Raw genomic sequence first — 71,565 nt, forward strand, 5'->3', positions numbered from 1 at the left:
TCTTCTGTAACCTACCTTGGTGTCTCTGTGGAACTCGCTGGTTACATTACATTACAACACCAGGACCGACATTTACGGGGAGTCCGGGACACACAGCTTTTCATTCGCTGGTGCCCAGCCTCTGCAGAACACACAGGGACATTACAAGGAGGGCAGATGGACGCTGGGCCAGTCCGATGCCCACTTTCATTACCAATGAAAACCAACAGGCAGGTGCTCGGAAAACCAATACTCAGTTCAGGAGTGGGTACGCTAAAGCCTTTATTAGCCCAGGAGCCGCCAGAGCCCACAGTCCTGTGTCGGCACCGATGCTGCGTCTCTCAGGCGTCACTGATGGACTTCATGGTGGAGCTGAGGATTTCTATCCCGTGAAGCTCTCTCAGCTGAGCAGCAAACCTGTCACAATGAGAGCACAAGCCTCAGGAAATGTCTGTGCAGACCTCAGGCCCACAGCCGTCCCATCAGGTCAGCCTTGCTGGGAAGTAGAAGGGGGCCGTGGCTGTGACCTGGCAGCCCTTGGGGAGGCCACAGAGCACGACACACACTCTTGTTGAGGGTGGCAGGTGTGACAGGCTGACCCAAGGGGACCTTGCTCTTGGGAACTTCCCAGCAGGTGCCACTCCGAGCTCATGTTAGCTGAAGTGCCTTGCTCTCTGTGGAGGAAAGGTTTTGTCCATTTGTTTCATTTGAACAATCAGACAGAACTTGAAGGACTTTGGATGTCATCCAGGCTGACCCTCTCATTCTGCAGAGGAGGAGTCAGGCCGAGGCTGTAGGGAAGGAGCCAGGGAGGCCAGAGACACTCCCTCCAAGGGGCTTTATCAGGCAGCCACAGGTGGCATGTTCCAGGACACCGACGACTAGGAGGTAACGTGCACAGAACAGGACCAGAGCGGAACAGAAGTGTGAGCCAAAAGGAAGTGAAGCTCAGCCACAGCCAAGGTCCCCTGCCCTGGCTTGTCCACGGCTCACTGTCATTCCCTACGGCACCTGGATGGTACCTTCACTGACATTTTCCCCTGTGTTAGGCCCTGGGCAAGACAGAATTGAAGCAGGAGGGCTAACTTGTTCTGGGAAAGTAGAGGAGAGGAAGAGGGAGAGAGGAGAGGGGAGGTGTGGGAGGGAGAGGACGGAGGAGCTGAAAGAGGAGGAGAGATGGACGGAGAATGAGGGAGTGTGATGGGGAGAAGACAGTGGCAGTGAGCCTGGAGAAAAGTCCTCTCTCTCCGGTGGAGCTTGAGCGTGCCCCAGTTCCCTCAGGACAGGCTTCCTCCAGAGGGACAGCTACCAGGCTGGGCCCAGCCCCTGTGGCAGGAAGGCAGCAGGTCTCCACAGGGCTGTGAGGAAGAGGCCCAGCCACAGCATGGTACCCGGCTGGCCCTGTCCTGAGCTGTGACCCCCAAGGGCAGCCTACCTCGGCTCGGCCGTGCACAGCCTCCCCAGGGCGATGCCAGCGTTCAGCTGCACAGCAGTCTTCTGCGCGTCCCCGCCCGCGAGCTTTAACAAGACCTTCACAATGTCCGTGTTCAGCAGGGAGGACGCCACCCGCGGCACCTCCATGCAGTTGCCCAGGCAGAGGGCAGCGTTGCCAGCCACCACCTCATCATCCGAGCTGAGCAGCACTCTGAGAACACTGAACTCTGCAGGGAGGGAGTGGAACACGGGTCGGTCCCTCCAAACCCCAAACGGGAGGCAGGAGGAATAAGGTGTCAGTGGATGCTGAAGAAGGTGTGCAGCCCCTCACTCGGCAGACACATACGGAACACTGCTGGCTTCCTGCTGTGTCTCTGCTGTATCTGGGAGGTCGAGGGCAGCGCCTGTCACAGTGGATGGTGAGTGGGTGAGTGCTGTGTGGGAGACACGTCTGTGTTCCCTGAACCGCTGCTCGTCACCTGACAGCCCCTGAGTGAGAGGCCACAGGCCTGTGCCCTGGACGGCAGGGCCCAGTACAGGATGCAGAGGAAAGGCTCCTGCTTGCAGCAAGGCCCTGCAGAGCCACAGGTGAAGGGACATCTCACTCTGTAAACACTGCCCAAGTCCGGGCGAGGGTGGTGGCACTGCTCCCCTGCAGTTCCCTGTCCAGCTCCCAGGGTGATTTAACTTCTGGGCTCCCCTTATTGAAGCATCACTTGCCCTGGCTGGTTACCTCAGTGGATTAAGAGCATTGTCCGGAAATGACAAGGCTGCAGGTTTGATCTCTGGTTAGGGCACAGACACAGGAAGCAACCAAAGAAGGCACGACCAAGAGGAGCAACAAAGTAATGCTTCCCTTTCTTCCTTCCCCCTTCCTTCTCTGTCCTTTCTTCTCTGTCTCTCTAAAATTCAATAAAAATTAAACCCTGGCAGGATAGCTCAGTTGGTTGGAACATTGTCCTGGAGCACGGAGGTTGCTGGTTCGATTCCCCAGTCAAGGCACACACAGGAGCAGCTTGATGTTCCTGTCTCTCTCCCTCCCTGAGGAAGGAAGTAAAAAAGGGAGGGATGGAAGGAGGGAGGGAGAATAAAGAAAAGAAAGCATGACTTACTTTTATCCAGTCTTATCACCTCCTCTCGTGCTTCGTGACAACTGTTAGTGCAGATGGCTAGTGTCTTTATAGCATAACGTGATGCTGTCTGGCCTCCCATCTAGATATACGAATGAAATTAGAAGAATACAGTCAATCCTATGATTGCTCTTGGCTGCGAACCACCAAGAGCAGCTGTGATTATACTAGTGGTTTCCTGAACTTCTAAAAGAGTCATGCCGAGACAGGTGTGAGCTTCCCGACGAGCAGGCCTGGTCCCTGACAGACGGAGTGTCCCTCACGTCCTCCCTGACACAGCCCAGGCACACCTGAATCAGCACCCATGGAAGGCTTTATGAGTGGCTCAGAAGAGGATGATGCTGTCAACTGACAGACCTAGCGAAAAGGGAGGGCGGGGGGCCTCAGTTGACAGCACCATTTGAGAAGAAGGGCTGACTTGTTAAAGTGGTCAGGGGAACATCACAGACCTAGGTCATTTTAAGGTGACAACTGTCAAATCATAACCCTTCACACCCCCCAATGCCAGGTCTTTAAACTGCATGTGCGCGCAATCGGCAGCCTCTGGCAGGTTTGCAAGAGCGGTGCAGAGCGAGTGTCGGTCATCTCCAAACGGCAGCCAAAACTCAGACTCCCTGTCCTGCCCCCTCAACATTGCCCCCGATCCAGCAGCAGCCCCAAACCCACAAGAGAGCATGCTTCCTGGCCCCACAAAGCCTGGAGTTTTGTAAATAAGTGATCCCTGGAGTCACCATACTAACACAGGTGGGTGAACCTCACTGGACATATATGTCACGGGTGAGGTCCAGAGGTGGCAGCTGAGGAAGTCACCTCACCCTTTCAGGTGAGTCTAGGTAACTGCTGCACCTGCTTGTTTAGACTCCCGGCTCTACAAGGAAAATGTGAACATCCTTTGTCACACGTAACCGCACCCTACATATCTCACAAGTAGAGTTATATCCAACCTTCTCCAGACGACAGGATAAAGCATTGTGAGCACCAGGTACCATGGACAGAGTAAGGGGCCTGAGAAACCTTGTTGGGACTAGGGGCCCCCAAACTTTTTACACAGGGGACCAGTTCACTGTCCCTCAGACCGTTGGAGGGCTGCCACATACAGTGCTCCTCTCACTGACCACCAATGAAAGAGGTGCCCCTTCCGGAAGTGTGGCAGGAGCCGGATAAATGGCCTCAGAGGTCTGCATGTGGCCCGCAGGCTATAGTTTGGGGACGCCTGACTTAGACCATCTTTCTTGAGGATGGAGCCTCACATCTTTAACTTAGGCTTGAATGATAAGCAGTTTTATCAACAGATCTGATGAGTGGTCTGTTTATTTATCCAGTGACCTTCTGTGGATGCTCAGAACACCGGCTGGGCAGACAACAGCAGAGAATCCCCATTCAAGGTTATTAGCACTGAGCAGGGTGAGAAGGCAGCACCTAGTTCTGTTCCCTAGGTAAAGGAAGTCACTCCTGGGAATCCCAGAGGTTGCACCAACGACATCACTTTACCTTCAGGAACTGAATCATCTTCTTTAGCACCCCCGCTCTCAGGACCTCCTGGACGATTTTCGGAGAGGAGGAAATGGTGCGGCTGAGCACACCAGCAGCTCTCTGAGGGAAGCAGAAAGGACAGGGTGGTTAGGGTCTTTGAAGATTCGCTACCTTTAACGATTAACAAGGGTGAGGTAAAAGTCATTAACATTGGAAGCAAAATATGCACATTGTTTTTAAAATATATACAACGACCAGGTAATAGCAAGCAATGTTTTGTTTGTTTATTTAGGTAAGAGGACGGGAGATAGTGAGACAGACTCCCTCATGTGCCCTGATTGGGATCCACCTAGCAACCAGTCTAGGGCCAATGCTCTGCCCATCTGGGGCCATGCTTGCAACTGAGCTATTTTTAGTGCCTGAGGCAGAGGCTCCATGGAGTCATCCTCAGCACCCAGGGCCAATGAGCTTGAACCAATTGAGCCATGGCTGCAAGAGGGGAAGAAAAAGAAAGGGGAATGAGACGGGTGGAGAAGCAGACGGTTGTTTCTCCTGTGTGCCCTGATTAGTAATCAAACCCAGGACATCCACACTACTGAGCCAATTGGCCAGGGCAAGCAATGTTGTTTTTAATGCAGCCACAGGGTAGGTGAATCAAGGGGCTGCAGACATCACCCTTGGCACCCAGAGGCCTGGCCTATTTCAGCATTACATGAGACCAACAAGTTTAGCTCTGGGACAGGAAGCACTGGCCTGGGTGCTCCGTGGTGCTGATGTCAGGGCCCCTATTAGATGATGAACTTCCTGCCTTGGTCCTCTGAGTCTTTTAGCTTCTCCTTTATTTGTTCTGAATCTCTGTCTTTTTGTCCTATTTCCTGGAAGATTTCTGGCGCTAACTTTTTAAAACTAGCAAGCTGTTACTACAGTGTAATAGGGCTTTAAATTTTTCTGAGGATACAAAATAATAGTTAATAATGTTTTCCTATTTCCCTATATCATCTCTGTGTTCTTAGAATCATTTTTTTAAATTTTGGTCTCTTTATGTATGTGTTTGGTTTTCCTGAAATGTCTGGTGTCCCTCAGCTACCCAGGCACATTTATGAAAAAAGTAACACAGATATGTTTTGGCACGCTGATTTACAGGAGTCTGTCACCGAGCAGGTGGGGAGGTGACACTCCCCAATACTAGACAGCAAAAATTTTTCCTCTGGTCTTTCAGTTCCTTTGAAGAAAAAGGTGCTTGGATTTTACGTCCAAGGGACAGATGCTTGGCTGCTGAGCGCAGCCCTCACCTCCGCTGCCCTCCGCTGCCGCTGGCATTGTGAGGCCCACTCTTCTACAGGGCACTACAAGACACATCTGCCCCCTTGCCAGCTGTGTCCCTCCTTCTGTGCTCTGCCGCCCAAATGACCACTCTTGGAGCAATTTTTCATCCTCCAGAAACGGCTGACCCTTCTGTGTCCTCCTGCCTGTCCACTCTGTTTCCTCTGATGCCTTTGTTCTCATTTTAATGAAGTATCCAGATGGAGAAGGCATACAGCTATGCGTTAGCATTTTATCAATCTTGTTTCCCTAATCAGCTCCCCACAGTGTTAGACTGTTGTTACAGCTGACAGGACAGACCTCTTTTGGGGCCTCTTTTCAGGCCCAAGAAAGTGGAGAGAGTGCCCATATGGAAGGACGGGGCTCCCCTACAGAAGCCGCTGCCCTGCTCATCAAGCAGGCCGGCACCCGGCTGCGGCACATGCGGAGTCCTGGGACAGTCCGATCACAGAGTCCGGCAGGGCTAGAAGGAAACTCATGGTGGCCTCACTTTAGGCTTATGCCATCCAGAAAAGGCCCACGTATCTAAGAATTGCCCTCCTGCCTCCATGAAAATGCACATACACTCAGATTTTTCCACATAGTTACAGGGGGCTCCAGGGAACTGAAGACCTTCCACACATTCCTGGAGCCCGGGTTGAAACCCTCAGCCTACAATGTCTGAACTGACTGCAGGGAAGTTATGGACATGCTAGCTCCAAACAGGATATACTGGATCTTCTCCGAACCTTTACTGTAACCCTGGGACTGGTGCCCAGTCTACGATCTTGGAAGGCCTGGTTTCTCACACCTGCCCTGGATATGACCCCAATTGTTTTTCTAGACTTCAGGGCCCTAACCTAACAGGTGGGAAACTTGGGGTGATTCCTAATGTGAGTTTATAACGTATCCTAGGGTGATGACAAGTACTCTTTTGGAGCCATGCCTACCCTCCTCGTGCACAGTGCTAGCCACCGGCTTTCCCGTTCTTCGTACCCACATATCAGAAACACGAGTTTAGGCCCTGGCCGGTTGGCTCAGCGGTAGAGCGTCGGCCTGGCGTGCGGGGGACCCGGGTTCGATTCCCGGCCAGGGCACATAGGAGAAGCGCCCATTTGCTTCTTCACCCCCACCCCCTCCTTCCTCTCTGTCTCTCTCTTCCCCTCCCGCAGCCAAGGCTCTGTTGGAGCAAAGATGGCCCGGGCGCTGGGGATGGCTCCTTGGCCTCTGCCCCAGGCGCTAGAGTGGCTCTGGTCGCGGCAGAGCGACGCCCCCAAGGGGCAGAGCATCGCCCCCTGGTGGGCAGAGCGTCGCCCCTGGTGGGCGTGCCAGGTGGATCCCAGTCGGGCGCATGCGGGAGTCTGTCTGACTGTCTCTCCCCGTTTCCAGCTTCAGAAAAATACAAAAAAAAAAAAAACCCACAAGTTTAAAATCTCATTCTAGTGTATGCTGCCAAGGGGCTACAACCATCCTGTATAAACAGGGTTCCCAGCTAAACATATAGGTTTAGTTTTGTTGATCATGGAAAAAGACTCTACATAAAATCACCTAACCTGTTGTTCCATTTGCACAAGGATATCTTGAAATAGGACAAGTCAGTTACATTGCACAAGCTGTTATGTTCTAAACCTCCTGGACTCTAGGGGCCCCTGGAGATGGGCATTGGGTAGGGGTTACCAAATCCCATGAAACTGTAGGCAAATTTGATGTTTATGTGATTAAATTAAATTACAGGCATCATTCTGTGGAGAATGTCCTCCCTGTACCTCAGAGAGCCAGCAGGATCTCAGTCATGGTGATGTCGAAAGGGTACAATGTGTTAATGTTAAAACAAAATAGAAGGCCTGACCAGGTGGTGGCGCAGTGGATAAAGTATCGGACTGGAATGCGGAAGACCCAGGTTAGAGACCCCGAGGTCACCAGCTTGAGGCCGAGCTCATCTGGTTTGAGCAAAAAAAAAAGCTCATCAGCTTGGACCCAAGGTCGCTGGCTTGAGCAAGGGGTTACTCGGTCTGCTGAAGGCCCGCGGTCAAGGCACATGTGAGAAAGCAGTCAACGAGCAACTAAGGTGTTGCAATGAAAAACTGATTGATGCTTCTCATCTCTCTCCGTTCCTGTCTGTCCCTATCTATCCCTGTCTCTGTAAAACAACAACAACAACAACAAAAACAAAACAGAAGGAGGACAAGAAAGGAATGAGGGTTGCCCTGGGAGAACCTTACCGTCAGGATCCCGCCGTCCCGGCTGTTCAGGAGAGACAGGCACCGCCTGCTCACCTCCATGGCCCACTCCTGCAACAGCGGAATGGGGAGATGGAGATCTGAACATTCTGGTCACCTGACTCCTCTACGGAGCTTCTTCCAAGCACGTGGACAGTGCCGGCTGCTCTCTCCCGTTCCCATCACCACGTTTCCTCAGCAACCCGTCTAGTGCTCGATTTCCTGCCCTGTGTGCCTGCCCTAACTGGAGGACAACACCCTGAGGGCAGAACCACGCTGTACGCGACTGTAAATGCAGGGCCTAGCATCACGCTCAGTACACCCTGCGCACTCTGTCTTCTGAAGGAACACTTGACCGAGCAACACCTCTCCCTCAGTGAAGCAAAGTGACGGAGTGCCCACCCAGCTTCCCCATTCCCACGCTGCAGCTGGAGTTCCTGAGCTTCCGCCTCTTTGAGAAAACAAGAATGGTTCTGTGTAACAATGCATTCAGGTCATCCCAGGGTTCCAGGTAGTGATTACTGTACCTCAGAGACAAATGGGGATTGGAGACACAAGTTCATCATGAGTCCCAGGAGTCTATATATGATGTCTCTGAACAGGTCCACATCCTCCTCACACCTGGCCTTCGAAAACAAAATAAGGTAATCCCTGACCTTTCTGCCTTCCAGCTTTTGAAGTGATCTCTCCCCCCTTGCAATGGTCTCAGCATTACTCAGCCTCCCTAAAGCCTCAACGCCATGAACCTGGGTGGTTTTGGAAGATGGCAGACCAGTCTATGAGTCAGTGTTAGTATCGGAGGCTCACAAGGAGTTCCACCTGCCTCTGCCACGTGACTCTGGCTCAGCCTGGTCCTGTGCTTCAACTGAAGAGTGAGTGTCGCAATGGGTGAGTAAGTCAACTCCAGGGACTTGAGATGTGGAGGAAACTATCCAGGGAGAATGAGATGTGATGTGGAGGACTTGTGAAGGTCAGCAACCCACAGAATCTGTGGTTTCAGAAGGGAGAAGCCACTGGCTTCAGCATCCTCAAACAGAGTTTTTAGAAAAGCTAGATAACTAAGAAGAAGCCAATACCCCAAAGCAGATAAAAGACCAGCTTTAAGTAGAAGAGCTAGAATACCATGAGGCCCAAGCAGGCCTCTCCCAAGTCTTCAGAGGCAGACATCTGTCCCCGGGTGGCGGCCTCTGCGCTGAGGTTCCCCATGACGGCGATGCACTGGCTGAGGGCTGAGCTGTTAGTTACCTGGGGGTCTCTCTTCTAGAAGGGAAGCAAGAGAAAGCAAACGTGCAGTCACTGGGCAAAGGACATGGCATAATCTTGGGGCACACCTCGTCCACCAAAGCACCAGGGAGCCAGAGGGTGCAAGGTCACACTGGGCATCAAGGGGTCATGCTAGCAACAAATGAGGCATGTGCGGTAGACCCCATAGTGCCCTGGCCTGGAATAGAGAGGCCTAGGGCTCAATCCCAGTGACACCACCAACCAGCTTGGAGAACATGGGCGGCCTCATCCATTCTCGCATCCCCCTTTTCCACATCTGAGATGCTGGGCTGGGATACACTGAGGTCCCCCAAAATGTCCACAGCTCACTAGGGACAGGGCTGGTCACAGTATGCTCTCCTAGAAGTCCCTCTCTCCCCAGGTTGTTTCTGCCTCTTCAGATCCAATATCCACATTGGCCCTCCTGACCGGGATGACTTCCGTTCAGGGAACAGGGCTCCAGGTGGTACTTATGATGAGCCTCAGGGTCAGGAGAGGGCGGATGAACACTGACAAACTTTCTGCCATCACCTATGAGGCCGAGTTGCTTCCTGCTTTTTCTTCCCCGAAATAAGCCCTGTCCATGTGCCATCTGCACCTGCCCCAACTATGTTGTTTTAATAACTAAGACTTGTGTAAATTCCAGCTGTGAATAAATGACTAATGAGCCTGAGGGCCAATAGGTGTTCTGGGGTATAGACTCTTTGGACAGCTCTGCTCATGCTCCCAAGCGTGTCTGTCATGGGTGATGAGAACGAGGACTTGCTCACCAGAACGCCCGTGAGCACAGGGAGCACACTTGGGAGGTTGGCCTGGAACCACACTTGGAATCTGTTGAGAAAATATCAGCTGTGATTTATTTCTTCGTTGTACAAACTATAAGATAAATACAGCATCTCAGGTAATGGGATGAACTCTCTCAAACGCTGGGCCCATACCCAGATGATTGATTCTGAAACAAAAGAGAATGTCCCCGGGTATACAATGTGGCTTTAATGTCTCTGTGTATGAAGAATTGTCTTTGAGGTTAAACTACAAGATCTCAGATGGCAGGACTTACGCAGAAGTTGCTGGAATCCCTAGGCTTCTGCCAGACTGCCCCCCCCCCACTACCCCGTCCTGTGTCTGTGTGCACATGGCGCTGGGCAAGCCGCCTGCTTCCTCATCACGGCCACGGGGCAGCAGGCTCAGGCGTCTCTGCACACTAGAGCAGCTGCTCCTATCCCAGCCTGGCCAAGGGCCTGTTGAGGAACACAAGCAGCTCTCTTTCACTGGGATCATTTCTAGGCAAGATATCCTCAAGTTGGGAAATTAAACAAACAAAAAAAAAAACAAAGATGTACTGACAAAATAAAAACACACTCAGAAAAAAAATGAAAACTGTAAGACGGTTACTGTCTTCCCAGTAGCTAAGCAAGAAAAATAAAGGGGGTGGGGTGATTACCCACAATGCCCCTGGAAGCTCCAGGGGAGACTACATTTGTGCACCCTCCCTCTGTCTCTCTCACACTCACTCAGTGCACAGTGCTAGGCAGCTCCCACTAGGTGCTGATTGGGGGAGAAGCTTCTCCAACACACAGTAGACTTGCTTGCTCTGTGAAGTAGGTTACTGCTCCCAACCACAATGAGGACGGGGACCCCTGCCCTCTAGAGGGCTGGAACAGGCGTGGCTGACCACAGCCATGGGAAGGCCTTGGCCCTCTGACATAGCAGGTCTTGTGAGCTCCACTGGCCCAGCCTCCTTGTATGCGGCTCATTTAAAATACGTCAACAAAGACTGAAGAGGAAATGTACATTTCCATAAATAGAAATCACCTTTCTTCTAGAGCCAAGTCTGTGAGCAGTTCCATGGCCGAGTTGGCCTTCTTGTCTGAGAAGTCGAGAAATGACAGCAGGGCTTCCAACAATCTGCAAAAAATCCATAAGAGCCTCAGAGTAGGCTGTCCTCCCACTGACAGCATGTCCGACACGGAGACAGGGCGGGAGGCCCGGCAGGAGCCGGCAGCCAGGTGAAGCTTGCTCAAAGGGCAGCCCTGCCATGCCCCCTTGGGAGGCCCAGCTCCTTGCCCGCTGCAATGAGACAGACATTCTCCTACCACAGTGGCTCTTCCACTTAATGCGCAGTCCCAGGGGTTGAACAGTTTTAACCAAACTTCATTTCTAATCAGATGGCGCTTATGAGGACTCTCTGTTGCCTCTGCCATGTGACTCTGGCTTGGCTAAGTTCAGTCACGTAAGTGACACCTAGGTGGCATCTTTACCAGTCTGCCGATTACTAAAGGAGGAGAGCCTCCTAACGAGGTCGGGTGTGGAATTAAGATTTCACAAGATTTTGACAGGCTGCTGAATATATCAGATGACATTGAATATGGTTAAATTCAAACTCCTCCGCTTAGAGCTGGAAATTCTGTATAAATAACAGACTTGGAAGGCCTGGTTTATAATTGCTTTATATAAAGAAGAGTTAAAGGTTGTTAGGCAATTGCAAGCCCACGATGAGCAAACAGTCTGGTGGAGTTGTCACGAAAACCCAATGCCTAGTTGGGCTGCCCTAACAGACTGCCTGGCATCAGGACGGAGACGGTGTCGTCTGCCCACCCAGCAAACCCACGCTCGGCACCCACCGTGTGTGGAGTGCTGTGCTCAGTAAGGGCATGCATACTAAGTGCTCGTTCTCCTACACTGACACGTGTACCAGGTTATATGTTAGAAGGAGACTAGTATAAAGTGTGCAGTCTACCTGGTGAGAGAGGTGAGGGGATGGAGACAAAGGCTTCAAAGGGCCAGTGACGTTTCAGAGTCACTTGAGAGAGTTGTGCTGGCTCTCTGCCTGTTCCTTCGCTGTGTGCCAGGCAGTGTGGTGGGTTCTGGGGCTCCCAGCTCCAACGGGCTAGCAGGCTAGTGCTGGGCACAGGGGCACAAGAGCAGAGCATTTCAGTTGCAGCACGCACGACGATGAGGCAGGAAACAGCAGGGCGTACTGGAGACTGCTACAGCTCCTCACGGCTGGTGCTTAGGGTGTGAGGAGAGGGTAGCGGGCAGTGAGGCTGGAGAGCTGGACAAAGCCAGCCAGGGCATGGGGGGCCTTCTCTAGCTTGCTGGAAAGTTTGCACTTGACCCTCACGGACTGCATGTTCCGTGTGGCTGGGAGAGGATGCCCTTGATAGTGGTAGAGAAGTGGGGAGAGGAGGCAGATTCCTGAGCCCATCTCAGTCTGAGTGGGAGGAGGCTGCAATTAAACACAGTCCCTGGGTGACTCCTAGACACTGTATTTCTCAGTAGCTGAATGAATCTTACAGGCAGCAGTCATTTTATCATTTTAAGTAGAAAATACCAGGACAGATGTGCATGTCAGGCAAGAACCTTTGGTGAGAGCGGAGGCTGGGGAACAGGTGGTGCAGGAGGCAGGGGTTCCACTAGGGAAAACAGGGATTGTCGAGACTGGAAGTGCAGAGGCAGAGGCAGAGGCAGAGGCAGAGGCAGGGGCAGAGGCAGGGGCAGGGGCAGGGGCAGAGGCAGGGGCAGGGGCAGGGGCAGGGGCAGGGGCAGGGGCAGGGGCAGGGGCAGAGGCAGGGGCAGGGGCAGGGGCAGGGGCAGAGGCAGGGGCAGGGGCAGGGGCAGGGGCAGGGGCAGGGGCAGGGGCAGGGGCAGAGGCAGAGGCAGGGGCAGGGGCAGAGGCAGAGGCAGAGTAGGGTGTGCTGTGAAGAGGTGGTCACAGTGGCTGGGAGAACAGACCGGAGATGCTGGGGAGAGGAGGAGAGAAGGAAGTGAATGCAGGAGATGCTGAGGGGAGGGCTGACAATGGACCAGCATCTCACAGGTGGGGGCCATCCTGGGGCACTGCAGGATTCTGGCTTGGTCAACTAACAGGATGGATGGAAATGTCACCCATGAAGACAGAAAATCCAGGTAGAGGGTCTGGTTTGAAAACCCACTTCTGAATGATTGGGTTTATACTGATGGTGTTGTGATGGAGACAGCCAGTGGCAGACAGGGTGTCCTTCCAGTGCATTTAGGAGAAAGACACTTGTGGGTGATAATTAGGGCCATGGAGGAGAGAAAGGCCAAGAGCGGGACCCCAGGGTCCCTGACTTCGAAAGGTGACAGCATACAGGAGGCTCAGAAAGGAAACCAAGAAGGAAAACCAAGGTGTAAGAAGAGGACCAGGAAGGATGACATCAACAGGACCAAATGCCACTGGCAGTGTCGGGAGAAAAAGGCAGAAAGGAGCCCGTCAGATGGGGTTCTTCCATTTAGGAGACTGGGCTCCGGTCGCCCCCCTCTGCTACTGGAGTCACTTAGCCTGTTCTAGGAGGAGTCTGGGACTCAAATCTCCTGAAGGAAACCAGGGTGCCCAACCTGGAAAAGCCCAGGTTATGTCAGCACTGGAAAGAAGGTGTAGATGCATCCGTAGGCCTGCAGTAGGCGGAACTGAGGCCTCGGTACCGGGAAGCAGAAGTGCCCCCTTGACTGGAATGGGGCAGGCAGTGTGTGCTCAGTGATCATTTTTCATCAACAGAAGTGTCCTTGATGGGAGGAATTTCCCCAGAAGGTGAGAGCCACATCCTGGCATTAGTTGAGGAGACTTAAGTCCATGGGTTGTTAAAGTACCCAGCCCAGTACAACTGAGCAAAACAGAATGAAAATGCTGGAATGGTCCCCGGAGGCTGTCATGCCTTCATGCACACTCTGGGATGCCCTGGAGGAGACAGGGGTGCTGGGTGGGGTGGGGTGGGGCTGATTTCTCATAAGGTCCCAGCTAACGTCAAGCTTCTACAAATCCCCATCCTCCTCGGGAGAGTATTCCAGTGTGCCTGCTGCTATAAATCACTTATTTTACAGTTCGTTCACATTCTTCCCCCACCAGTTTAAATCCATTTCCCTTGTTCTTGAAGATGAATGCTGATGAGCCTGACTAGCATGGAAGAGGAGACCGCAGTCTAACGGCATCTCGGTCTTTGTCCTGGGAAGCAAGCCACTAGGCTTCATCTCCATCTGACAAGATGCATGCCCCAACTGGGCCAGAGAGAACAGTGTCCATTCCGACTCCTCTCATCTCCATTTCTGGTGGCACTTTCTGCTTTGCTGACCAGCAGCTGTCCCTGCAGATGGACCATGCATCGGGAAATGACCTGGTATAACCAACATGTGCACTTTCACATCAGGTTAGGACCCTGAGCTAGACCCTGAAGAGACAAAGGAATATGAAAGTCATTACCGAGCCCGCACCATGTGCTGACACGACACCAGACACTGCCTATCCTGCAAGAGATCTGTCTGCTGGTGAACCCTGCAGAAAGCAATATTGCCTCCATCCTGCCTGGCTCTGCTATGGAAGCCAGAACCATTATCCCAATTGGAAGTGGCATGTGACACAGTTCTGACCAAAGAGAAACAAAAGCAATTGTTTCTCTTTGTAAAAAGGACAGACCTGGCTGGTGCTGACCTACCCTGAGAACAGGCTGCTTGGAACTGCTGCAGCCTGTGTGACCATGAGGGAAGGAAGGGTCAGAGGAGGACAGAGACCTCGACCCTGACATCTGAAGCCACTCAAGCAGCTACTGCCACCTTTAGCCTCTTCTGTTAGGTGAGAAGAACAAGGCCAGCTTCTCTTAGTCAAGTTTCTGTAGAATGTAATGGAAAAATTCTGCCCGGTGTACTGGCATCACCACTGTTAGGCGTCATCATGGGTCTGACACAGAGGAGGCACCAGGCCCATCAGCTAAGGAACTTCCTGGGTCACATACGCAGACAGAGACAAGCAGGGGATTTGGGCTCACGATTGCTTCATCTAAAACACTAGCTCTTTCCACAAAGTGATACTGGCCCTCACCTGGTTCCCGTCAATGCACACTTGTTCTCCACATATCATATAGGAAAAAGCATCTTTTTAATTGAATTTATTGGGGTGACACTGGTTAACATAATTATATAGGTGTCAGGTGCCCAGTTCTTCATCACATCGCTGTACACCACATTGTGAAATCATGCCCAAGTCAAGTCTTTGTCCATCACCATTAATCCCCTCTACGCTCTTTCCCAACCTCTGGCAATCACCACACTGTCATCTGTGTCCGTGAGGGAAAAGCATTTTTGGAGGAATGTGGTAAGTATGCCTCTCTGTGAGGTCATGAGGCTGTGTGCGCCCTCTTCTGCTTAAAACCATCACATTTCATTTCAGAGAACACATTCCATCTCCTTCTAGTTTAATGGGAGATGGACATTAACCAGACTAGCGGTCATTAAGGTAATAAGCTATGGTGTTCTTCGACTGTCTAAAGAGAGTAGGCAAGACTTCACAGGATAATAAATGCTGCTCTCCATGACACTGGAAAAATTCAAATGGAAATTCAAGCAATTCCAAGATAGCTTTGGGGGAAAGCTTATAACTATGGGTACATTTACTCAGGATGACCAAACCAAGTAAAAACATATGATGGAGGAGCTGAGGGAATGACTGCCATTATCTGAAATGTGAAATGTGCTTCTGAGGATTTAACTCTGTGAACGAAGAAGCCATCCACCTGTGTGGGCTGAGCTACAGGGGCCGCTTTGGCCTCCCGGTGAGCCCTCGGGGCTGTGACTGGCCTGAGAGTCTGGGAGAGACACAGCCCAGGCTCAAAAAGCACCCTGTCCTTAGCACACAGTGCACCTCCCCACCTATGAGGGACAGGTGCTGGAGGTCTCCGCCGGGCCAAGTAAAATATTGACAGGGTTTCAGAGTTGGCTGCCTGTCTTACTGGGAACAGGGACAGGGATCTGGGCTTTGGGGCCTGGACCCAGCTGGGTGAGACTCCCCAGGGAAACTGCTGCAGTTACTCTTGCACCTCTGTGACCCAGAGTAGTAACACTTTGCCTGCATCTAAGGCTGAGCAGGGATAAAAGCAAGATAATAATGAAAAGAATTAGGATTAGATTACATACCAAGCATTTATAAAGCGCGATATAATTATTGCTACTGTTTCTATTAGGTTAAATGGACTACAGTACATTGCCAACACCTACCTGTATAAAAAGTGGCAATTTCACATGTTCAAAGTAATTACCTTTAGGATGAAGAGCACTGGGCAGAATTGTTATGGCTCAGTCATGTTTTTAATAAAGTCTACTTAGGGGAGATGGTATAAGCCTTGGGAAAACCTACATGTAACAGTATTTATGATGTGTTTTTTGTTTATCTTCTACTGTGCTCAGAAAGGGTGTAAGGATATTTAAATCAGTAGACCTCAAACAGGAATGAAGGAGAAATGCAAGTACAGGAACAGGGTCAAGCAGGACTGAGGCTACAAGGGCAGAAGCAAATGAGCTTTAGAGGTGGGTCCCCAGCCTGGTTTTGCAAGTGCTGGCATTTGCACAGCCTGCAGTGTCTGGGAGGGGCACAGTATCTGAGATGGACAGGCTCAGGAGAAGTAGAGCTACCCCGTGTAGGTCTGGACTGGAGTCGGCCCTGAGGGTCCTCAGGAGGGAGTGCCCCCCTCGAAGGCCCTTACTGTTCCTGATCCTTCATAAAGTCTGCTGGTGCCTCTCACGTTGGAGATGTGAGAAGGTAGCCAGGCTGGTCTGAGCTTGGTGGGTGGTGCCTGGGATGCGGCAGGGGAGGTCCCGCCAGCAGAGCCTTACCGAGCCAGGTCCAGGTGGCTGATGATGAGGCTCCGGCCGTTCCCTGTCTGGGCGAGCTGCAGCAGCAGGGCCAGGCTCTGCTCCTGGATGGCTGGGACCCGGGAGGCCAGGAGGGAGGGTAGCAGCTGGCCTGTGTCAGGGTGCATCACAAGCAGGTGCTGGTTCTCCTCTGGAACACAGGGTTCATCACCTTGTGCCACCATGACAGCAATTAAACCATTTCTGTCCCCACCATCCCGACGGGAAACCTAACTCTTCTCCACTCGCACGTGAGGTGGGACAGTGAGATCCTAGAGCACAGCCGCGAGAACCAGACTGCTAGGTCTCAATGACCAGTGAGCGGCCCGAGCCGACCTAGTAACTCCTGTGCCGTTGTTTCCTCATCGTGGAGTGAGGAAGGCGACTTGCCTTTTTCATGAGGATTAAATGAGTTACTACATGGTAATGTTTATAGCAGGGACTGACTGGCACAAGTACATTAGCGATTGCTACTCTTGCCAGCCCTTCCCTGGCATGTGTGAAAATGTGAGGAAAGGGAAAGAAATCAGCTGAACTGTGAAGTATCTTTAGACCATCCATTTTCATATGAGTGTCATGAGAGTTCTCCTTGGAGAGCCGGACTGTCACTCGACACATTCATTAAGAAGCCTGTCCCCCTTTCCAGATGTAAGCTATTTCTAGGGTAGCAGCACTGCATTTACCCCCTCACCTGGTTCACCATCTAACCAGGCATGTGAATTTCTTGAGGGCAGGCAGGGGTGCAGCTAGAGTATGCAGCTACGCTACGAAACAGGGTAGAGTTTGTTTAGTTTATGTATTTTTTCTGATACTGAGAAAGAAGCTCATCGTAAACAACTGAAGTAACAGGAGGAGAATAAAGGTGAAAATGAAAGTCCCCTGCTCTTGTACCCCCTCCAGGTGAGCCCATTCCAGAAAGGAGCTACTACTATTCACCCCTGGTACAAATAATGTTAAAAAATGATACATCCTACACCTTACTTGGCTTCTCTCTCCCACTCAATGACATTATTTCCACATCTTTACTCTTATGCAGTCCCTTGTCCTTTTTAAAAGCTGCTTTGTATTTAGTGAGTTGGATATTCCAAGATGTCATCGATCTGAGATAAGAGCATTTACAACACAGGCTGTGTCTGATAATGTATTTTCAGATGTTAGAGGAAAATGTGATGCAAAGGTTCCCAGAAAGCAAAGTGGGTTGTGGCTGAGGAAGTCGCTGCACAGGGGACAGGGTGCCCACTCCAATGCCGCCAGCCCCGCTGTCCCCGCCCCCGTGGGAGGGTTTGCACAGTCACCGCCCTGGGTGGTACAGGATCCTACAGAATAGCAGGCCTCCTTGATAATGATATTCACCTAAGTGTATTTCCCTTCAGGAAAGAGGCCCCAGGTTCTCTAGTTTTCTAGAACTTAACACATTGTTGACCACTCACGAGTTAACTCGTGTTTGCACTTGCATTAGCTATTTCAATTGTTGAAATTCAGGGTAATATAGGATTATTGTATTTGTGACTCTTCACCCTGAGGGTCGAAGTTCGAAAAACAGCAGACCGTTCTATAGTCCCATGCAGACTCCTTTTCTTCCCACTCCTCCAGGCTGAGACCGCAAAATCAAAGCTACGGTAAACAAACAATCACAGTGTCCAGCCGTCTAAGCTTAGACTATCTTCTAACCACTCGCAGTCTGAGCATACACATCAAGGATATTGTAAAATCCTTCTTCATTGTGCTCAATCATGTTCAGTTTATTATAAGTGACTTTACTTGATATTTATGTTTTTATCACAATAGTATTACAAAGTTCCAACCATGACAAATCGTGAAGGTGAAGAACTTTTCAATGAATTATATGCAGACACTTTATCTGATTGTCCAAGTGATTTTGAAATATATTGCGGTGATGCAGAAATTGATAGTTTATCGCAAGACAGTAATGAGTCGGATATTAGACCACCAAAATGACAAAAAGAAATGTACTAAGATCTGATAGTGGAAGTGATTTTCAAGAAGAGTGGACTGAAAATGATATTACAACAACTTTGGAGGATTATTCAAATATTTCGGGTGGAACTGCCAACCTTAGTGATCCACAGAACATCAGGGAAGTGACAAAATTACTTTTTAGGGATGATTTTTTTTGATTTAGTTGTTTCTCAAACCAATATATACCATCACCAAATAGAACAATTTTACAAAAAATCTACTAAAACTATCATGAATGAAATTACTAAAATATATAATATGTATAAATATAATATGTAGTAGATATGTACAAAGTTTCATTTAAATTCATTATGTATAAATAAAGTATACTGAAGTTTATTTAGATTGTTTCACTTGCATACTCAATTATGAAAAAATAGCCGGTGACACGAGAACTTCTGCGTAAAATTGCCAGTCAACAATATGTTAAGCTGTTCCTCCACTCTTATAAATCAAGAGAAAAAATGACATTATCTCATAGTCAGCATTTTCTGGTTTATAAGCTGCACTCACAAGTTCTGCTCCTGGCCCCTCACCGGGCTCTGTGGAAAGGACAAGCTATCATTATTCTCATTTTCAGGGTTTTGTGTCCAAGGTCAGCTCTTTTTTCCTATAAAAGTATAATTTCTTTTTAAAATAAGAGGATGGTTCAATTTATATTGAGGGTCCAAAGTGATCAGATTCTGTAAAAACTTAGTAAGCCCCAGAATATGCTAGCATGTAACAAGCTAAGAGTTAACCAGGGGCCCTGGCCGGTTGGCTCAGCGGTAGAGCGTCGGCCTGGCGTGCGGGGGACCCAGGTTCGATTCCCAGCCAGGGCACATAGGAGAAGCACCCATTTGCTTCTCTACCCCCCTTCCTTCCTCTCTGTCTCTCTCTTCCCCTCCCGCAGCCAAGGCTCCATTGGAGCAAAGATGGCCCGGGCGCTGGGGATGGCTCCTTGGCCTCTGCCCCAGGCGCTAGAGTGGCTCTGGTCGCGGCAGAGCGACACCCCGGAGGGGCAGAGCATCGCCCCCTGGTGGGCAGAGCGTTGCCCCCTGGTGGGCGTGCTGGGTGGATCCCGGTCGGGCGCATGCGGGAGTCTGTCTGACTGTCTCTCCCCGTTTCCAGCTTCAGAAAAATACAAAAAAAAAAAAAAGAGTTAACCAGGTAAATAAAATCCTCATAGCATTTTCCTGTTCTACTATCAAACACAAACCAGGGTCACTGATGCTGCAGAGACAAACTCACAATGCTAAGATAGGCGCCGCCGTCAGAGAAAACAACAACAACATTTTTAAGCAGGCGGGAAAGGAGAAACTCTGCCACCCCACTGGCTACACACGAGCAGAAGTCACATCTGCAGAGAGTAGGGCAAATGCCTAGGTGGTGAGACCACTCACAATGCCGACAGTGACCTTGACCATGGTGAAGGTGGTCTGTCAGGGTGCTGGAGACGTAACTGGAATGCAGGCCTTGTTTCTGGTCCATTTGGTTTTCCTGAGGGGAAGTCTAAACATGGACACTTCGGGGCCTGGCACTTGGGGCACAACACTCATTCTCAGGAAGCTCCCACACTGATGGGCACTGAGGATGATTAACTGTGAAGAGCCAGGCTTACCGTTCCCGCTGCACACAGCTTGCCAGAGCTGGAGGACAGACACACACGTGGTCTCTTCCACAACATCCTTTCCTTCTGCAGAAAAGCACCTACAGGGGACAAAGGAGAACCATACTCAAGACATCAGCCTTGATCTGTTTTCCAGTTGGTTTTATTTCACCAACAGATCCCTGACATGCAGGGTTGAGAAAGCAACTATATCATCCAGGGCTGCAGACCACCAGGACCAAGAGGCTGCTGAGCTCTGAACTAAGAGTCCAGGACAGGGGCGTGGGCTAAGAAGTCCGGGCTGCATCTGGGTTGGGCGGTGAGCCGGTGCTGTGGGCCACGGTCATACCACAACTGATGAGCAGTGGGCCTGCACACTGCCAATGGTGGACAGGCCTTACCACATGTGCAAACGTGGCAGCCAAACCCATAGCAATGTTCTAAGCCTCAGGAATTACACCAGAATAACCGAAATGCAAAATAAAGTTAAAATAAATTTAGCAAACAACCTCCTATCATTCATATGGGCTCTTCTTAAAATGAAATTAGAAATTGGATCATCAAGAACCCAGTGGCTCTCATTCCCTGATATGATCACAACTTCTAAAAGAGGAAGAGAGCAAAGGCCATCTTGCAGCTGGTGGGAAAGCGGCCGGAACGGTCAGCCTTCTGCACTGTTATTCTGGGTTTGGACTTGCTGGAAAGACAACAGTGTTATACAGGAGGCAGTTTAATGAATTGGTAAATACCATATCTACCAAAGGATGTAATGCTGAAAAAATTAAGGTAACACTGGGAAATTCTATGACTTTGAAGTGCTTGGAGAAACCCTAGGAACTTTGCTGACCTTTTCTCTCTACAGCTGTTAACTGTGGCATAATTTACAATACCTAAGGCTCAAAGCTCAAGGGGTGTTCACATGGCATTTCTCCCCATCAGGGGGCCACCAATCCTGATGGAAGGTGATGCCATCCAGTGAATTCTCTGCCTGCCTGATCAGGGTCTGATTTCAGGATAGCTATCTTTCCTCGCTTTAATGTGGCTGTCTTCACAAACATTCCTACCTTCTTATGACCTCATTCCCATTGATGATACTGAATCCATTGTGTGTTCTGAATAAAGTGCATTCTGTATCTGAAACAAATGCAGAGAAAACCGTATCAGACTCCTGAGCTGCTTCGCTGATGTCTAGCTGGAACAGAGAGGAGCCCAATATGAGACGACAAAGTCATCAAGTTCGTTTGGGCAGAAGCAGGTACCTTCACATTCTAAAACCTATAGGTGTCATCGCCACCCAGTGCCCCAGTGAGAGGGACAATCTGTCCAGGGAAGGAGAGCTGGGACTGGTGGCCCATGGGTTACCTGACAACTTATCATTCTGTAATCTTTAGAGCCTTCTGGAGCTACATAACCTCCAGGAAGGAATGACATACCCATCTGTTCTTAGATAATTATTTTGAAGCTGTTTCCAGGCCTCTAGAGAGAAGCCTGCCATTTCTAAGAAACTACTGAAGGGAATATGTGAGCACCCTCTGCTGTATACTGCAGGGATGTCAGAGACTCCCTCTAGCTGTACAAATGGCACCAGGTCAGAGTCACAGACACGGTTTGTGCCCAGTGTCAATGCTCACAGGAACTTAGAGAAGAGAGCAGGAGGGGGCTCATCAGCAGGAAGAGCTGACATCCACTCTGAAATTACTTACACTTCCTAAGTACTATTAAGTGAACTGGGGTAAACCTTCCAGCTCATCCTACAAAACTTCCACCTGCCAGTTCCCTATCCTATGGGTTGGGGGAGATTCATGGGGATAGTGGAGGGTGCTACAGAGGAGAGGACATGCATCAACCATGGTAACTGCTATAGACTCCATGTTTGTGTCCCCTCAGAATTCAGTGAAACCTAACCCCTACAGTGATGCATTAGGAGGTGAGCTCCTAACTAGGTGTACATGGTGTGCGTGTGGGGCACACAAATGGCGTGTGGATTTGTGTGGGATATGTGCAGCAGATGTGAGCGGTGAATGTGTGCAATGTATGTTATGTGATGTAAGTATATAGGGGTCCTCAGGGTACGACACAGTTCCATTCCTCCGACAGTAATGTAAACCTGAATTTTGGTGTAAGTCAAAACATACCCTAGCCTAAGTCACTTACCTGTCCTAATATAGTTGTAAAATCATAGTATAGAACATAACACAACTAAGGCCCAGAATAAGGAAAAGGACATAAATATACTGTACTATACACTGTACTGTGTATTCTCCAGCTGCACACAACCAAACTAGGTCGCCCATGCAGTCTGTAAGTATGACGCTAACAGCATAAGCCCAAACACTCATGTCTCAATTTTTTAAGCTTTATGTAAGTGAGCATCATAAACTCAAAATGTCGTATGTCGAGACTGTTGCAATCCAAGGACCCCCTGTACATGGTGTGATATGTGGGGTGTACATGGTGTGTGTGCTGTATGTGATATAAGGTGAGTGCACCTGCGTGTGTATTCTGCGTTGTGCTGTGCATGTGTTCCTGCATGTGCGTTGAGTGTATGCATGCTCTGAGGAGAGCACGGAGCTGGGCTGGGGTATTTCTTACACACCCCCTTTACCACCTACATTACAGAAGGTCTTCAATCAGTGTTAGTGGAAGTGAGCCCTTGCCATGAGGGCACACCTCTAACTCTGCCCCTTTATAACGACAGTATTCCTGGACCACACAGGTCTCTAGCTTACTGTCCTTCATCATCTCAGTCAGGATTTCGATCCAGCCAGCATAGAACAAGGGGTTCTGATCAGGCTTGGAAAGAGTCTCCAAGAGGTTCTTGGTTGTCACGGCTGTGCTCTTTCCTGAGTCCAGCGATTCTTGGGCTTCCTTCTCCTGAAGGTCTGCTTTCTCCCGAAGATCTACTTCAATCAGGTGACCTAGCAAAACCAGAAGGAAAGCAAAACAAAACCCTGACATCAACACACCATATAGGGAGTAACCTCTTTGAGGATGGCACACTGGGAGGCATAATGCATTAAAATTACTGAAACTCGTCTTCAGCAAGGAAAACTTTAGGAATAGTGTATAGTCTGTACCCACAACTTAAAACATCTTGAAGACACGAGAACAGAAATCTGTCTAGAAGGCTCTGAAGGACGGTGTAGGACGTAGGAAGGCACAAGTGTGAGCTGGAGAACAGAGGAAGGGGGCACAGGGCAGCAGCCGACAGAGGACCTGTCTAGAGGCAAGGGTGTGGCTTTGCCCCCAGTGCAGGGAAGGGCTGGGCCGCAGCCTAAGGCCAGAGCACAGGGGACAGTGGACTTCACGAAGGACACAGCAGGAATGCTCACCTTTCATCTGCGTCTGCAGCTGGGGGTTTATTTCTAAGATCTTCTGAAAACACTCTCTAGACTGGAAAAAAGCACACACACAAAAAAAACCCAAGACTTTGACAAGTAGTTAGAGGGTGAAGGTGATTATAGGAAGACACTAGGTATCACAGGGCTCAGCTTCCTCCTTATCTCCTTCCAGCCTCCTCTGCTCCCAGCACGGGAGGTAGGCTTGGGAATACGGCACCCGTCTGACATTTGTTTAGGCTTCTCTGGTTCTGTGAGGCAACAGGTGTTGATTCAAAACTTATTTTTAAAAATAGTGTCGTCACATAGCCTGTGATGGAAAATACCCAGTCCTAAATCCCTGTGGATCCTGTCTGGCTGGAATAGGAATTTAGATGTGGTATTTGCACTGAGAGAGGACAGGAGGGACCTGTCAGATATGCCTGTGGGGAGTGAGGGAACAAAGCTGAAGACGGTGCTGACAGAGACGTGGGAACAGAACAGGAGAAGGGCCCGCTTCAGGATACGGGGCTGCAGCCAGCCAGCCACCCACAGAGTGAGGGGCTCTCACTCAGAAATGGTCAGACAGAAAGCTTTTGGGGGAAAGATTGCTGTCCCTGGCGAGGACAGTAGGGCAGTACTGTCCTCAGGGATATCAAGACCTGCCCAGAGTGTGAATAAAAAGCTCACGAGAAAAACAAAAACAACTCTGAGCTATCATAAAGGCTGAAGGCTTGTCGAGAAGATTAGGATTAAGAAATAAACTGAAGGACAACATCTCATTAATCAGAGAGAAGTGTCACAGGACATCGGACAGACATCAACAACGGGCACTGTTGTAGACTAAGTGTCTGTGTCCCCTCAGCATTCATATGTTGAAACCTAAACCCCCCAAGGTGAGGTAATAGGAGGTGGGGCCTTCGGGAGGAGATTAGGTCATGAGGATGTGCTCTCCTGAGTAAGTTTAGTGCCCTTTTTAAAGAGATCCCAGAGAGCTCTTTCACTCTCCTGGCTGTCTATGAGCCAGGAATCAGGTCCTCACTAGACACCAAATCTGCAGTGTCTTATTCTTGAACTTCCCTAACTCCAGAACTGTGAGAAATGTGTCTGTGATTTAAGTTACCTGGTCTGTGCTATAGCAAGCCAAAAAGACTAAGACAGTGATCTTGTATCCAACTTCTTTTTAACCCTAGATCTAATCTAGAAACAATTCCTGCTGGCCTCACTGTTGGTGTATATCCATGTCATCTCCTCACTTGGGTAATTTGTTGCAATAGCCCTATAACTGGTTCTCTGCTCTTTTATTACCAAAACACAGTGTGTCCGTAAAGTCATGGTGCACTTTTGACCGGTCACAGGAAAGCAACAAAAGACAATAGAAATGTGAAACCTGCACCAAATAAAAGGAAAACTCTCCCAGTTTTATACCTATTCACTGCAGTTCGATGTGGGCTCACGCACAGATTTTTTAGGGCTCCTTAGGTAGCTATCCCGTATAGCCTCTACAGACAGACTCGTCACTGACTGATGGCCTACCAGAACGGGGTTTCTCCACCAAACTGCCGGTTTCCTTCAACTGCTTATCCCACCAAGTAATGTTATTCCTATGTGGTGGCACTTCGTTATAAACACGTCGATATTCACGTTGCACTTTGGTCATGGCTTTAAATATAGCGAGCCACAGAACACACTGAACTTTCCTCTGTACCGTCCACATCTCGACTGGCATGGCCATGGGCTGCTCCACTGACGTAATACACGGTGTTACGCATGCGCACATGCTGCCACATCATCCTACAGAAACTGGGAGGGTTTTCCTTTTATTTGGTGCAGGTTTCACATTTCTATTGTCTTTTGTTGCTTTCCTGTGACCGGTCAAAAGTGCACCATGACTTTATGGACACACTGTATAATCCTGGTAGAGCAGAGTGAGCCAGTAAAACACAACTCAGATTATTTCACCTCTTTACTCCCTTCCTTCCTTCCTTCCTTCCTTCCTTCCTTCCTTCCTTCCTTCCTTCCTTCCTTCCTTCCTCCCTCCCTCCCTCCCTCCCTCCCTCCCTCCCTCTCTCCTCTCCTCTCCTCTCCTCTCCTCTCCTCTCTCCTTTCCTCTCCTTTCCTTCCTTCCTTCCTCCCTCCCTCCCTCCCTCCCTCCCTCCCTCCCTCCCTCCCTCCCTCCCTCCCTCCCTCCTTTCTTTCTTTCTTTCTTTCTTTCTTTCTTTCTTTCTTTCTTTCTTTCTTTCTTTTTTAAACGAGAGGAGGGGAGATAGAGAGACAGACTCCTGCATGCACCCTGACCAGGATCCACCTGGCAACCCCTGTCTGGGCTGATGCTCAAAATCAACCGAGCTATCCTCAATGCCTAGGACTGATGCTCAGACCAACCAAACTATCTTCAGCACCTAGGGCCCTGCTCAAACCAACAAAGCCACTAGCTGTGGGAGGAGAAGAGGAAGAGAAGGAGGAGAGGGAGAGGAGGAGAAGCAGATGGGCATTTCTTATGTGTGCCCTGACAACGGATCAAACCTGGGATGTCTGCACTGAAGGCCAACGCTCTATCCACTGATCCAACCAGCCAAGGCCTCAAAATCTTTTAATGACTCTCAGCTTATCCAAAGTAAAATCCAAGGTCCACTCAAAGCCTGCAAGGCCCTAGGGGCCCAGTCCCCACACAAGTCACCTGCCTACCTCATCCCTCATCAATCTCCTCCTTGGTTGCTCCCATCCAGCTATCTCCCTACCTGGACCACTCCTGCATTGCATATCCACGTCTTCTCTACTTCACTGCCGTCTCCCTGACCACTCTATACCTTCACTGCTTCCTGACTTATATGCCCCAACAACACTATCACTACCCAATACAGTACACATCTACTCAATTTGGTTTCTGTCTCCTGGCCAACCTTACACCAAGAATATGAGTTCAGCCTGACCAGGGGGTGCCGCAGTGGATAGAGCGTCAGACTGGGATGCAGAGGACCCGGGTTCGAGACCCCGAGGTCGCCAGCTTGAGTGCGGGCTCATCTGGTTTGAGGAAAAGCCCACCAGCTTGAACCCAAGGTTGCTGACTCCAGCAAGGGGTTACTCAGTCTGCTGAAGGCCCATGGTCAAGGTACATATGAGAAAGCAATCAATGAACAACTAAGGGGATGCAACGCACAATGAAAAACTAATGATTGATGCTTCTCATCTCTCTCCGTTACTGTCTGTCTGTCCCTGTCTATCCCTCTCTCTGACTCACTCTCTGTCTCTGTAAAAAATAAATAAATTAAGAAAAAAAGAATATGAGTTCAATTAATTCAAGGATTTTTGTTTCATTCATCACTGTATTCTGTTACCCAGGACAAAGCTGGAATATAGAAAGCATGGAGTACATACTTGCTGAATGAGATAATCAAATGAATAAATGAGTGAACAGAATTTGGTAGAGAGGGGGAAATCAATATATTTTCTTTCTTTTTTTTTTTACTTCTCTGTTATTAACTTTATTATAATAAGACTGTATTACTTTTAGAATTAAAATACAATAAAGAAAATAATTTTTAAATGTGTAATAGGAGGCATTTTCTTTTTAAAAAATCTAATATCTTGTCAATAGAAAGATAGTTCATGTTTATGGACTGAAAGACTTACTATTGTTAAGATGGCAACGTTCCCCAAACTGATCTATGGATTCAATGCAATCTCTATCAAAATTCCATCTGGCTTCTTTGTGGACATTGACAAGCTGATCCTGAAATCTGTGTGGTAATCAAGGGAACCAGAATAGCTAAAACCATCTTCAAAAGGCAGAGAAGCCTGACCAAGTGGTGGTGCACTGGATAGAGCATTGGACTGGGATGCGGAAGATCCAGGTTCGAGACCCCGAGGTCGCCAGCTTGAGTGCGGGCTCATCTGGTTTGAGCAAAAAGCTCACCAGCTTGGACCCAAGGTCGCTGGCTCAAGCAAGGGGTTGCTTGGTCTGCTGAAGGCCCGCGCTCAAAGCACATATGAGAAAGCAATCAATGAACAACTAAGGTGTCACAATGAAAAACTGATGATTGATGCTTCTCATCTCACTCCATTCTTGTCTATCCCTCTCTCTGTCCCTTTAAAAAAATAGAAAAGAAAGAAAAAAGGCCGAGAAAAGTTAGAAGACTGTTTCTCAATTTCAAATTTTACTACAAAGCTATAGGAATCAAGACAGTGTGGTATAGTCATAAGAACAGACGTATAGATCATGCAACAAAATTGAGTCATGAATTGATTTGCAATTGATTTTTGACAAGGGCGCCAAAGTCATTCAGTGGAAGACAGAATCGTTTTTTCAAGAAGTGATGCTGGAATGACTGGACGTAACTTATAAAAGCAAGAAGCTGGGTCCCTTCCTTACACCATACACAAAAATGAACTCAAAGTGATCAGAGATCTAAATTTAAGAGCTAAAGCCATAAGACTTTTAGATAAAAACATTGGAGTAAATCTTAGATGAGGCAATGATGCCAAAAGCATAAGTAACCAAAGCAAAATACAGGTAATGTAGACCTCATCAAAATTAAAAATTCTGTACTACACAGGACACCATCAAGAAAGTGGAAACGCACCTGACCGGGCAGTGGCGCAGTGGATAGAGAGTCGGACTGGGATGCGGAAGACCCAGGTTCGAGACCCCGAGGTCGCCAGCTTGAGTGAGGGCTCATCTGGTTTGAGCAAAGCTCACCAGCTTGGACCCAAGGTCGCTGGCTCAAGCAAGGGGTTACTCGGTCTGCTGAAGGCCCGCGGTCAAGGCACATATGAGAAAGCAATCAATGAACAACTAAAGTGTTGCAATGCGCAATGAAAAACTAATGATTGATGCTTCTCATCTCTCCATTCCTGTCTGTCTGTCCCTGTCTCTCTCTCTCTCTCTCTCTCTAGCTCTGTCTTTGTAAAAAAAAAAAAAATCAAAGGAAGCAGAAACACAACACAAAGAGTGGTAAAAGTATCTGCGAATCATTTCTTTGATAAGGGACTTGTATCCCTAATTCAAACATGACAAAGGATCTGAAGAGACCTTTCTCCAAAGAAGATATGCAAATGTCCTTCAAGTACACTGTAAGATGCTCAACATCATTAGCAGTCAGGGAAATGCAAATCAAGACCACAAAGAGATACCACTTCACACCCACAGGGATGGCTATAATCAGAAAGACAGATGATAACAAGTACTATTATTTCTCCAGGATATGGAGAAACTGGAGCTGCACTCTGCTGGTGGGGATGTGGAACAATGCAGCCACTCTGGTAAAACACTCAGGCAACTCCTCCAAAGGCTAAACAGAGTTATTATATGACACACTGAAGCTCTGCTTCTGGGCACAGTCTGCAAGCAAGAGGACTGTCAACAAGTGTCCACACAAAGATTTGTACATAAATGTTCACTACGCAATGTGGAAGCAACCCCAGTGCTCATTAACCAAAGGATAAATACACTGTGGTTCCTCCAGAGAGTGGAGTATTTTCAGCAAAAAAAAAGGAATGAAGTAGTGATCTCACCACACAGATGAACCTTGCGAATTTTATGCTAAGTGAAAGAGGCCAGTAACAAAAGACCACATTTTGTATAATTCTATTTAGATGAACTGTCCAGAATCGGCCAATGTAGAGCTCGAAGTGGATTAGCAGTCACCTAGGGTTGAGGTGGGTGTGGATGGAAGGGCAGTGACTGTTCATGGGTATAAGGCTTTTGGGGGAAGTGACAGAAATACAGTACTCCAAAATTGATTGTTTCACAACTTCGAATATACTAAAAACCAGTAGAATGTACATTTTCCACAAATTGTTTGGTATGTGAATTACAACTCAATGAAGCTGCTATTTGCAATACACAATGCGTTAGTGTGAACGTGTACCCACATAATGGCTTTTGGGCAGGGAGCTTACAAGTGAATTTTGCTTTGCCTTTTCTATCCAGTGACACTTTTCCTAGGACCAAATGAGCACTGGAAGAAGATACTGCAGAAGCAGTTCCTACCTCAGGGGGCTGTATGGGGTGGCCCTCCACATTCTTCTCAACTCTAAGATGTTAAGAGTTACCCTGAAAAATACTAAACGGTGGATCAGTATCTAATCAACCTTGAGGACCTGGGTTCTCCTCTGAGACAATCAGGAGCATCGCTCTGATCAAACATGCCACCCCATTCCTTCCAGAACTCACCACACTGTAGTTCTTAAGAGCCAGGTATGCCTTCCCCATGTGGAAATACGCCTTCGTGCATTTTTCGTCACACTGCGTAGAAGAGAAAAACTAATCAGACGTGTCAGGAGAGCGGGAGGGGCCAGTACTGCCCTGCCTGCCCCGCTGAGAGAGTTAAGGCCTGGTTCCGCTCTCAGGACAGCTCCCAGAGTCGACAACCAAAACTTCCCAAGCATCTGTGACCACACAGATGCCAGCAAGTAGCCTATGTACACGAGGAAGCTCCCTGTCCAGTTAATTAGTAATATCTGTCAGTTTTCATCTTTATTTAATGACACCAAGTCAGGAAACAAACCAGAAATCCTTGGTTTAGAAGCGTTCTTGACTATGGCGAACACAAGAATTACCTGGGATGCTTATAAAAGTCCTGACAGCCAGGTTGATCCACAGCAATTAAAATGTACTTTGGGGTAGGACCCAGGCATCAGTATAAAAAAATTTTTTTTCAGGGGAGACTTTGAATATAGTCCCCCACTCCCACAAATGGTGCAGTCGAGTTTCCCACATTTGGGGAAATCGCAGGGGTCAGCACACCTGGAATGCAGTGGACAAGCCTCGCCCCAGGGAAAACCACCTTCCCTATTGGGTGTATCCCCTGTCAGGTGTGTATGTGCATCAGTGGTGTTTAAACTCCTCAGGAGATGTAAATATACATCAAGTAAGAGAACCTCTGCTTCATTTGGACAGGACAGTTTATTCTGGGTTAACAGCCGAGCTTACTGTTACATGTCAGCAAGCCTGGGAAGTTCCTAGGGGATAAACCACAGCAGTATACTGGAACTTATACTCTTACCATTTAAGGTCAGGAGGGACGTTCCCTTCAAAAGTTAGAGGATTGGAAGATAAAGCTGAAACTAAATCATGTGCCCAGGGCTCTGAACCCACCTGCTTCTAATTATTGTTAACAGTGACATAAACTATAATTTAAAGCATCTAATTAAGTAACTGAATCTCTTTAATGTGCAAGGCATTATGTCAGGTCAGGTGCTCCTCAGGATTTAGATTTAAAGAGGTTAAGAGTGAAGCTCAGCGCCCTGGCCGGTGGCTCACAGAACAGAGTATCAGCATGGCATATGGGATGTCCTGGGTTCGATCCCCAATCAGGGAACACAGGAGAAGCAACCATTTGCTTCTCCCCCCTCCCTCTCTCCCTTCTTTCTCTCTTTTCCTTCTGTAGCCAATGGCTCAATTGGTCCAAGCATAAGCCCTGGGCACTGAGGATGGCTACATTGGAGTACATCAGCCTCAGTCACTAAAAATAGCTTGGTACTTGAGCATCAGCCCCAGATACGGTTGCTGGTGGATCCTGGTTGGGGCGCATGCAGGAGTCTGCCTCACTATCTCCCTTCCTCTTACCTATAAAAAAGTGAAGTGCAGGAGTCCAAAAAGTACTAGGTGACCCCTGGTGTGGCTCCCCCAGAAGTGAGACTTTGGCCAGGCCATCTGATTTCCCTAATGGTGCTCAGTTTCCTCGTGTGGGAAGTGAACATCATCACAGTGTCTCCCTCCCTCCCTCTCTTTCTCTCTCCCTCTTTCTCTGGGAAATGTTTGTGAAACACTAGTTCAATGCAGGTAGTACAGCATCAGCAGATGTTGCTGCAGTTACAACAGCAATCCATTTCAGGACAGGAGATAAAATGTAGAGAAAAGCTAACTAACTAACAACAAAAGAGGTAAGAGTCATTGTTATTGGAGAGCCCTTTACAGACACAGGAAGTTTCATGAATACCACTTTCTGATTTGTTGCTAAGCAAACGGCAGTAATAACAGTAACAACAGTATGTTAGGGTTCAGTCTGTTCCATATGGTTCACATACATTATTTCATATGAACCTTATAGAAGCTCTACAAAGTAAGTTATCATCCCAATTTACAGGCAAAGAAACTTAAGAATTGGACAGGTTCAAAGTCACATAGATGATAAGTGAAAAGCTGGTATTTAAAATCTAGCCATTTCACTCCAGACCCCAAAGGCTTAAAAATTACACCAAATCTCCTTCAGGAAAGTACGACAGCACCTCAGCAGAAGGAAAGCACTCTGAAGATGTATCGTCTAACAAGGGCATGCAAAGGAGGGGGATCAGAGCTGGAACCTGGGTGACCCGGGGTGGTAAGGAGAGAAGGGTGAAGGGAGAATGGGCTGAGCCAGGCCCAGGTGGAGAGGACGAGGGCTTCAGCGGACAGTCAGTACAAGGAGGTGACAGGCCCTGGGCGGAGAGAAGACCGAGTGGGAAGGGGTGAGCTGGACAGGTCTCCACAGGGCTCGAGGGGGATGAGTGATCAGTGGCTGTGTGCATGGAAGTTGGTCCACAGGCAGCATGCAGAGCTGACTAGAGGAGGGAAAGGCAAGGAGATGAGGGAGGAGACCAAAAAGGCCACTTAGAATGAGAAGCTAATGTCTGACATTCTAGCAACAGGAGGAGTAGAAGGAAAGTGCAGACACCAGAGCCATGTCGGAAAGAGAGAATTAAACAGCATCAACTAACCACACATGACAAGAGGGAAGGAGGATGTCCAAACAAAGTTCTGGGTTCAGATGCCTAGAAGACATCATGTGCCATTAGCAGAAAGAGTTGAGCTAGGGCAGGTTGAATGGGAAGATGAAGAGTTCGTTTGCAGCCTGGCCAGGCAGTGGTGCAGTGGATAGAGCATCAAACTGGGATGCAGAGGACCATGGTTCAAAACCCTGAGGTCACCAGCTTGAGCATGGGCTCATCCAGCTTGAGTGCGGGCTCACTAGCTTGAGTATGGGGTCACTGGCTTGAGAGTGGGATCATAGACATGACCCCATGATCACTGCTTTGAGCACAAAGGTCACTGGCTTGAAGCGAAGGGTGCTGGCTTGAGCAAGGGGTCACTCGCTCTGCTGTAGTCCTTTGGTTAAGGCACATATGAGAAAGCAATCAATGAACAACTAAGATGCCACAACAAAGAATTGATGCCTCTCATCTCTCCATTCCTGTCTTTCTCTATCTGTCCCTCTCTCTGACACTCTCTGTCTCTGTCAAAGAAAAAATTGTTGTTCACAGACACTATGTTTTAGACGATGCCCAGAAACCTTCTGGAGTGAGTGGGAATGAACTCCTGGAGCCAGGGGAGGTGGGCACTGGGAGGCAGGCCCGAGAGCCATTTGCAGAGAGGAGAGGTAACCCCACAAGAGGAAACAGGAGCTCTGGGGGAGACACTGCAGAGAGGAAAGGCAGGGAGCCAAGGACTAGACCCTGGCGAATTCAGAGGTTGGGACTGAGGAATCAGTCTGAGGGAAGGGAGGGACTCAACAGAGGCTCCTAAGAGTCCCCTGTCCACGGAGCCTGTAGGGAAGAGGGTCAGGTTACCGCAAGGAAGCCTGCCTGAGCCCGCAGCCTGGGCCAGCCTACTAGGAGGGGTCCCTGTGAAGAGGTATCATAGTGACCAACTTCCTCAGGCACTGAGGCAAAGGGCTGCTGATGCGTTTTCTCCCTTCTTTTCTTCGATCATGTGTTGGCCCTCACGGGGATTGTCTCAGGTGAACTTCATACAGCCTCAAAAGGAGTCCTGCCTTCTGAGGAAGATGTGTTTTATGTTGTAGGCAGCGTTCTGTCGAGAAAGCAATGATTCTGACCCTAACTGAAACCAGCTTTGCAGTCTTACCTTCCCTGACAAGGGACATCACTCTTACAATGTCACCCCCATGAGCTTGTCTCTGCTAGTTCAGGAGTGACAAAAATATTAAATTGGAGTGAAAGTACTCATACTGTTAGTAATGGATTGCCATGGATATTCACTATCAATATATTACTTTTAAAGAGAGCAAAACTTTGCTTCAGGGCTTTGATATAGAGCCAGACATGGTCAGTTATTAAAACTCCTTGTACATTTTTTTTCTGTCCCTCCAAGTGTTTACCCAAACCTCTCCAGCTGGAGCCTCGCTGGGCCTTTAACAAGACTGGCTGTAGAGCGTCAGTGGTTTTGAATGTCAGCTCTGTGGGGCCAGCTCTGCCCGGGCTTCGCCGTTAATTACACTGTGCTTCCGTTAACATTTGGGAATGAACCGATGCGTTACCCTGAATCAGCACCATGGGCGACGGCCTCTGTGGTTCTTTTCAGATCAGAAAAGATTCTCCTGGATACCCCAAGAGGAGACAGCATTTCTTCTACAGAAGGGAACAAGACCCCCCGCCCCAGCCAGGGACTGTGGGGTTTAACCAGTGGGATTCAAATAATTTAAAAACTGGTTCTCTGACCTAATGAGCATTTTAAGTATAAGAAAAACATATATCAAATGACCATATATACCAGGGCCATATTGCTTCCAGAGTGGTGTCCTCCCTTCCAATTTTTTTTTCACCTACGGATGGCATGAACATTATGACAGGCACTTAGAATATGCTATTGCTCAGATGAACATTAAAAAAGAGTAAGGAATATAAGTTTGTGATTTCCACATTGGGTGGCTGCCCAGGCGCCCACCTTAGAGGGAACCCTGATTACAAGTGCCATTTTAACAACTGGTTCGCCCAACTCAATAAAATATTAGATATCGGTTCTGCTAAACCAGTGTGATCCGGCTGAATCCCACCACTGGGTTTAAGGTTTCAGTGAAGACATTTTAGCAGATGGTTCAGAGCACTAGCTTACTGTTAGACAACACTAACTATGTTATCCTGCACAGGTTAATTTGCCTCCAGGGCTGTTTCCACGTAAGAAAAATAAAGATATCAGTGGTACTGAACATGATAGAATAGTACCATGTGAGGCTCAAATGAGATGGCTCATGGCCAGCAGGCAGCAGACAGTGGTTTTTGCTGTTATTGTTAGGAAACTGAGGAAGACGTTCCTGACTTTCTCTTCTGTTACAGAATGATGGCAGAAAAAGATCCCATGACCCAACAAAGTGACAAAGGACTTCAGTGGATCTATGTTGGAGCTGTGAAGACACTGTCGCCTTCAGCTCTGGCCAGTGGCTTGAAGACTGGAATGATGTGATGGGACAAGGTTTGCCACCACGTGTTCTAGGGGACAAAGAAATCAAGTACGTCAGGTGGCAGCATTGGAGGCTGCCTCATGGTTCATAAACACTATCAGTAAAGGTGAATTTATAATTCACTCCTGTTTCCCCCACTCACCCTCTCAATAAAAAATAAGAAAGTAAGTGTGGCCAATAGGCTGCTGTCAAAATGTACTCTTGTTTTGGGCTACGTGCTCATCAGCTGGGGTAGTGAGCTTTAAGGGAAACCAAGTCACAAGGTAAACCTGGCAAGTCCCCCTGCCACTTTGATTTTGCTTGATCATGTTGGTTAAAATAATAATAACACTATATGGAGACAAACAGAGAGTGAAACTTTCAAAGGATTTTTCAAAAAATTCACAAGGATTTTTAAGATAAAGTGCATGCCTAAAAAGAAATTTCATGCTCTCTGCTTCTAGACCCTCCTGGGACTCCTGCACATTCTGTTAGCAGCACTTTGGAGAGGCAGGATCAGAAGCACAATTTTGGTTTAGTTAAAGCCCCCTATGACAGAGTAACTTAGGGGAATGTGAATTAAGGGCTATTTAAATATTCAGTCATCTGAAATAATGTCCCTAAGAATCGGTCACGACGTTTATCTTTTAAAAACTTTTCTAATATATCCACCCACAGTCCTTATTTCTCCCCACCCACTTTTAACTATCTATGTGGGTAGGTTTCACAGGAAGTACCAAGCATAGTATTATGCTATCCATCTGAGGCCTGACTGGTATCCAGGCTGAACAACAGGAATTCTTTCTTCCAGTTAATCCTCTACACATAGGGGGTGCTATAATACATTTCCAAATTACTAGAGCTGGAGGGGGAAGCACAAACTCATGAGGAAGAACACTGCAGGAACAAGCTCCCATTGGCTCTAAAAGGTGAAGGGGGCGTTACCACCATTGCACAGAACAAAGCATCTGCTAACACAACAGCAAAGGATGAGCCTTGGTAATATAAACCATGAAAAACCAATATCAACAGCAGCTTCTCTGAGTCCTTACTCAAAGGCAGGTATTTTATGTACGTTATCATAACCCTCAAAGCAATTCTTTTTTTTTTTTTTTTTTTTTACAGAGACAGAGAGAGAGTCAGAGAGAGGGATAGACAGGCAGGAACGGAGAGATGAGAAGCATCAATCATTAGTTTTTTGTTGCACATTGCGACACCTTAGTTGTTCATTGATTGCCTTCTCATATGTGCCTTGACCGTAGGCCTTCAGCAGACAGAGTAACCCCTTGCTCGAGCCAGCGACCTTGGATCCAAGCTGGTGAGCTTTTGCTCAAACCAGATGAGCCTGCGTTAAAGCTGGCGACCTCGGGGTCTCGAACCTGGGTCTTCCGCATCCCAGTCTGACTCTCTATCCACTGCACCACCGCCTGGTCAGGCCCCTCAAAGCAATTCTATTCTACCTGTTTTATAGATGAGGAAGCTGAGGCTCTCACTGCAGCACCTATAACCTTTCCCCTCTAGTTACTTCAGGACTGAAGCATCTGACCCATGCAAGACCAACTCCATCATGTGGAAAAGGAAATATCTTACCTTCAGAGCCCAGTCACAATCCACTAGTGCCTTCTGGTACTCCCCAAGTTTTATATAAGCCTGTAATGACACAAATACCTGATATTCACACACAACTCTGTAGCAAGCAGTCTTTAGTTAACAAAGACAGAGCAGTCCAAGGGTGGAGGAGAAGTGACTGGTCCCTACTGGTATCATCCGGGTCCTAGAAGGAAACAGATGGCTTAGGGAAACCAACAGGAATGTTACAGAACACCGGGGCTAGTCACAGCGGATAGCTGTTACCAATAGCTAGAACTGCAGGGGCAGGAGGAGAAGCAATAAATAGAACAAGAGAGGACAGCTTTGTGAATGCTGCCTAATAGGAGCTGCGGCCTTCAGGAGGGCCAAAGCCAGGAGAGCAAATACCCCAATGTCACTGTTTTCCTTCCTTCTGATCTCATTGGCTGAACCTGAATGGAAGCTACAAAGCAGGGAAGGCAAGGAACTGGCCCCAGAGGTCGTCCCTCAGTGCACAGAGCAGGGCAGAGAAGTATCTGGAGGGGCAATAGATAATACACAGCACTAAAAACATCTATAAAGGAAGAGCCAGCGTCTAGAGTCCACCCTTGTGAATATTCCAGAAGGAAACCAAACGATAAAGGGAATAAAAAAGATTAATAACAAGTGTTGGCAAGAATGTACAAAAATCAGAATCATCATACACAGCTTGTGGGAATGTAAGATGATTTAACCACTTTGGAAAAGTTCCTTAAAAAATTAAACACATAGTTACCATATGATCCAGCAATATCACTCCTGGGTATATACCCAATGGGACTGTAAACATATGTTCAAACACAACACACAAACAAAAGCTTGTATAAACAAATGTTTATAGCAGCATTATTTATAACAGTCAAGAAATAGAAGCAACTCAAATGACCGTCAACTGATAAATGGAGAAATAGAATGTGGTGTATCACAAATGATATTTTATTCAGTAATAGAAAGGAATGAGGTACTGAGACATTTTTAAACATGGATGAACCTTGGAAACATTATGCTCAAGAAGCTGGACACACATGTCTAGGCAGTGGTGCAGTAGACAGAGCATCAGACTAGGATGCAGAGGACCCAGGTCTGAAACTGCAAGGTCACTGGCTTGAGCATGGGTTCATCTGGCTTGAGTGCAGGGTTGCTAGCTTGAGCGTGGGACCGTAGACATGACCCCATGGTCACTGGCTTGAAGCCCAAGGTCACTGGCTTGAGCAAGGGGTCACTCACTGTACTGTAGCACCTTCCCCCCATCAAGGCACATATGAGAAAGCAATCATTGAACTAAGGTGCCACAATGAAGAATTGATGCTTCTCATCTCTCTCCCTTCCTGTCTGTCCCCATCTGTCCCTCTCTCTGACTCTCCCTTTGTCCCTGTCAAAAAAACAAAACAAGCTGGACACAATAGGTAAAATATTTTATGATTTCACTTATATGAAATGCTCAGAATTAGCAGATGCATAGAGACAGAAGGTTCAGCAAGTTCTCAAATAACACATACCTAGTTTTGTTAAATGTTATTTTGCTATCATGTTGGTGAGATGCCGTGGGACCTTAAATGGTTTACATAAATTAGACTGTGGTAAAGCTGGCTTCTTATTTGTCATCTTGCTCAAAGTTGCAGAAACTGGACTTACTGTAGATTAGTGGGGTTGCCTGGGGTGGGGGCTTGGGGAGAAAGGGAGTCAGGGTGGGGGGTAGCTGTTTAGGGGGTTTCTTTTTAGGATAATGAAAATGTTCTAAAATTGATTGTGGTGATGGTTGTACAACTCTGTGAATGTACTAAAATCCATTGAACTATACACTTTAAATGAGTGTACACTTGTATGTCAGTTATATTTTAATAAAGCTGTTACCAAAAAAAATATGATAAAGAAAGAGTTCATCCTTCGTCTTGAGCACAGCAAGGAAGATACAAGAGATGGCTGCCGTTTAAGAGTTAGAGCATCTCCATGCGCCCTTGGTATTCTTTCGATATTCCCCCAAATTGGGGAAAATCTGGAAAATCGAGAATTAATATGAATTCTGTGATCCACTCCAACTAAACTGAATTCAGTTCCCTTACAGTTTCAAAGAACTAGCGGCAAGTAAACAAGTGGAAGGCTGGTTAACAGCAAGTACGATGACCACTGTGCCTTTTGTGTTAATTATTAGACACAACTGGTGGTCAATATACTCTTATTAATTGCACTAAATAGACTTTAAGCACTCTTCTTTTGAAACGTTTCCTAAAAAGCAGCAATGATCACCCCATTCTAAGAGAGGAAAACCAGGCCCCTGGGGGATGGGTGGCTTTCCAGAGACCCATCAGTTTCCACCAGCAGAGCTGATTCTCCACATAGCCTTGCCCATGATGTAAACTGCCCCAGGGCCCTGTGACATTCTTAACAATAAACCCAAGATACTTATTTGGGCAAGCCATTTGTGGGGTCAGTGTCAGAATGCAACATTCCACCAAAGTGAGGAGATAGCAGGTGATGGCCCGTTAGTGAGTCCCTGTAGTATGGCTTTCTGTGTGGACAGGAAGAAGCTGCTTCAGTAACTTTGATTCTGTACTGATTGAAGTTAACAATCAAAAAGTTTATGATCTTGTTAGGGTGATAAAGAGTACACTGCTAAATCAACCTTTGGACGTTGTATTTAGCTTTCTGTTCTACAAAACACCATCGTTCTTCAAGAGTTTGGGGTTGCATTTGAAAATCAGAGGATGAGGACGTATGTGAGGCAGAAGCCAACATCATTCTGGACAATGGTAGCCATGACTTCATGATATTGTTCTTCAGGACACAGATTCTGAAATGGCTTAGGTGGGGGCTTCCACAACTTTTCTACAGCCTTTTATTTTTTTTTCTTTTGTTCTTTTTAAAGCTTGGATTCAATACCCTGTATCAGTGGTCCCCAACCTATTTTGGGCCACAGACCGGTTTAATGTCAGAAAATATTTTCAGGGACCAGCCTTTAGGGTGGGACGAATAAATGTATCACGTGACTGAGACAAGCGTCAAGAGTGAGTCTTCTTAGACGGATGTAACAGAGGGAATCTGGTCATTCATTAAAAATAAAACATTGTTCAGATTTAAATATAAATAAAATGGAAATAATGTAAGTTATTTATTCTTCTCTGCGGACCGGTACCAAATGGCCCATGGACCGGTACCGGTCTGCGGCCCCAGGTTTGGGGACCACTACCCTATATTACTTCTCCATCCCCTTCCTGCTTTTCCACATTTTGAGAACTACTTTTTCCCAATGATTTATCTAAATCACACCAGCAATCTATTGGTCACAACATTTGCTCCAGGACAGAAACAAAGCAATCAAAGGGAAGGTTTTCTCTCTTAGAAGCAGAAACACTGGGTTCACAGGGTCCTTATTAAGTGTTTTCTAACGCTGCATGCAAACAGGGACGCATTTTAAAAATAGTCAGCGATTGAAATGATTTTGTAACAACAGTCAGCACATTTTCCACTTATTCGCCTCCAAATCGGCTTTCTCTCTGGGAGAGCTGGGAGGAACTGCTTCCCTGAAGCTTCCATCGCATTTACTTATTTTTATCTACAATCATTCCTAATGGATTCTCCACAGCTAATCAAAGTGCTGTTTAAATTTGAGTACAGTAAAAATGTAACTAATCTAGATAAATCAGGGTACAGACTATTTGAATTAGATATGTCTGGAAGTACATAACATTTTAAAAGCGATTCAATTTTACTGCTTTCAAATAACTTAAGACTAACAAGAGTTGTTTAGTCTTGTTCAGCACCAGTAGGTAAATGTTTCAGAGACATATTTACTGGACAAATAAAATGGAACTATAATTATTATATTAATTGTTTACATTTAAATGTTTCTTTTGAATTGTCAATAGAAACTTAATTCCCTTAAATGGACTTATTGTGCCTTCAGTGTTATGTAACTTAACAAGGATTTATTCAGCATCTGCCATAAAGCAGTAAGGGGGAAGGTATATGGCAGTTTTTGTCCTTAAAAAGTTTATGATCTTGTTAGGGTGATAAAGAGTACACTGCTAAATCAACCTTTGGATGTTGTATTTAGCAACTGTGGCTTTAGAACAGATTTTCCTCCACATATGGGATTAGGTAAAGGACATCTCAACTCTGGCCTGACTTAAACCACTATACTAATGAGGTTGTGCTGTGCTTGGATTTACTCATCATTAAAAATCACTGTTACCTCCTGTTGGATAAACAAATGTTTTTCAAGTTTTCTTCCTTGTATTGGGGCAGTGCTCTGTGTGTATAGTCTATAGAAGGCTGGCTGCTTGCCCTCAGGGCAGCAGATTGCAAATTGCCGATTGCCTTCCTGCTTGGGAGCAGCCACTGCTTGTTACTGATGCTAGAGAAGGGGTTTTCTCCCCCAGCCTGTTTTGTTGGAGAGAGAGAGAGAGAGGGAGGGAGAGAGAGAGAGAGAGAGAGAGAGAGAGAGAGAGAGAGTCCTGAGGGTGAGTCTGGAGGGTGAGTTAGGAGAATGAGTCCGGGTTGTGGAACTGGAGACCCAGTTGGGGCTTTGGAGCCCCGATATCTAACAGGCCTGTTTGGCTGAGGACTGCTGAGACTGGTGGGGTCCTGAGATGGGAGAGAGGGAAGTGGTCTTCCCTGCCTGTTTGCTCATCTCCCAGCATGAGACTTGAATAAACGGAATGGCCCACCATCTTCTGGCTCCACAGTTCCTTTTCCATCTGGCCAAATACAATGAGAAAGTGAGGACCTGATGACCGACACGGCACTGGCCCTACATCTGGCACACCTGGCAGGACTCAGATTAGACTTGTATGGAGCCGTCCTTGAGGGGTGGGGTAGAGGACTGGTGGTTGCTCCCCAGTGTATGGTTCCCCGTGGCTTTCCTTTTGGGGACCGTGGGCTGGCTGATTTTTACAGCCCTGCAAGAGGCTGCCCAAGGTCAAGAGCTCCAGAATGAGCTGCAAACTGAGTGGCAGCAACAGCTTGAACTGGAGAAGGAGGCCGACCAGGTTCGAGAGCTGCAGATGCAGGCTGAGCACCAATAGTGATTGGAACTGGAACGGTATCTGGAGAAGGAGGTTGAATGGGTTCACGAGTTGCGGTGTGCTCTGGAAGTTGAACGTTGGTGGTGGCAGCTGTTGGAGGAATAACCGGTTTGAGCTTCAGGCCGAGAGCCAAAGATGGAGCTGTGCTGGCGGAGTGGCTCTGAGTTAGTGCGAGCAGGTGTTTCCAGCTCCTCTTCTGAGGATGAGGAGGCTCGGGCTGCAGCTACCATCTGCACACTCAGAGCTTTGCCAGAGGTCATCCAGAAGGTAAAAACTCAGCAGCAAAGAGTACCTACTGAGCCCCTGGTAGGCTTGCTGCTATTGTGGAGCATACGGGTGGATGGCATCCTGCTCTCTGGAGCAGAGGTGGAGAGGCTGGCCACTGTTGCCATGTGCTCCTCCTTGGGGAGCTCTTCAGAGCTGCTGAGATGGCAGGGATGAGGGGGGAGGCCTGAGGCCCTATGTGAACCTAGTTGCCTGTAATGAACCTTTACCTTGGTGATTTGCACAGCTGGGCTGTCTATTGTGGACTGACTCTTAGGACTGCAACCAGAGGGAAGCACCAGCTCCCTTGTTAGATGGACATGCTGCCTTTGGACAGTATGAGAGGCCCTGATGGGGGGTGGGGGCAGCTCTGGTGGAGGCCCTCCTGCACCGGAAAGCTGCTCTCATCTGGTTGGAGAGATGCACCAAGGACACTTTGAGGTTTCCATGGACACAGCCCAGACTATTCAGGCCCTCCTACCTACCATGGAGTAGGGGGCTAGAGATGGGCCTTCAGGTTGCACCCCGGAAAGAGTGCTCAGGGAGACACTGTGAAGGGCACTTTTGTAATTGTTGTAATTGTATAGCTTGTGCTGTTGCTATAGTTTGTTTGTTTATGGAATGTGCCTCATTCCCCACACAGGGATAACTGTGGTGTAGATTGTGAAATAAAAGGGGTGGAATGTTGGGCAAACAAATTTTTTTTAAATTTGCTGCTTGAATTGGGGCAGTGCCATGTGTATATAGTCTATGGAAGCCTGCTGTATGCTTGCCGTCGGGGCAGCAGATTGTAAATTGTGGACTGACTTCCTGCATGAGAGGGGGGATTGTTTGCTACTGTTTGCTGGAGAAGGGGATTTTCCCCCCAGCTGGTTTTGGCTGGAGAGAGCTGAATACAGAGTGCAGAGAGAGAGAGAGAGAGAGAGAGAGAAGAGAGTCCAGAGGGTGAGTCTGGAGAATAAGTCTGGGTTGTAGAACTGGAGATCCAGTCAGGGCTTGGGAGCCCTGATATCCACCAGGCCTGTTTGGCTGGGGACTGCTGAGACTGGTGGGGTCCGAGTTGGGAGAAAGGGAAGTGGTCTTCCCTGCCTGTATGCTTGTCGGTCATTATGAGACCTGAATAAACGGAATGGCCTACCATCTTCTGGCTCCACAGTTCCTTCACTGTCTGCCTGAATCCAACGAGAACCTGCATGGCCATGGCAACCACCCTACACCTCCCAAACTGTTTGCCTCTTAAGGTCCTGTGTCTTGGTTTCAACACTTCCTCAACATACCATACAGCAAGACCTTCTTAATCTCAAGTTCCAAAAACTGGGGCTGATGGGGACTCCTTCTCTTGTAAATTACACGGCATCAAGTTCATCTCTCACAGGTCTTGCTGCAGACATACACTGACCGTCAGATAATCATTTCACTAGTCTCCTTCTTTGTACGCATGGAAAAAGTACCTGGTCACCACCAGTGGCATGCTGGTGCTGACTCACATGGAGAGAGGACTGGTTATGCATAGCCCTTATCATGTACTCCTTCAATGACTTCAGATTGGTAGCTTGAAATTGACCCATGGTGAGAGTATTTACACCATGGAAATTGGCAATGCACCACACAAATCAGCCTCCACCACACCCCAAACAGAGCCGGTGGTTCTCACATCGCTGGTACTCCCCAGCGATGGGGGAAAAACTTGTGAAATTTTCCCCCGATTTCACAAGTTTTGGGGCTCTGTTCCAAGAACCCCTGTGGACACACTATCGGCTCACTGACCTGGGCTCGGTTGGTATACAGCACTTTCATGTCCTTCAGCTTCTCCAAACCCTCACTGTAGTGGAGGATAGCAGTCTCATAATCACCTCTGACAAATGCTTCATTCCCCTTTTCTTTCAGAGCTGTGGGAATGAGTCACATAGGTAAGTTCTCCCCACACATTGGAAAATGCTTTCAGACTCTATCCCCCTGATTTCTCAACTCCACTTTGAAGGTCATAGTTTGCATCAGTTCAAAGGGGACCCATCACTTATTTCTCTCTACAGATATTTCAGGATTGGCTTCTTTAAGGACTTTTTCCTACAGATCTGCCCCAAGTCTTCTAAGTGGCTTCTCAGAAAAAGTAAACGTTTCTGCCTCAAGTCTGAGAACCACTCCAAGCTTGCCACAAAGACCATGTCTACAGACCCAATGTTTCATTAAAAGGGTCAAATAACTAATTCCCAGCAAATACAGTATCATTTGGCTCTGCAGGTCACGTGCCACTGGGTGGTATAAAATCAATGCAGAAAGCATTCTTCTGTCATGCGTGGTCCCTGCCAAACACATAACCTGCCCATTCATTCCCTTCTCCCTTTTCATACCTTCATTTTCTTGTTTCATTGTTCTTTTTCATTTCTTCATCTCTGCCCTAGTCATGGTGCCTCATCCCCATCCCTCCCTACATCCCAAGTATTGCTTAGTACTGCCCAATCTGACCTGCTAAGTCCACCATATGCTTTAGAAAGAGACTGGACTGTGGAGGCTGACTGACAGCTACGTCCTGCTCCATTTGTTGTGTCAGGGACAGAGGACAGACCACCCGTGGTTTCCGCCTGGCCAGTAGGCCCACCACGCACCCACCTACTGAGATTCTCTATGTCCTCAGACATCAGCAGATAGACTTGGGTGCTCGCGCTTGCACAAATCACCCCAGCTATGAAACAGTGAAGACGACAATTACCGTCTGCTAAGACTCTGTTTTCCCTCCTTCTCCTGGCACGTTCCTTTGCATCCTTCTCCACAGATGCCAGGAAGGCTTCTGACAACACAGCAATTTCAAATATTAAAAAGAGAAATCTAATATTACAAGCAGTTCTTTATCTCCTGTTCAGAAGAAAGCTACTTCAGAGCTTTGCGGCCACACCTCTCAAGCATTCGCATGTAGGCACACGCACACACCCATAACTAAAGTGACATCTTCTTAACTTGATATGGTGATGATCTGTGGGATGTGTTATTATACACGATGGCTAGATCTAGGCTTCAAATCTGAATTATGCCTTTAAAAAGAGTTTTTCCCTACAGACTGACTTTTTTTGTTCCATTTAGCATAATGAGCTTCTGAGCTGAGCAACAGAGAACCTATCTGGAGTCCTTGAGCAGCTAAGAGTAAAACTGGAAGATACAAAATAACTGAATTCAGTTTACAAAAAAGATTGGCCAGGAGGAAAGAGAAAACCCCCGGAGCCGGACCACCAGTAACAGAACCAGGTGATCAGTAGATTTTTGTTCATGGGTTGTCTGTAAACCCAAGAGGCTACAATGTAAGATTCTGGAAGCTGTGGTCAATAAGCACAAAACCTAAATAAATATTACACCTTGGGAAGAGAGATGCTGTTCTTACCTGAGCTTATTTCATCTGCATTCTGCAGGGCACAGGTTATCATGAAAACAAAGAAACAAATTAAAACAACAACACTTATGAGCATACAAAACCAAGGAGGCATCTGTCACAATGGGGAGTAGGGCATTTTCTGTTACAGAGAAGGGGACCTCCTTTCAATGAAGAGATCTGAATATGGGCACAGGTGTCATGGGGCTAAGTCTGCAAAAACAAGGGTGACCAACCAGATCAAGGGACCCCCAACCGAGACTATAGGAGTTAGACATATAAGTATATACCCTAACAGTACAGCTTAAATGTGATCACGTATAAGGGGGTGGAGAGGCCAAATTTTCATTAAAAACCCAAAAGGTTAGTTAAAGATGACTCAGGAGCAAGAAAAAAACCAACCAGAGTTTATACTTCCTTATGGAAAATCTCTAGTAAGTCTAAAAGTACAAGATGATTTTGGCCTCACCAGTCTGAGATTATGTTACCACTTAGCCTGGTCGTTGCAGACCCCCTCACTGTATCTATTTAGAGAAGTCCATAATGGATAAAGGAAACCTTTGTAGGAGCCTGTGGAGGACTGATCATGGTCTTGTTCAAGGTGGTCCTGCATTGGTCTTCCTCTGTGAGCAGAAGTCTCTTTTCTGTGTTGAGGATAGCTTTTTCTTGTACAACTGGGTCATCAGAATTCATTTCCTGGATTAAACTGGCTGGAGAACAAATCAGACATGAACCATTCAAACAAGGTCTTCAGTGGGGAAAGACTGTTCGCTAGAAAGGACAGTGTAGGCATGTGCAGGGAAGAACTTCCATTTCTTCCAGCTTTATTGATATAATTGACATGTAACCTTGTATAAGTTTAAGGGGTACTACATGATGCTTTGATACATTTGTGAAATGACTCCCATAATAAGGGAAGTTAATATATCCATCCATCTCCTCATATAATTGTTGTGTGTGTGTGTGTGTGTGTGTGTGTGTGTGTGTGTGTGTGTGTGTGTGTGTGTGTTAGAAACATTTGGGAGCTGCTCTCCATGCTGCACATTACATCAATACAACTTACTCATAACTGGAAGTTTATATCCCTTAGCCAACATCTCCCCATTTCTTAAAGAAGGGCAGGGCAAACAGTGATACCCAAGTTGATGGAGACTCAGATCTTGCACCTGTCTGCTATCTCAGTGTGGGGTGGGGTAGGGTAGGGTGGGGAGTGGCCTCTCTGAGCATGTTATTGTCTGGGATAAAGCTGCCCCTAGCTCTGGGACTGATGCTAGACACTTCTTTTCTTCCCCATATGTCCAGGTTCCGTTCAAGCTGTATCTCAGAAAGAGTGAGACAGAGTAAGTCCATGTTTGGGCCTTTGAAGAGGAACTGAATGGGACTCCAGCAGCCTCTGTCTCACTCAGCCACAATTCCTGCTCGTTTTTACAGCCACAAGTTAAAGGAACCCTGCTCCTCAGTGGGGACCTTCCAAACCAAGATATCCTTCCCATTTTAAGCAAGAGAAAGAGAGGTGGGGAGTGAGAGAGATGAGAAGCATCAACTTGTAGTTGTGTCACTTTAGATGTTCATTGATTGCTTCTCATATGTGCCTTAACGAGGGGGCTCCAGCCAAACCAGTGACCCATTTCTCAAGCTAGCAACCTTGGGCTCAAGTCAATACTGCAGTAATATAATGTTATAATATATAGAAATATAGAAAAACATGGAAGATATATAGAAATAATTAGGATATAATATTAAAAGCAACTAAGGAAATTAAATAGTTATGCTGTCTGGATAGGAATTAATACAGTGTGTACAGATATGATAAACAGACTCTACCTTTCATGCAGGGTCCAGTTAGTGTGTGTGTGAAGTTATATACAGATAAGAAGTAGCTTGATATCATAACTCTGTAGGTTAACATAAACAAGAAGCTTTCCTAGGAACACCTTAAAAGTGGCTTGAGGTAACATTTCAGTACATTAACATAAAAAGGGCTCCCTGAGTGGAACTCCCAAGAAGGTGGTTTGAGGTGATAATCCTGTAGATTGACATCTGTTAGAAGGTATAAGCCAGAAAAGGTACTAAAGCTAAGGGCCCCCCTTGCTGTGGTCAGTCACCCAGACTCCAACGTTGAACGTGGACTGTCTCCATGCCACTCTGACCAAGGACAGTCAAGAGGAGCATGCCGACAGGGCCCCCTTAAGTTGTACCCAGGCACACCCAAAAAAGATTCATGAGTAATAAACTGCCTGTGTGATTCTTGCAACTAATTTGTGTGTTGGTTGTGTCTTTCCTCTGGTGGCAGTTGGTGTCGGCACTGATGAGTAGAATCCTCATAGCCGCCTCAAGAGTAGTCTCGAAGAGGCTGCCAGCCCTGCTGTTAAGCAGGAGTGTCCCACTGTGCGGGGAAGTCAAATTGAGGACACCTGATCAACGTAGAGCTTGGGCTCTCTATTGGGACAGTTGGTGACCTTGGGCTTCAAGACAGCAACCTCTGAGTTCAAGCCAGCAACCATGGAATCATGTCAATGATCCCACACTCAAGCCGGCTACACTGAACTCAAGCTGCTGAGCCCATGCTCAAGCCATCGACCTCAGGGTTTTTAACCTGGGTCCTCGGCGTCCCAGGTCAACATTCTACCCACTGAGCCACCACTTGCTCAGGCTCCCTCCTCATTCTTATCCACCATACATGGGTGTGGGGCCAGCCCAGTCCTCATCTTTGCCCCTCCTACCACGTGGCTTCTTTAAATCCCTAGTTGTAGGGCTTCTATTCAGTTAGATTTCAGGCAATTCTGCATGATGGTTGTTCTGTAATTTAGCTGTAATTCTGATGTGGATGTGGGAGGATGTGAGTCCCTCCCTGCATTTACCTATGCTGGAAGTCTTATGTCATGTTAACAAACATCCCTTTGGCCAAACAGTCACGTGGGCAACCCAGATTCAGGAGATGGAGCAACAGACCATTCTTGATGGGAGGAAAAGAATTTGTGACCATTTCTTATGATCTACTAGAATATTTGTGTATTTGTTACTGGTCCAAAAGTACATCTGCCCGACACTTTAAAGGCCAATATTCAAAACATCAGAGTTCGGAATAAGAATAGATTTATTGATCAAGAAGACACCCACGTGAGAATATGGGAGACTGACAGGTTCCTCAAATCCATCTTTTCCAAGCCAAATATTTAGGCTTCCTTTAAATCAAGGGAAGGAAAAACGGAGGGGCAAGAGGAGACCAACAAACCCAGACGTCTGGGCACTGACAGGGATCTGAGGAAGAGCACACAATCTCTAAATCTTTTTGTTCCCCTGACAATCTGAGTCCAGTCTTAAGTCTCCTGTAAATCTTTGATAACAGACACTACTACAGTGTGTCCATAAAGTCATGGTGCACTTTTGACCGGTCACAGGAAAGCAACAAAAGACGATAGAAATGTGAAATCTGCACCAAATAAAAGGAAAACTCTCCCAGTTTCATACCTATTCAGTGCAGTTCAATGTGGGCTCATGCACAGATTTTTTAGGGCTCCTTAGGTAGCTATCCCGTATAGCCTCTATAGACTCGTCACTGACTGATGGCCTACCAGAACGGGGTTTCTCCACCAAACTGCCGGTTTCCTTCAACTGCTTATCCCACCGAGTAATGTTATTCCTACGTGGTGGTGCTTCGTTATAAACACACCGATATTCACGTTGCACTTTGGTCACTGATTTGAATTTAGCGAGCCACAGAACACACTGAACTTTCCTCTGTATGTCCACATCTCAACTGGCATGGCCGTGGGCTGCTCCGCTGTATACATGGTGTTACATCATCATCTGTGCATGCGCACATGCTGCCACATCATCCTACAGAAACTGGATTTTCCTTTTATTTGGTGCAGATTTCACACTTCTATTGTCTTTTGTTGCTTTCCTGTGACCGGTCAAAAGTGCACCATGACTTTACGGACACTCTGTATTTTGTATATCAGGGGTCGGGAGCCTTTTTGGCTGAGAGAGCCATGAACACCACATATTTTAAAATGTAATTCCGTGCCTGACCAGGCAGTGGTGCAGTGGATAGAGCATCGAACTGGGATGCCAAGGACCCAGGTTCGAGACCCTGAGGTTGCCAGCTTGAGCGCAGGCTCATCTGGCTTGAGCAAAAAGCTCACCAGCTTAGACCCAATGTCGCTGGCTCGAGCAAGGGGTTACTCGGTCTTCTGAAGGGCCACGGTAAAGGCACATATGAGCAAGCAATCAATGAACAACTAAGGTGTCACAACGAAAAACTGATGATTGATGCTTCTCATCTCTCTCCGTTCCTGTCTGTCTGTCCCTGTCTAAACCTCTCTTTGACTCTCTCCTCTGTCCCTGTAAAAAAAAAAAAGTGTAATTCCATGAGAGCCATACAACAACCCGTGTACGTTATGCATTATCCAATAAAAATTTGGTGTTTGTTGTCCTGGAGGACAGCTGTGATTGGCTCCAGCCACCCGCAACCATGAACATGAGTGGTAGGAAATGAATGGATTGTAATACATGAGAATGTTTTACATTTTTAACATTATTATTTTTATTAAAGATTTGTCTGTGAGCCAGATGCAGCCATCAAAAGAGCCACACCTGGCTCGCGAGCCATAGGTTCCCAGCCCCTGATGTATATCTTCCTCCACCTCTTTGGGAGAGGCATCTTCTGGAAAGGGGCCATTCTTACAAAAACTCAAGCCTTGAGCACAATTCCTCTAACGATTAGCAACCTATAGCAGGAGCTATTTGCCTGAAGGTCATGGAAACGATGCAGGCTAGAACTAAGACAGAGGCAAAGACTGAGCATTTCACACTTATATATATGTGGGTATTACATCATGTTAAATAAATGGCTTTATAAAATGTGCCTTCTTTTGCAACCTACAGATAGTACCAGGTGATTCACTGAAATTATTGCATATACCATAGCTAATCCATTCTCTTATTGATGGACATCCAGGTTTTGTCATTTTAATTTTTTCTACAGAAAATGCATGCTAAATTGAATATGTACATATTTCCTTGTGCACATGTGACATATTCTTCAAAATATGGCTGTATTGATTTTTACTCCAAGTTGTCTACAAGAGTTTCCATTGCTTTAGTCTTTCTCACATTTACTACTGTCAAATATTTACATTGTTGCCACACTTATGGATGGGAATGTCTCATTGTCTTCATTTACATTTTTCTGAATATGATTGGAATCAAGCATCTTTTTATCAGTCTGCAGGCCATTCTGATTTCCTTTTCTGTGAACTGCCTGCTCCTATTCTTGGCCAATTTTCTATTGGGTTATTGGTCTTTTACTTATTAGGTTTTGTTAATATATTCTGAACTGATTTTATGTATTTGCAAACATCCTGTCTTTGGGAATGCTTTGTCTTTTCATCTGTTTTGTTAAAGAGAATTGTTGAAGAGAATTTCTTTTTAATTTTAATGTGTGAAATGCACCAAAGTTTTCTTTTATGATTAATGCCTTTTGAGTATTTTAAGGTTACAAATACACTATCTTGTGTTGTACTCTAAGTTTTAAAGTTTTGTTTTTCTCACTGAGGTATTTAATCTGCCTGGAGTTGAGTCTGTGTAGGGCACTAACACACTTTGTTGAAGAGTCCCCACCTTCCCCATCGATGTGCTGTGCCATCCCTGTTACTGTATTAATCTACAGGTCTGACTCTGCTCTAGGCTCTTCATTCCACACTGTGGGGTTGCTCAACTTTTCCAACACCAAACATTCATGCATAATTAGCACTGTCTTATAATAAACCTCGACCATCTGATAGAAAGAGCTATCCCACTCCTTATTTTTCTGCAAAATTGTCTTGGTTATTATTTATTTATTGATTGATTGTTCTTAGCTTTGCTCTTCTGTTCGGATGTTGTTAAATTCTAAACAAAACATATTTAGGATTTTGATCTAAACTGTACTGAACGTAGAGAATAATTTGAGGAGAATCTTGACCTTGGGACTTCTAGCTTCCAGAACTATGAAAAAATATGTAGTACGGTAGTCCAAACAGACTAATATACGTCTTGTTGGGTAAACAAGTGATTTTATTGTATTTTTTTTTAGGTTTGCTTCTTGTATTGGGTCTTCGCCATGTGTAGTCTATGGAAGGCTGCCTGCGGTGCTTGCCCTCAGGGTGGCAGATTGCCCGGATTACCTTCTTCCTTGGGAGGGGCCGCTGTTTGCTGGAGAGTGCAGAGAGAGCAGAGTGCTGAGGTTGGTGTGGTGCTATGAGTCCGGTAAAGCTGGAGAATGGGTCGGGGCTTAGGAGCCCTGAGTCAGAGGGAAGCGGTCTTCCCTGCCTGTTTGCTTGTCCGCCGTTATGAGCCTTTAATAAATGGAATGGTCCACCATTTTCTGGCTCCGCAGTTTGTTTACCATCTACACCCAAATCCAATGAGAACTGCAAGGCCACGGCCGTGGCCCCTGGCCTTACACCTCCAATTACACTGAATTAGTCTCTCGCACTTTGCAAGTCACTCTTTGTATCCTACATCATCACACTTGAAATTACTTGGGTAGTGTCTGTTCCCCCACTGGACTGTAGATACCACTAAGGAAGGAGAGGTCAGGCCCCCTACCCCCCTTCCCTGAGGAGGAAGAAACAAGAATGCAAGGGAGAGGAGCCTGCAGGGGCAACTGAGTCAACTAGTTATAGATGTACTACCTATATTTCTCTGAAAGGGTGCCTGGGAACACTTGCTACACAGAGCAAATAAGATAGAACTTATCTGAAAACCCCTTCCCCTTTTCTTTTCTTAAATGCTTTTAAGAAACAATATTTACATGTTAATTTAAAAATTCCAACACTTATCCTCTGAACCCACCTAAACTCATCCTCTAGACCCGTGATGGCGAACCTTTTTATAAAAACCGCCCACTTTTGCAGTGCTGGTTAACCTGGTCCCTCCCGCCCACTAGTGGGCATTCCAGCTTTCACGGTGGGTCAATCACTGAGCCCTCTGGTTGCTCCACTAGGCCCACCATGAAAGCTGGAACACCCACTAGTGGGCGGGAGGGACCAGGTTGACCAGCACTGCAAGAGTGGGCAGTTTTTATAAAAAGGTTCATCATCAGAGCTCTAGAGACAAAGTGGTCACGAGCCCCTTGCATGAAAACCTGTATTCTGTAAAAGGTATATAACCTGTAAGAAAATCACCTTCGGGGAGCATGTGTCTTTGGAGCTACTAGCCCGTGTGCTCCACCAGCTTTTAATAAATTCTCTTTTCCTCTAATAAAGTTATCGAAGTGTCTATCCTCCGTTGGGTCATTTCCTCCTACAATTGTTACTATACTCACTAGTGCTTAGTAATGGATACATACCAAGAACCCAAGAAATGAGGGTATAGAATCCATATACATGTGGCTACAAAAATTGAATTATAATGAAATGATATTTAGAAATTAGTTTCCCAGTAGCACTAGCCATATTTCAAATGCTCACTAACTACATGTGGCTACTGGTTACCACAGTGGACAGTGTAGGTTATACAACAGTTTCATCATCACAGGAAGATACCTATTGGGCAGTCCCTGAGGAACTTTTGAGTATGAATGAGAGGTAAGGGAAGATGGGGAAGCAGAGCTGAATGACAAAGACACTCTGCAGAGTATGAACCATTAGAGCAGGCATCCCCAAACTACGGCCACGGGCCGCATGCAGCCCCCTGAGGCCATTTATCCGGCCCCCCACCACACTTCCGGAAGGGCCACCTCTTTCATTGGTGGTCAGTGAGAGGAGCACTGTATGTGGCGGCCCTCCAACGGTCTGAGGGACAGTGAACTGGCCCTCTGTGTAAAAAGTTTGGGGACCCCTGCATTAGAGCATGTTTAGAGAACTCACAGCATCTTGTTGCTGTCCAAGTGTGGGTTAGGGAGAGGCTGAGTGACAATGAGAGGTAAGGGAAGATGGGGAAGCAGAGCAGAGTGACAAAGATACTCTGCAGAGTATGAACCATTAGAGCATGTTTAGAGAACTCACAGCATCTTGTTGCTGCATAAGTGTGGGTTAGGGAGAGGCTAGAGGTGAGGTGAGGTCATGGGAGGACTGAAGTCCTGGTGAGAGTTTGAAATGTTTTGTGACTGTGCAGAGAATCCAAGCAGAGAAGCGTCTGGGTTACATTTGCATTTTAGATACATTACTCTGTGGGGAGTATAAGCCTGGAGGCAGGAAAAACAATCAGAAGGTTGTTGAAATAGCCTGTGTAAGAGAACAAGAACAAAGGGAGGGCTGCAGAAGACTAAGCTGGTAGGAAGTAGCCAAACTTGATGGGTGATTGACAGGAGGACTGAGCGATGGGAAGAGTCCCATGTGACTTCTAAATTTCAGGACAGGTGGGGAGCCACCTACTGAACCCAGAATGAAGTTGAAAGTAGGAAAAGCCGGTTTTACTTGCAAGGATAGAGGGGGAGGAGATAACTCAATTTTAAAAGCACTAAGTGTACAGTGATTGTGGGGGGACACAGTGGTTATGGCAGCTGGCCCATAACCAGCTGAGATATGAGGGTCATCAGCAAACAGGTGGTGGTTAAAACCATGTGCTTTGATTAGATCACTGAAGAGGAAGATGAGCAGAACTCCACGGCACAGCATTGAGGGACGGGGAGAGAGGCTTATGATGAGGACACATTATAAATATATCATTTATCAAGTTACCCAAACTATTTTATTTTATTTTTATTTATTCATTTTAGAGAGGAGAGAGAGAGAGACAGAGAGGAGAGAGAGACAGGGGGAGGAGCTGGAAGCATCAACTCCCATATGTGCCTTGACCAGGCAAGCCCAGGGTTTCGAACCGGCGACCTCAGCATTTCCAGGTCGACGCTTTATCCACTGCGCCACCACAGGTCAGGCCTTTTCTTTCTTTTTTTTTTAAAGATTTTATTTATTCATTATAGAGAGGAGAGAGAGAGAGAGAGAGAGAAGGGGGGGAGGAGCAGGAAGCATCAACTACCATATGTGCCTTGACCAGGTAAGCCCAGGGTTTTGAACCGGCAACCTCAGCGTTCCAGGTTGACGCTTTATCCACTGCGCCACCACAGGTCAGGCCTACCTACCCAAACTATTTTAAAAACTATTTTATGTTTTGGCCCCACAGAACCTGCTGGAAGCAGTGATTTCAATATATATATATATATATTTTTTTTCATTTTTCTGAAGCTGGAAACAGGGAGAGACAGTCAGACAGACTCCCGCATGCGCCCGACCGGGATCCACCCGGCACGCCCACCATGGGGCGACGCTCTGCCCACCAGGGGGCGATGCTCTGCCCATCCTGGGCGTCGCCATGTTGTGACCAGAGCCACTCTAGCGCCTGAGGCAGCGGCCACAGAGCCATCCCCAGCGCCCGGGCCATGTTTGCTCCAGTGGAGCCTTGGCTGCGGGAGGGGAAGAGAGAGACAGAGAGGAAAGCGCGGCGGAGGGGTGGAGAAGCAAATGGGCGCTTCTCCTGTGTGCCCTGGCCGGGAATCGAACCCGGGTCCTCCGCACGCTAGGCCGACGCTCTACCGCTGAGCCAACCGGCCAGGGCCTGATTTCAATATATTTCTATCAGATTTGTAAGGTTTGTTTCTTTGCTTATGACTATCTTCAGACAAAACTCCCTGAAGTTTGAATAGGAACTGACTGCTTTGGAATCTCTTCAATGTGGTCTGTGGGATCAGAGTACATCCTCTGAGATCCCACTGTCCTAGCTGGGGAAGAGGGTCTTCCTGCCTAGAGAGAGACAGGAGAAGGCTACCCCATGAGCCACAGTGCAATTTCATCAATCCCGAGGGAAAGTCACTTGATTTTTGCCTCTGCAGCTCAAAAACATTAGTGGTTCTACTATAAAACAAGAGGGATCCCAAACTGATCAACAGCGCCTCTGAACGATCTCAAAGGGAACAGCTAGGCTCACTGGCCATGGGGAAATAGAAGCTCATTTTGACCTGAGTCTACAAGGAAGAGAAGAACAAAATGTGACTGTCAGCCTGAATTCCAAGAATTCTAATGGTAACAGCGTCTCTGATGGCAATTAACAGCCAAAAAATACTACCCTCAGGCTCAAATATTACTTGTTTCTTGATAACTTTAATTTCAATTATTTTTTTCTTAAGAGTCATAAACCTGTCAGGCAACCCAGAAATAATCATTTCTTTTTAGTCACTCCACCTCTACAGTAGAATTTAATTTGTGTATGATTCGCTAGTACTTACTGATTTCATCCACATTTTTAAGAAATTTCTGCAAGTCTTTCTCTTGATCGTCAGCCATTGTGAACCAGAACCCCTGAGGGAGGCAGTATAGATGATGAAAATTAATAACAATGAAACATTTAAACAGAATCTGTCAGGCTTATTAGCCTCCTAGGAGCCAAGTAATTATTTTTAAGATGGGTTTATAAATATCATAAATAACAGCAGGGTGATCTATTCCACTCTGACGGCTTTTTAAGTCCAAGGGACACTCACTGATTGTGGTGATACCTCCAGAAAGCTTCCAGTCCACCCTCCACTGGGGAAGGCACCCTGCAAAACGTTTCTCCAAAGCCAAAGTCAGCTGCTGTGATTCGGAAACCTGGGGGGAAGGGGACCAGGAGGAGAGCAGTTAACAAACTTCCAGAGATGCTTGACTTGGATCATAACAGACTGGCTTAGCAAGAAGCTTGGACCTGGCTATGTAACAGGACACCAGAAATACGGTCCAAAACTGTTTAAAATATAACCTGGCTTGTTTCTGAGGCGTGGAGAGAAAGCACAAGTTAGCTGCAGGGATCAGAACTGATAGCACCATGCCCCAGCTCCTCCTCTTCTCCTCATGCTTTAGCTTATGTCCCAGTTGTTCTCAGTGAGAAGATGCACGGTGTGCCAAGTGGTTCCAAAAGGTTCATCCACATACCATAAAAGTCATCCAAAATTTTGTTAAATATACAGACTCCTCAGCCTTGGCGCCAGAGCTTCTTGGTCAGTAAACCGGAAATAGTATTCAGAACTAGATAGTTTCAAACACGTCCCAGGTGACTCTGATTTACAGTGAGGTTCAGTAGTCTTTGCAATGCACCGGTAACTGGGAATTTGAAATCTGCCATAAATAAGGGGTGAGTTACTCAATTTCTGAGACTCCATCAACGACAGGCTGTGTGACCTCAGCTAAAGTCACAACCTCTCTGAGCCTCAGAGTCCTCATTCACTCTATGCAAACAATACACTTCATTTGCTATTCTGAGAATTAATTTCAAACTCCAGGCATGGTATGGATGGTAACTACGAGGCACCCTCATCTATAAAACGGGAATGAGGATGTGTGGCTTAAATAAAAGACTGCTAGGATTCTTTCTAGCTCTAACATTTTACACATCCACGGGACCTCCTGAAGAGTTGACTCGCCCAAAGTTACTAGGGGCTGAAGCAAGGCTGGAACTCTCAAGGGTGCTCCGCCCTGTGCTCTCAGGGCAGAGATCTGAGAGCGCGCAGGGCCGGGTCAATGAGCCCACTGAAGCGCCGCGCAACGCCACGCCACGCCAGGGGGATGTCACCCAGCAGCAGCCGCAGCCCGCGGGGAGCCGCGCGGGAGCCCGGAGAATCGTGGGCCCCATTCGCCCCACCCCGCGGGGCGCAAGAGGCGGGGCGGAGGCACCGTTGCCAGGCAAACGCCCAGTAGCGTCCCTGAGTATCTGCGCTTGCCGTGGAGGTCCCAGCCCGCAACCGAAATCGCCCCATTTGCTGAGGCCCAAACCAGCGTTCTCTGTTCGGCTCTGACAGTCAGATCAGCACCAGATTGCAGGGCACACTCCGGACCACCCCGCGGCACTAACCTGTAACGGTCAAGCGAGGAAATGGCGGCTGTGCGTGGGCCGGGACTGACGCGGGGCGGGGCGTCTACCGGGCGTGACCAGGGGCGAGAGGGAGGGGTGGGCGTGGTCAGGAGCAATAGGCGGGCGTGGCCAGTGGGCTCTTCCTTAGACCTGGAGTAACAATATACTCAGCAACCACAGACACTTGCACATCTTCAGAAGTCACTTCCATCTTGATTACTGCTACATGGACCTCTATCAGCCCAGACCTCCCTCCAAACCCCAGCCCTGTAAATTTGACAGGATTATTAGACCATGAATCGCTTGGGAGCAGGGATTTTGTTTTATTTTGTTTTAGTATTCCCAGCATCTGGCGCTCAGTGGGAGTTCAATAAAGATTAATTGAATGAATGAGTTACCCTCTTGTTCAGCACTGCAGTGTAGGTGGCGGAAGCCGGGCAGGTCCACATTGGATTTGGCAGATGGTAGAGAAACTGCACTGTGGAGCCCCAAGCGTTAGGGCCATTCCACTTAATAAAGTCTCACAATGGCGGACAAGCACACAGGCAGGGGAAAACCTCTTCTCCAGCACACAAACAGCAAGAATGGCTCCTCATAGTGGCAGGCAGACAATCCGCCACCCACAATCCCCCATCTCTCTCCAGCGCAAGCACCATAGTCTTATATAGGCTATATACACGTGGCGCTGCCACACCATCACGTACCATTCAGGCGAAGTGCTTGTGGCCAGTACCAGAGAGCAAGTCTAACACAGCTGCCCCACAGGCGTGGAGGAAGGTTCCAATCTGAGTTATTCTAGATCAGGGTAGTCAACCTTTTTATACCTACCGCCCACTTTTGTATCTCTGTTAGTAGTATAATTTTCTAACCACCCACCGGTTCCACAGTAATGGTGATTTATAAAGTAGGGAAGTAACTTTACTTTATAAAATTTATAAAGTAGAGTTACAGCAAGTTAAAGCATATAATAATAATTACTTACCAAGTACTTTATGTCGGGTTTTCGCTAAGTTTGGCAGAATAAACCTTTATAAAACAACTTACTATAGTTAAATCTATCTTTTTATTTATACTTTGGTTGCTCTGCTACCGCCCACCATGAAAGCTGGAATGCCCACTAGTGGACGGTAGGAACCAGGTTGACCACCACTGTTCTAGATGGAAAAGGAAGTGTGTAGTGTCTCTACTTCAGGCTTCCCAGAAACGTGCATTGTGGGGGACAAGCATTGTTTTTTTTTTGTTTTGTTTTTTGTATTTTTCTGAAGCTGGAAACGGGGAGAGACAGTCAGACAGACTCCCGCATGCGCCCCACTGGGATCCACCCGGCACGCCCACCAGAGCGAAGCTCTGCCCACCAGGGGGCGATGCTCTGCCCCTCCGGGGCATCGCTCTGCCGCCACCAGAGCCACTCTAGCGCCTGGGGCAGAGGCCAAGGAGCCATCCCCAGCGCCCGGGCCATCTTTGCTCCAATGGAGCCTTGGCTGCGGAAGGGGAAGAGAGAGACAGAGAGGAAGGAGGGGGTGTGGAGGTGGAGAAGCAAATGGGCGCTTCTCCTATGTGCCCTGGCCGGGAATCGAACCCGGGTCCCCCGCACGCCAGGCCAACGCTCTACCACTGAGCCAACCAGCCAGGGCTGGGACAAGCATTGTTAAAGTCACAAAATGAGTTCTTGGGTAAATCACATACTAGCCAGATTGATCACTTTAAAATGTTAACAGTCCTAGTAAGCCCTGTAGTCTCTGGGCTATCTGCAAAGTGAGCAATAGACCTTTCTCGTTATAATTCACAACAATTTTGGACCTGTTTGATATGCAGCATAACATAGCCCTTCATGGTTTGTTTGTTTGGTTTTTTTTGGAGGGGGGGGGGTATTTTATTTTATTTTTGTGTGTGTGATTTTTAAAAGCTAACTTCAAATTGTGTTCAGGCCACATGATTTGATCGACTTAGGTCTCCATGCAGTCACCGACTTTGAATAAAAGACTCCTTTAAATTTGTACTTTAGTGTGGAGAACATTTGTGTACTCTCGCTGGTTTCGTTACAACAGTCTCAGTACCAATAGTCACTATTTTATATTAGATGTTCGGGGATGGAACCCAGGACATCTGCATAGTCCTTCATGTCTAATCCATTCAGACCATTGTTCTTTACATGCTACAATGACAACATTTAGTGACATTGTACACAATTCTATACATAGATTGTGATCATTGTGATTTATATTTTAATAAGGTGACCAATCGTCCTCTTTTACAGAGGACAGTCCTTCTTTTGTAAGTTCCATGCTCCCTTGAAAAGTGTCCTCCTATATGTCCTCCTTTTTGATATTGGAAGACTAGTCTGTAAATGTGCGTATTCAATCAATGCAGAGTCGATCCATTGCGTGTGATGTGACGTATTTGTATTTGACATGACAATTATCAAGGATCAGTACAGTGCAGCAAGACGCAATTATGAGATGCATGTGCTCCATATGGGAGACTTTGAGAGAGCACACGATATACCGAGCATGCAAATGGCTTTGTGTACTTCTAACTGAAACATAACATGGCACATACGACATTGTAGATTCACAATTATTTCTTTCTCAGTAAATATTCAATCACAGGTAAGTGTGATTGCACACGTGAATTGTACAATTCACGTTTTATTAATTCATTATCTACTTAATAATTTCCAAAAATGTATAATTTTATTTACAAGTATTTTCTCGAAATTTGAGTTTTAAAGTGGAGATCTAACCTCAAACCATATCTATTAATAATGCATTTTGATAAATAGTTGCTTAAAACAGACATTTTAAAATTAGAAAATGATAAATACATCTAAATATCACTCCAAATTAGTGGTTTTGTTTCATATTTAGTTTTGTTAATTTAGCTTCCAGAAAATTCACCTATCATGATATAACATTTTCAGTTCCTAATGTGCTTACATCATTCGTGTAGCTCTATATTTTATTTTTAATTTTTAATTTCATTTAGGGGATGGAAAAATCAAAAAAGAGAAAATGCCATTTTAACAATAAATTGAAAAAGGAATTTCCATTCCTCATATCAAAGAAAGATACCATTGTTTTCTGCAATATTTGCAGCGGAGAATTTTGTATTGTAGTTGGGGGCAGAGCAGTAATAACGAAATACTTGACCACCAACAAACATAAGCAATCATTAGATGCATCAGCTTCCAGCTGTAAAGTGACAAGTTTTTTAAAAACTTCAAATTATTCCGAAGATGAAAAACAGTTGGCTGCAATGGAGTGAACATTTGCATTTCATACCGTAATTCACAATCAGAGTTTTTGTGGTATGAATTGTACAACTAAATTATTGAAAAAGTTTCACAGTGCAAAATTTTCATGTGTCAGGACAAAATGCGAGGCTATTTTAAATCAGTATTTAAAAATTACTGTGACAAAATACTTACAGAGGACTCAGAAACTGCAGCACTTGTAACAATTTTATCTGATGCATCAAATCATAATGAAATTAAATTGTATCCAATAATAGTAAGATATTTTAATGTTACCAAGGGCATTCAAGTCAAAATTTTAAATTTAGAATCCACTGAGAGTGAAACTTCTGAAATTTTGTCAAACCATCTCTACAGAGTAATAAATGAAAACAATTTGAAATCCAAAGTTGTTGTACTAAAGGCTGATAATACAAATACAATTTTTGGTGGGTGAAGATGCAAAGAGGTGAATAATGTGTACGTGAAATTACAAGTTACTCCAAAAGAAAATACTAGGAATAAGTTGTAATGCACATATTTTGTGAAATGCAGTCAACACAGCGTCATGTGCCATGCCAATTGATGTAGAAGTAATAATAACTGCAATTTACTTGCATTTAGTCATTTTACCATTTGTGTTGCTACTTTACAACAATTTTGTGAAGAAGCAAAGAATACAAAAAACTTTTAGGATATTCAAAAGTTAGATGACTTGCTCTAACATCTTTTATAAGAGCGTGTTCTACAATTATTTGAGCCTCTCTGTTTATATTTTTTAAGTTTAGACAAATGTCCTAAAATCCTTGAATCATTTTTCGATAATAAAATATCTGAGATATTAATGTATTTTCTACATAATCAAGCATCTATTTTTCACAAAACGATTCAAAACATTGAAGGTAAACATATTTCAGCTATGGAAGTTAGTCTTATTTTGAATGACTTTATCCCTCAATATAAATCTTGTTTTGAAGAAAGATTTCTTCCTTTAATTATAGAAAGAAAATTGTCAGATTTAGAGGAATCAAATCTGGGCATAACAGAAAGATTTATCAAAGAAGTGCAGAATTTTTACCAGACATGTTTTCAGTATATTGATCGAAGAATGGTCTGAAACAAACATCATGGGAAATAACAGTTTTCAATGGTGTTTTTTGACTTCATCACAAGTATATTGGACAGATATTGAATCTTGTCTTCAGTTTTTATCTAAAGAAATGCCAGACATCAAAATAGATGACAATTGTCTCTTTGAAAAAATTAGAAGACTAAATGTATATTTAAATTCTAAAAAATTAATACAATGGAAAAATGAACATATTGAAATTGATAAAATATGGGTGGAAATATACAGACATTTCAAAAATGAACATATTCCATGTGAAAATTTATTTATTCTTGTTCAATTTACGTTGTGCTGCCCTGGAACTAATGTGGCAGTTGAAAGAGTTTTTTCAATTGCTAATGATTTTTGGACCAGTGAATGCTGATACTCTAACTGCAGCACTTGCCATAAAATTCAACATGAAGAATATTTCTTGTTCAGATATTTCCAATATATTGTTACAAGATGATACATTGACAAAAACTATTCATTCAATAATTTCTTACAATTATTATTAAAAATTAATAGGCATGGAAGCATAATTACAAGAGAAAATATTATAAATGTTTTTATTATGCATTTATCATATTATAGTGTATTATTGTTGCAATGAATAAAATGTTTCTTTTATTTACAATATTGTTTTCTTCTATTTGTTTTTGTCCTTCTTTTCATTGTAAAAAAGTTGGTCACCTTAATTTTAAGTGTCGATGACTACATTTTCATATTTAAACACAAGAGGAAAATAGACTTGAGTTTCAAATATATTCCTCCTAGAGAAACTATATGAATCATACTCTCTCAACCGCTACTACCAGTGACCCAATCCCTTGTTTAGTACATAGGTTTTTTTTTTTTTTTTTTTTTTTTTCATTTTTCTGAAGCTGGAAACAGGGAGAGACAGTCAGACAGACTCCCGCATGCGCCCGACCGGGATCCACCCGGCACGCCCACCAGGGGCGACGCTCTGCCCACCAGGGGGCGATGCTCTGCCCATCCTGGGCGTCGCCATGTTGCGACCAGAGCCACTCTAGCGCCTGGGGCAGAGGCCACAGAGCCATCCCCAGCGCCCGGGCCATCTTTGCTCCAATGGAGCCTTGGCTGCGGGAGGGGACGAGAGAGACAGAGAGGAAAGCGCGGCGGAGGGGTGGAGAAGCAAATGGGCGCTTCTCCTGTGTGCCCTGGCCGGGAATCGAACCCGGGTCCTCCGCACGCTAGGTAGTACATAGGTTTTACAGCTTTATCAGGTCCTCAATACAAACTGGAGAACACTTGGCCACCTTCTACTGTACAGTAAATCTGAGACCTGGAGGTTACGATAAGCCATCTCTCCTCTCTTTTCCTCTGCTCCCCCTTTTGTGTAAACAATCCTACTACCTCTTTGCCTTTTGTCATTGATCATACCTTATAAGCTTGGGAGGGATAAAAAATATATATATATATACATGTATATATATATATTATATTTCTGAGGACATCTGCATGAGGAATAAAAGGACCTCCCTCTTTTCTTGCTGGAAGAAGAGGGTGCAGACAAGGTCCGCTCGGAGCTGGAGCCCTGCAGACTATGAAGATGGCCCTACTGGACAAAACCCCTCACCATGGATGCTGGGACTGCACCTCATTGGATAACTTTGGCTTCAAGATTTAGAAGAGGAGGAAGCTGTAGGAACTCGGTGCAGTTTCTTGCCTCTCTAAAGAGAATTCAAAATTTGCATTTGATTTTCCCCTCTAAACTTTTATATGTCCTTTTATTTTAAAAAAAAACAACAGCTAAAATTCTTGCCTCTTGGACCCACCCTTTGCTCTCTCAGTTCCCACTTTATTATAAGTGAAGGGATAATTTCAGGAAATAGTTATATATTTAGTCTGAGTGTTCATAGGGGGCAAGAGGCTTCCTGGGACCTCTATGTATAGGTAATAACACTGCAATTTATTAACACCAATAATAACAAGAGTGATAGTAACTAACACTCTGAGCTTCTATGTACCAGGCCTCACATTCAATCCTTTGTAAGGATCATCAAGCTGAAATCTCTCAACAGCTCTACAGGGTCCTATTCCCATCTCAGACAAAAAAATAAAAATAAAATGCAGCCAGGGAGGTCATGTGACTTGCCTGAGCCTGAGTCAACCTGTGAACTGTGGTCTGAAGTCCCCCCCCACTTATACTATCCCATCTCAACACATTGCCCCATGTGTCACCCTTCGCTGGGAACTCTGTTTTCGAATTATGCTATCAGTGACCATCCCCAGGATGGCTCCATTTTGGCCTTGTGGATGCGTATACCTCCGTACAGGGTGTCTCCTCCTGCTTCACCATCGGGTCCAAACCTCCAAGGGTAATGAATGCATCTTTCATAGCCAGGGGGCCATGTCCACCTCCATTAAAGAAAGACAGGATGACACCAATAATGTTTCCCTTGCTGTGGGTCACAGCACTCCTCCGCTTGACGAGGAAAGGGGAGTTGGCCATTTAGTGCCAGATGGAAACTGTGCCCTCCCTACTCTTCCTGATGTGGAGTGATACTGCCACCATGTGGGCAAGCCGGCTACACTTGGACAACGGTGGTGGCAGAGCCATCAGCCCGCTGTGCAGACACTGGTTTCATGTTTGTTGAGCACCCACAGTTGTCACACACTTGGCTGGGCTCCTGCTGCTAGTGCTACTGCTGTTGCTGCTCATTCTTATTAAATTAAATGATGTCACAGATTTTGGCTATAGTGAATGTTTGACACTTATTCATCATTTGTAGGGACACTTTCATCTAAGGATGGTTGCATCACTCAGAAATTATAATGATACATCAGCTTTTCGTAGTGTTTTTTTTTGTTGTTGTTGTTCTTATTGTTTGTTTGTTTGCCTCTAAGGTTTTGGGGACCAGAGGATATACAGAGATACATAGGGTTCTAGGGTTACTTACTACCCTGTATGTCTTTTAATTAAAACATTTAGCCCATTGGGATTTAAAGTTATTGTTGATAAGTATGTATTTATTACCATTGTATTATTTATATCTTTAATCATTTCCTGTTTCCTCCTCCTCCTCCTCCTCCTCCTCCTCCTCCTTCTCCTTCTTATTCCTCCTCTTCCTCTTCTGCTTCTGTTTCCACTTCTGCTTCTCATCCTCCTCCTCCTCCTTCTTCAAGAAGACCCTTTAATATTTCTTTCAATACTGGTTAAGTGGTGATAAGTGTCTTTAACATTTTCTTATCTAGGAAGCTCTTTATCTGTCCTTTGATTCTTAATGAGGGCCTTCATGAGTAGAGTAACCTTGGTTGTAGGTCCTTGCTTTTCATCACTTTGAATATTTTATACCTGTCCCTTCTGGCCTGTGAAGTTCCTGTTGATAAATCAGCTGACAGTCTTGTGGAAACTCCAGTGCAGGGAATTACTGCTTTTCTTTTGCTGCTTTAATATTCTCTCTTATAGCTAACCTTTGGCATTTTAATTGATGTGTCTTGGTTGTGGGAGCCTTTGGATTCATCTTGTTTGGAATTCTCTGTGCTTCCTGGACTTGTTGTCTATTTCCTTCACCAGGTTAGAGAAGTTTTCTGTCATTATTTCTCTTTCTTCTCCTTCCAGCTACCCCATGATGTGAATGTTGGTGCACTTGAAGTTATCCCAAAAGCTCCTTAGAGTACACTCGTTTTGGAGGGATTCTGTTTTCTTTTGCTGTTCTGCAGTGTTTACTGCTTCCTTATCTTTCTTTTTTTTTTTTTGGTGACAGAGACAGAAAGAGACAGAGAGAGGGACAGATAGGGACAGAAAGACAGGAAGGGAGAGAGATAAGAAGCATCAATTATTCGTTGTGGCACCTTAGCTGTTCATTGATGGCTTTCTCATATGTTCCTTGACGGGGTGGGGGGGGGCTACAACAGACCAAGTGACCCCTTGTTCAAGCCAGTGACCTTGGGTTCAAGTTGGTGAGCCTCGCTCAAACCAGATGAGCCTGCACTCAAGCTGGCGACCTCGGGGTTTTGAACCTGGATCCTTCACATCCCAATCCGACGCTCTATCCACTGCGCCACTGCCTGGTCAGGCTGCATCCTTATCTTTCAAATTGCTGATTCAACCCTCTGTTTCCTCTGCTGTACTCTTGATTCCCTGTAATATAGTCTTTATTTCAGTTAGTGCATTCTTCATTCTGACTGGTTCTTTTTAATATTTTCTATCTCTATTTTTATGTATCTTACCTCTGTTCAAGTTCTTACTAAGTTCATCTACTTTTTTCCTAACTTTGTTGAGTATCCTTAGAGCCAGTGTTTTGAACTCTGCATCTGGTACATTGCTTGTCTTCATTTTGTTTGTTTGTTTTTCCCTGGAGTTTTGTTCTGTCCTTTCATTTGGGACACTTATATTTGTTCATTTTGGCGGCCTTCCCGTGTTTGTTTTGATATGTTAGGTAGAGCAGCTATGCTATGTCTTCCAGTCTTGGTAGAGTGGCCTTATGTATGTAGTAGGTGTTCTGTAGGGTCCAGTGGTGCAGCCTCGCCAACCCCACAGAGCAGGACTCACTTCAGCAGGGCTCTGATGCTCACTAAGTCTGCCCCTTGAGTATGTCAATCATGGAGGTGTTTCGGCATGATCTAAAGCTGTCCACCAGTTGCATTGGCTCTGGGGCTTTCCAGGAGATGCAGGCCAAGGTCAGGCACCACATGTGCCCTGCCCAGGGGCATCTGGTATGAGTTGCAGAAAGATCTGCAGATGGCTGCTACTTGTGCTGGGCTTAGAGGTGCCCAAGGGAGGCCAAACTGGGAACAAGGCTAGCTGCTGTCAGTGCCAAACCTGGGGCCACTTCATAGGAGCATGGGGCATGCCAATGCCAGATGCTGCTTGGATGAGTGATTTTAGGAAAGTCCAAAGCATGGGCCAAGACAGATTATTTGTAAGGGAGAGCCCCTGGAAACAGTTTGGGTGGGAGGGTCTCAGGGAATCACCAGGGCAGGATGAGAAGTGACGTGAACTCAGATGTGGTGCCCACCTGCTGGGTCTATGGGGGAAAAGCCTCCGCCAGCAGTTCTGTCTGGGAGAAAGTTGCCCCCTCAGTCCTGCCTCTGTTGCTGAACAATTCTGTTCCTCCATGTGTGTCCTTGCTGCTTTTTAAGCTGCTGCCCCTGCACTGGAGCTCAGAGAGAGTGAGTGCAAGTGAGCCCGTGCTCGGGTCCTTTAAGAGGATTGAACGCTGGGACTCCACAGATCTTTGGATCACCCAGTTGAATTGTATCACTGGTATTCACAGCCAGAAGTTATGGACACTTTTCTTCCTAGCACTGGAACCCTGGGCTGGGTGCCTGATGTGGGGCAGGGACCTTTGCAGCCAAGATATCCCTCCCAGTTTTTTTTTTTTTTTAATTTTTAATTTTTTATTTTTCTGAAGCTGGAAACGGGGAGATACAGTCAGACAGACTCCCGCATGCGCCCGACCGGGATCCACCCGGCATGCACACCAGGGGCGACGCTCTGCCCACCAGGGGGTAATGCTCTGCCCCTCCGGGGGTCGCTCTGCCGTGACCAGAGCCACTCTAGTGCCTGGGGCAGAGGCCAAGGAGCCATCCCCAGCGCCTGGGCCATCTTTGCTCCAATGGAGCCTTGGCTGCGGGAGGGGAAGAGAGAGACAGAGAGGAAGGAGGGGGGGGTGTGTGGAGAAGCAAATGGGCGCTTCTCCTATGTGCCCTGGCGGGGAATCGAACCTGGGTCCCCCGCACGCCAGGCCGACGCTCTACCGCTGAGCCAACCAGCCAGGGCCTGCCTCCCAGTTTTTATCTGTGGGTAAGGGATCAACTGGTTCCACATCTCCACCCCTCTTACCAGTCTCGATGTGTCTTATTTTTTATATCCTTAGTTATAGGAAATCTGTTTTGCTAGATTTCAGGTGGTTCTGCATGATGGTTGTTCTGTAGTTTTGTTATAAATTTGATGTGGTTGTGAGAGGATACAAATACAGGCAGTATTGACAACCCGCTTCAAAAGCAGAGAAGAGGAGAAACGCTCATTCCCCAGGCGCTGGGGAGGCATGGCTGTCTGGATAGCTGGGTTGGAGGCAAGACCAGGTCCTCCTGTGGTTCTCGGAACAGCCACTCGATGGCAGGCTTAGCCCACTGTGCACTCTTTTCAGTCAGGCCCTAGACCAGGGTCCCCAAACTTTTTACACAGAGGGCCAGTTCACTGTCCCTCAGACAGTTGAAGGGCCAGACTATAAAAAAAAACAACTATGAACAAATCCCTATGCACACTGCACATATCTTATTTTAAAGTAAAAAAAACAAAACAGGAAGAAATACAATATTTAAAATAAAGAACAAGTAAATTTAAATCAACAAACTGACCAGTATTTCAATGGGAACTATGGGCCTGCTTCTGGCTAATGAGATGGTCAATGTCCAGTTCCATATTTGTCACTGCTAGCCTAACAAGTGATATGACATACTTCCGGAGCCGTGACGCGTGTGTCCGGCGTCACTGGAAGTAGTACTGTACGTGAGCGACGCCCCGCGGCACCGCCACATACAGTACTCCAGGAACACAGGATGCTCCTCTCACTGACCACCAATGAAAGAGGTGCCCTTTCCGGAAGTGCGGCAGGGGCCGGATAAATGTCCTCAGGGGGCCGCATGAGGCCCGCGGGCCGTAGTTTGGGGACCCCTGCCCTAGGCTCACCTAAGCTCCCAGGAGACTCAGTGTCTCACCGTTCCCCAAATCTCCTGCCTGAGACTTGCCCATAAGCTGGGGACCAGGACCCGCCTGCATATAGATGTTTTAGAAGAACTTTAGTGATGTGTCAAGGTTGCAGGTTGGGGGCAGGGAGGCTTTAGTGAGACTGGGGCATCTCAACCAGGAATTGGCAGAACTAGTAAGCGACCCTAGTGGACATTTGTATGTTCTGCTGTCCAGTGTTCATTGAATATTAAAGGGAGTTCCAGCTTCTGCATCCTGCCACCCCAAAGTGGAAGCCTGAGACCTCCCCTTTCCTCAGGCTTCTTTGTAGCTATGACCAGGCATAGATGAGACCCAAACCCCTCTGAGTAGGCAGAGATTCTGCCCAGAACCCATTTTTTTCTGGCAAAGATCGTGGCAGAGGCATTGGCTTTCTTTTGGAGGTAGGGTGGGGAGAGTATGTAGTAGCAGTTGGATGGTCAAGTGCCTGCCCTACACATAGCATTACTGGGGGCAAAGTGGGCAGTCGTGGCTTTCTCTTCAGGCCAGTTTTGCAGTACTGTTATGGGCATTGCTTATGGACACTTGGCCTTGAGTCTTGTTCTCCAGGCCTCTCAAGATTGTATGAACTACCCTAAATCCTGCTAGTAAAATCCTGTTTGAGTTTGACCGATTGATTTAAGAAATAAGAAAGAGAAGCATTGATTTGTTGTTATACTTATTTATGCATTCATCAGTTGATTCTAGTATGTGCCCAGACTGGGGATTGAATCTGTAACCTTGGCATATTGAAACTATGCTCTAAGTCTAAACAACTGAGCACCCCAGCCAGGGCCCTGATTTGCTTAATCAACCAGAATTAGCTTCAGGGGCTTGCTAAGAACCCTGACTAATGTAAGCACTAGTGCCTATTGATCACAGCTGTGTACAGGGCCTCTTTTAAGTTTCAAACCATCATATAAAGTAGGTATCCTCATTTTATAGATGAGATAAACATACTCAGAGAGGTTCAGTACTTTGCCCATGGTCACAGAGCTTGGAACATGCCAGTGTCCAATGCAAGATATGTAGCTCTCTCTCTCTGGGTTCTGTGATCTTTCCAATGTGCCAGGCTCCATGCTTTAGGACAGGTGTGTTACCTGTCATATTTGTCACTGTGCCTTCATGACCCAGCCTAGTGCCTGACACACAGTAGGTGCTCAATAAATATTTGACCGTAATCAATACTGAACAAGTGAGTAAATAAGAATACCACAATCTTTTTTTTTTTTTAATTTTTTTTTTTGTATTTTTCTGAAGCTGGAAACGGGGAGAGACAGTCAGACAGACTCCCGCATGCGCCCGACTGGGATCCACCCAGCACGCCCACCAGGGGGCGACGCTCTGCCCACCAGGGGGCAATGCTCTGCCCCTCCGGGGCATCGCTCTGTTGCGACCAGAGCCACTCTAGCGTCTGGGGCAGAGGCCAAGGAGCCATCCCCAGCGCCCGGGCCATCTTTGCTCCAATGGAGCCTCGGCTGTGGGAGGGGAAGAGAGAAACAGAGAGGAAGGAGAGGGGGAGGGGTGGAGAAGCAGATGGGCGCTTCTCCTGTGTGCCCTGGCCGGGAATCGAACCCGGGACTTCTGCACGCCAGGCCGACGCTCCACCACTGAGCCAACCGGCCAGGGCCAAGAATACCACAATCTTTTGTGCTTGGAGTATGGTTGTATTTGGAGCATGTACAGGGTGGGTCAAGTCCTGATCAAATGGCAGGAGACATCGTCCTTAGCAGGTTTCACCTCTGTTCTTAGCTCCTCCTCCTCCTCAGCATCTGGGTTGTACTGGCCACCCAGCTCCAGCCCCTCTGCTGCACCTGGAAGGTGAATCAAAGAGCAGCCATGATCACGTGGACAACGTGCTTCCTCTGCATGCAGTGCTCCAGCCTGCCGTGGGTGTGCAGAGCCGTGGCACCAAAGGTAGTTAGGTCTGAACGGGTCACCTGTGCTCTGACATGACAGCTCTGCTCCCTGAGCCGGAGGGGTGGCCGGCCAACTCTGCTGAGCTCGCCTGTCTTCTCGGGCTGCTCTGATACAGTCATGTCCCTCTGTGTGCAGAAGGCCAGTTTCTCCACAAGGTTGGACTATGAGAGCCCTTGGGAGCGTTACCTATTAAAGTCCACTTTCTTTTCTAAAGGTAACCCTGTTAATGTATGAAGGCAGCCATTGGAAGCCTCCTGGGTTTTACTCCAGTGCCCTCCCCCTGGGCCCCCCTCACAGGCTCCTCCACAGAGATGGCTTCTAGTTCCTTCACTGGCTGGTGCTGCTGCCCTGGACATGCCTTCTTGGTGTGACACAAGCCCACAGTGTGGTCTTCCCAGGGCAAGGCGGAGTGCTGGCTCACATGTTCCTTGCCGGAACAGTGTATGACTGGGTTCCAATTTGGGCTCTGCTTCTTATTGACTGTGACTCTGGGGATATTATGACACCTCCCTATGTCTCAGTTTCCTCACCTATAAAATGGGGTTAATAATAATACCCATCTCATAGAATTATTATAAGGACTAATAATAAATATTTAAGTGCTTAGAAGAGTATCTAACATAGTACCACAAGAATATTAAGCCCTGGAGCCAGAGAGGTTGGTTGGTTAGAGCATCATCCCGATATTCAGGGGTTGCCGGTTCGATCCCTGGTTAGGGCACATACAGAAACAGGTTGATGTTCCTCTCGCTCTCTCCCCCTTTCTCTCTCTAAAAAGAAATGAATAAATAATTTTAAAAAAGAATGTTAAGTAAAAATTTTAAAAAGCTATCAATGTCATCATCACAAATGTTTTTGAACATATAAGCTGCCTCACTTCTCATCCTGAGTTTATAGCCAATTAAAAACCCATACTCTTTTCTTCTTCTTCTCCTCCTCCTCCTCCTCTTTTTCTCCTTCTCCTCTTCCTCCTCCTCCTCCTCCTTCTTCTTTCTCTTCCTCTTCTTCTTCTCTCTCTTTCTCTCTCTCTCTCTCTTTCTCTTTAAAACATGCTGTTGTTAAGACCCATCACCATCAGCACACACTCCAGTTGTTGGATTTTCAGGGAGCATGCAGGAGTTTACATCTGTCCTGCTATAACATCATCTCAGCTGCTCCTGCCCTCAAACACTGAACTAATTTGGGTTGCTAAGTCTGCTCTCCAGTGTGTGGTGAAATGCGCTGAGCCTGGGGAAGCATCTTGCTCACATGCAGACACTGAGCTGTGTCTACAGAACTTCCTGCCTATCGCTGTGGTTCTGAGTAGCCTCTTGAAGGAGTGTTTCCCCCGCCCTTAGCTGGACGGGGCTGTGCCTGATGCCCACGATGGAGACTTTGAAGCGAGATGCTCCCCACCTACCCATCCCCCTGCCAGTGCTCTGCACGTGTGGTCTAGGGCAGTGGTCCCCAACCTTTTTTGGGCCACGGACCAGTTTAATGTCAGAAAATATTTTCATGGACCGGCCTTTAGGGTGGGACGGAAAAATATATCATGTGACCGAGACAAGCGGCAAGAGTGAGTTGACTTAGATGGATGTTACAGAGGGAATCTGATCATTTTAAAAAAATAAAACATCTTTCAGACTTAAATATAAATTTAAAAAATAATGTAAGTTATTTTTTCTTTCTCTGTGGACTGGTACCAAATGGCCCATGGACCGGTACCAGTCCGCGGCCAGGGGGTCTAGGGAGCACCTACAGTGGGATCTGCTGACCGAGGTCTGCAGCCTCAGTATCTGTGCGGCTGGTATCCAGGAACGTGCAGTTTGAACAAGTGCCTCAGGAGATGCAGGAGCCTGGTGCAGGGGACGATGAAGGAGCTTGGTCAGGAGTGGCTGAGGACAGGTGCTGTTGCTGACTTGCCATCTAGAGCCTCATGGCGCGGTGGTGGCTGCCTGTGAGACACACTCCCTTGTTTCAAAGGATCTACCATCTTTCCTCTTGGACAAAGAGTGTGGGAAGATTTGTGGGCTGGACCCCTGGGTTCCAGATTGTGGGTCCCTTGGAAAGATTCATCACCTGCTC

At 46.7% G+C, this 71,565-nt stretch overlaps 1 protein-coding gene and 1 non-coding gene across 7 annotated transcripts; both read right to left on the reverse strand.

The window, feature by feature from the left end:
- Nucleotides 1-251: 251 nt before the first annotated feature.
- TTC12 (tetratricopeptide repeat domain 12) lies at nt 252-56,597 on the reverse strand. Of its 6 annotated transcripts, none has more exons than XM_066372931.1 (24): nt 56,545-56,597; nt 55,629-55,811; nt 55,217-55,307; nt 54,947-55,019; nt 45,295-45,446; nt 44,749-44,770; nt 44,086-44,163; nt 43,143-43,264; nt 36,070-36,129; nt 29,499-29,570; nt 23,339-23,399; nt 22,736-22,924; nt 21,071-21,140; nt 20,019-20,107; nt 16,421-16,589; nt 10,616-10,708; nt 9,571-9,631; nt 8,660-8,797; nt 8,065-8,163; nt 7,541-7,609; nt 4,035-4,136; nt 2,526-2,625; nt 1,415-1,640; nt 252-396 (listed from the first exon to the last, which is right to left on the reverse strand). In XM_066372931.1, exons 4-24 carry the CDS (start codon nt 55,002-55,004, stop codon nt 321-323), a joined length of 2,106 nt encoding a protein of 701 aa, XP_066229028.1. In that variant the 5' UTR covers nt 55,005-55,019; nt 55,217-55,307; nt 55,629-55,811; nt 56,545-56,597; the 3' UTR covers nt 252-320. The 6 variants fall into 6 exon arrangements, with proteins under 6 accessions (XP_066229028.1, XP_066229037.1, XP_066228996.1 ...); XM_066372940.1 differs by having other exon boundaries at nt 44,086-44,160; nt 55,202-55,307; XM_066372899.1 differs by having other exon boundaries at nt 55,202-55,307.
- LOC136390037 (U1 spliceosomal RNA) lies at nt 29,984-30,147 on the reverse strand. The gene has a single exon (XR_010748565.1). It is a non-coding gene; the product is annotated as a U1 spliceosomal RNA (small nuclear RNA).
- Nucleotides 56,598-71,565: the final 14,968 nt, after the last annotated feature.

Source organism: Saccopteryx leptura, chromosome 1 (assembly GCF_036850995.1).
Source record: "Saccopteryx leptura isolate mSacLep1 chromosome 1, mSacLep1_pri_phased_curated, whole genome shotgun sequence".
Lineage (NCBI taxonomy): Eukaryota > Metazoa > Chordata > Mammalia > Chiroptera > Emballonuridae > Saccopteryx > Saccopteryx leptura.

Excerpts from the sequence above, each read along its gene's own strand:
- TTC12 (XM_066372931.1), bottom strand. The coding sequence starts at position 55,004 with ATGGCTGACGATCAAGAGAAAGACTTGCAGAAATTTCTTAAAAATGTG. Across the intron at positions 23,400-29,498 it reads CTCTTAAGAACTACAGTGTG|TCTAGAGAGTGTTTTCAGAA; the intron begins GTGAGTTCTGGA and ends GCTTTTTTCCAG. Across the intron at positions 20,108-21,070 it reads GGGAATGAGGTCATAAGAAG|GTGCTTTTCTGCAGAAGGAA; the intron begins GTAGGAATGTTT and ends TGTCCCCTGTAG.